At 32.2% G+C, this 70,582-nt stretch overlaps 4 protein-coding genes across 4 annotated transcripts; 2 read left to right on the top strand and 2 right to left on the bottom strand.

Annotated features, from left to right (window-relative positions):
- Positions 1–11,159: 11,159 nt before the first annotated feature.
- LOC139511292 (uncharacterized) lies at positions 11,160–37,476 on the top strand. The gene is made up of 19 exons (XM_071297915.1): positions 11,160–11,185; positions 18,286–18,621; positions 25,779–25,829; positions 26,145–26,203; positions 26,478–26,572; positions 28,358–28,426; positions 28,864–28,924; positions 29,460–29,553; positions 30,008–30,060; positions 30,341–30,528; positions 30,770–31,262; positions 31,556–31,726; positions 32,042–32,182; positions 32,436–32,543; positions 32,867–33,020; positions 33,304–33,533; positions 33,930–34,010; positions 34,277–34,403; positions 34,834–37,476. The coding sequence occupies exons 2-19, from the start codon at positions 18,330–18,332 to the stop codon at positions 35,034–35,036; spliced, it is 2,670 nt and encodes an 889-aa protein (XP_071154016.1). The 5' UTR covers positions 11,160–11,185; positions 18,286–18,329; the 3' UTR covers positions 35,037–37,476.
- Positions 37,477–41,770: 4,294 nt separating this feature from the next.
- Positions 41,771–44,835, top strand: LOC139511294 (uncharacterized). The gene is made up of 2 exons (XM_071297916.1): positions 41,771–41,868; positions 42,788–44,835. Exon 2 carries the CDS (start codon positions 42,808–42,810, stop codon positions 44,389–44,391), a length of 1,584 nt encoding a protein of 527 aa, XP_071154017.1. The 5' UTR covers positions 41,771–41,868; positions 42,788–42,807; the 3' UTR covers positions 44,392–44,835.
- A 4,053-nt stretch (positions 44,836–48,888) lies between these two features.
- LOC139511295 (uncharacterized) lies at positions 48,889–51,750 on the bottom strand. Its single transcript, XM_071297917.1, has 2 exons — positions 51,654–51,750; positions 48,889–50,666 (listed from the first exon to the last, which is right to left on the bottom strand). The coding sequence occupies exons 1-2, from the start codon at positions 51,666–51,668 to the stop codon at positions 49,014–49,016; spliced, it is 1,668 nt and encodes a 555-aa protein (XP_071154018.1). The 5' UTR covers positions 51,669–51,750; the 3' UTR covers positions 48,889–49,013.
- Positions 51,751–57,064: 5,314 nt separating this feature from the next.
- On the bottom strand, positions 57,065–59,394 carry LOC139511296 (uncharacterized). The gene is made up of 2 exons (XM_071297918.1): positions 59,313–59,394; positions 57,065–59,213 (listed from the first exon to the last, which is right to left on the bottom strand). Exon 2 carries the CDS (start codon positions 59,180–59,182, stop codon positions 57,164–57,166), a length of 2,019 nt encoding a protein of 672 aa, XP_071154019.1. The 5' UTR covers positions 59,183–59,213; positions 59,313–59,394; the 3' UTR covers positions 57,065–57,163.
- Between the last annotated feature and the right edge of the window lie 11,188 nt (positions 59,395–70,582).

Here is a 70,582-nt window from a genome sequence, read left to right on the forward strand (position 1 = left end):
TTTCGAAAGCTGAAATCAGAGGGGTTGTATAAACTTAACGTCAAACTTAACGATATGATGACATTAACAATAAGAAAATTGAGGCACAGTAATGCAGCAAATGGAAACTGTGAAAAGTTAATTCAGCTTCTTTGGCCCTCTATTATTCAAGCAGACGATAGCAACCTGTTGATGTCAACAAAACTTGAAAGGAAGACTGGATCATTCCATCAACTCAGATTGTCTGACGATATACAATTGACATTTAAAAGTTTTATGGCCAACTTGGAAATTAAAAATTGTCCAACACAGATTTGCAATTTTCTGTTGCAATTTCTTATTCAAAAATTATTTCAAGAACTTTTAAAGAGACGGTACGACGTCTCTACAACGTTAGGAGAAACGACAACTCCGGTGTATACCCTTACTTCAACTGAAAGACAAGCCTTACGATTTACAGCAGGATATATATGTAGCAAGTTATCGCAAAGTTTCGCAAAACATCATACAAATCCTATGAATGAACTGTGTTTGAACATTCTTAAAAACTTCAGGGTTTCTGAATCTGAAGTAGACATTCAGAATGTACTCTCCTATACAAAAGACTGGCTTAACATTATTAGTAGGGGTGGTTATTTCTCTGTTAGTGATCCTGTCTATATATTGTTTAGAGAAATGGAAACTATTGTTCGGTCCAATTTAGATGAATCTTCGAGTTTGCTTGTGACAAAGGACCAGCTCCACCAGAAGATTGAGGATAGTCAGTCCGTTACCTATCCTTATATGGAATTGACGGAGAACAAGGATGATGAGGATGATGAGAGTGATGCCATTGAAGTATATCTCCTAAATAGATTGATCAAATGTTGGATGAATATTAGATTGAACTCATTTGCAAACGTATGCAATTACATAGAGAAAAAACAGGAGAATCGAGAATCGCCAGCATCACAGAAAAGAATGAAAAGAGATTAAGACCAGGAAAATTGAACAATTACAAAATAAAACGTGTACAGTTGTATTGTTGTAATATTGAATAATGTAATTCAAAATGTTTAATGAAATAAAATGAAATACGAATGTCCCCATGAGTTAAGCCTTTAGCACTTTATAAAAATATACACCAATCTCTAATGTTTCCTTGTGCTCAATTCTGCTTCAATTGTCTTTTCCCCTGGTCTAACAGTCTTCTCTTGACGTTGTTGTTAGAACATTTGTTATCTTGCAGCATTGAATGAGTTGTGCAGCTCTGTGTTAAAACTGTCTTACTCTTAGAAAGGATCAATTCCTAAATTAGATCCTGGTTAAACCTATCGCTCACATTTGAATTATACATTGCTTATTATCATTTTTAAAACTATAGGGGATCGTACGGTCTTTAACAATGAGCAACATCGAGATAGCATAGTTAGCTATCAAAAGACCCCGAAATGATGAATCGGAAAAAAAAGACGAGAAAAACAATAAACGAAGAACAAATATGATATACAGTAACAAATGGCAACTGCCGACTCAGATGTCAGGCTCCTGTCTTGAAATATGCACAACAAATGTGCAGCAGGCTTTAACATGTTTCAAAGCGCAGACCCTCCAATTAACCTGAGACAGTTGGATAAAAGTCCAACGCACTATAAAAATCAGTTGAAACAGGTCTCTTTGGTTTTCTTCTTCTTGCGCACATTTAGTTGAATACAAAGAACGTCTGCCTCTAACCGGAAAAAATCCCAATGATAAAAAGGGAGCATGAAATAACCAATATAAAAAAACACGAGACAGTCAGAGGCGGATTAAGAGGGCTTTTCATGCCCCCCCTTTTTGTTGGAAGACAATGGCTGATTATATAGGGAATCATTGAAGCATGACTGAAGCGGTCCTTTTGTGTTTATACATCTATTGTCTTTCTCTAACCAATTATGTCAAATATGAAAATAACTTATTTTCTAAGCAATGTCTTTCCAGTAACAGAAATTGTCAACATTTCATGATAACCTAACAAGAAGTATACACTAATAAAGGTCTTTTCATCATATGGTATAAGTGGTCTAAATGATTGTCATATTTGTATTTTGGTTATTGTTTTATCATCAATTTGACCGCAATTTTTCTAGATTGACTTCTACATTTTGTTATTTTGGGACCTTTTTAAACTTTCTTCTGTGATGGTGCTGCTAGATCGCGAGAATGGCTTACAGTGACACATAGGTGAGTCTGGATGCATGGGGTTACACAAAGTCAAATTTACAGAAAAATGTGCAAAGAATAGAAAAATAGCCAAACATTATAAAGAATAGAGAAAATTGCACAAAACGTAAAAACAATATTAACATCCCAACGATGTTGTTCATCCTGAAATTACACCTTTAAAGCTTCAGAGCATATTGGCATTTTAAAACTATACGTATCGGTAGATACCAATTCCAATCTCAGCACTTCTGATGTCCATGTAGGACTCGGAGGTGCGATGGGGACGCTGAAGTGCGATGGTCACGCTGAAGTACGATGGTCCTTTCGCTGAAGTGCGATGGTTTTGTGTATGACGTTTGAATAATATGACGTTTTCAAAATACAACATGGATTCGCAGGCAGGAGAATAGGGTTTTGTAGATGAAGGTTTCATGTTAACAAAGAAAAGTAAGGAAATAAGAAACAAACACACAATTCAAGTCCCGAACAGTTTTATGCATTACATGTTGAGGTTAAAAATATATGTTAAAACATGTTAGGCAGCAAAGCGACTAAAAGATGAATTTGGTCACCAAATTGGCTAACCAGTATTCTGATTTATGCCGCAGACTTTTTGTACGATAAATCCAGTATACATGTACTAATCTAAATATTAATCTTAATTTATCTTACGGTAAGCGTCACATGATTTTATGTGGGCAATTTAAAAATTGAAAAAAAATATGATAGTATTAGCAATGTTTCTATGATTTTGCTATATCAAGTTCATATAATGTTGTTTTATTCTCGAGATATTTTTGTTTTGTTTTGAAAGAACACCGTCGCTCTTGGTTTTTTTTATGGTTTCAGTCTAAAACATGTCAGACGGAAATTAACCTGACTAAACCCTACGTGTACTTCCCAATTTATCATCCTCATCTTTGTTTTTCGTGAAATAATTGACAAGCTTCGCTATTAGTAAAGCATAAATTTACTTGTCGGTATCTTTACTTCGTGGATACTGTTCCGACTTTCAAGGTACAACATGTTTATATATAAATTGAAGAAGAATGTGAGCAATTACTAAGTTTTATCATAATATCTAAGAAAATGAGATGGACACTTCTTAGTACTATTATAAAGACCTACACGCTGAATCTTTTTTTATTTTTTATTTCTCCTTTGAACACCTTATTCCATGCTCTTGCGTGCTAAAAGAATAATTGGAGACTTGGAAAATTAGATTAAAATAAAAATTAAAGTCTTTGATTTGATCTTAACAGAAGTTAAAACATCTTCCAAATAAGAGGCTAGCAGCCAAATATTAATGGTGTTATTTTATTACAACAGCCCATGTGCATTTTGCTTTTAATCAAAGTCTTAAGTTGGCCATCGCTCTACAGCGTAACCACCATCGAACTTCAGCGTAAATATCAACCAGCTAACGTCACAATGTTACCATCGCACTTCAGCATGTTAACCACCGCACTTCAGCGTAGACCATCGCACTTCAGCGTGACCATCGCGGTTCGGAATACCATCGCGGTTCCGAGTCCTACATATATATAGTCCTTAAACAATAAATTCAACAGGGTTTATATGACTGTATTTTTGCTTAAACAAAACATTGGATGGCTTTGGTTTAAATATCCATCAAATAGATATGTTAATTGCAGGAATCTGATGTTCAGTATAGTTGTCGTTTGTTGATGTGTTCTTAAGTTTTCTCGTTTTTATATAGATAAGACCGTTGGTTTCCCGTTTGAATGGTATCACACTAGTAATTTGTGGGTCCCTTAATAGCTTGTTGTGCGGTGTTTGAAGACCGTACTTTGAACTATAATGGTTTACCCAGGGGTGGATCCAGCCATTTTAAAAGGGGGTCCCAACCCAGGATAAAGGGGTTCCAACTATATGTCCACATTCAAATGCATTGATCGGTCGAAAAAAGGGGAGGTCCAACCCCCGGAACCCCCCTCTGGATTCGCCACTGTTTACCTTTATAAACAGTGACTTAGATGGAGAGTGGTCTCATTGGCACTCAAACCACATATCTTATTATCTTTGTTTTAACACATGGCAAGAGTTAAATCTCTTTGTTCTTACTGTGTTATAATCTGGATAATGCACAGCAAAGGTGTGCATTAACTACCTCAGATATACTGCACAGTTCAAATCTATTTTTATCTTAAGGGGCGGTTCCTGGATTTTAAAAGGGGCGTTATTCTATCAAATTAAAAAAATTATCACCGAGTGTAGCGAGACTAAAGACACAATTGACGATTTTAAGCTAAAACACGATACTTTGTCCAATCCAAGGGTTAAAGACCTGTTCGCCCCCACCCCCGAATCCGCTATCTGCCTTGAAATTACGACAAAGTTGAACTTCGTATACAAACATAGTAGTTTCAAAATAGGAAAACGAAAGGTTTCTCATTCCTTTTTTTTTTTTTTATCTAAGCTGGGACATAAACTATTCTATTATATTTTGTGTACAACGTAAATCTAAATCAGTGTTTTAAAGTTAGAAAGATAGTTAAAACAATTTTTGGTAATTTCTGCCAAAAAAGAAATGTATCTTAGAATATCCGAATAAAAGAAATCTGATTTGGATTAGTTTCAGACTCAATGGAATTATAACGACTTTTTTGATAGCTATTCCTATAAAAGGACTAGTTTTGGATCGAATTTAATGAGGATCATATTTAAGTTAGTTTCAAAACGGGGATTAGCTGGTTAGCTGGAGATCAATCAGACTTTATTTAGATGGACGTGTCTTAAAAAGTAATACAGTAGATATAAGGAAATTGGTTGGGGGGGGTGGGGGGGGTGTAAAATGTTTTAAAAGAGAAATCTATTTTCTGTTTATTTAACATTTAAAATTTAGGTAATATAACATCTTCCTCGGTTCTTTTTTTCTCTAAGCATATCATTGAGGGAAAGAAATTCAAAAGCAATTAATCTAATTTAAACTCAATAACCCTTGCAGTTATTTTTCTTTTCATACGCCAATTTGAAAGTACACAATTTGTCAAAGTCTTAATCGTCACCAATTAAATGAAAATTGGGAATAAATTTAACGGAAACGATCAAAATAAATACACTATTAAATCGCAATTTTAGAATGAGTCTAAATATCAAAAAAAAAATTTAATTTTAAACTTACCAAAGTCGTATTTCCCATACAAGAAACTTTCCTAGGATCAGTGGATTGCGGAATAACGTCCACATTTCTAAAACGTTCACGTAAATTGGTAATTGCGTCATGTGTTAAAACAGTTATTGGCCAATCAAATCGGTATATGTAATTTAATCTGCCACCACGAGATGACCCAATAACCCGAACTCCTACGTCGTTCGGGTTATTGGGTCATCTCGTGCTGTGCAAATTAAATGGCATATACCGACTTGCTTGGTCAATAACTATAACATAAAGATGCAGAACTGTAATAAAAGCGCTGTTCCTTTTCTTTTTGTGTTTTTGTTTTTTGTTCTGTATGTACTGATTTTGAGTCATGTATGCATACGTACTCATTTATCCCAAAAGTTAATCCATTAGTTCATAATACATTAAAACCAGGTTTAATCAAGGATTTGACTATACAAATCCTTGGTTTAATCCATCATTTTCTGAACAGATATATCATGTTAAGGAGGGGTATTTGCGAAAAATACCAGTCGAGAGAATGTTAAATTTCACGAGCCGTAAGGCGAGGGAAATTCATTCTCAAGACTGGTATTTTTCGCAAATACCCCTCAATAACATGATATATCTGTTTAATTACACCGAATGTTAATGTACTAAAACGCATTGATGTACTAAAACGCATTGATGATCGTGACGTTACAAGCGTCCAGTCGGATAGAGTATTCTTTGGCAAATACCACGGCAGAGAGGGTAAAAAAGGCATATCCTTTTAGCAAATACCCCGGCGGCGTTAAAAATGAACGATATTCATTTGATAACAGTAAATTGGTGAAAAATACACTGGCTATTAACCAATCAAAACCCCGGATTCTTACATAAGGTGTAATTATACATAATAAATGCCAGTACCAAGTCTGGAATATGACAGATGTTTTCCATTCGTTTGATGTGTTTGAGCTTTTGATTAGGGGATTTAATACGGGACTTTCTGTTTAGAATTTTCCTTGGAGTTGGATTATTTTTGGTATATTACTTCTATCTCTGTGAAATCGCTGAACATGTTAAAAGTCAGGAACAATTATTTACTGAAGAGCCCATCATAATGTAAAAAAAAAAATTGTTTGGAGTATGGTTCTTTGGTTTATGACCAAAATTAAAATGATAAAATATTTATACGACATTGCAACAGCCAATTAATACTGTGTAACAAAGGAGGAACAGTTTTACGACATTTCATTAATCTATCCGTCATGGTACAGATGTTGGGTGACCGATCATTATCCTCTGATGGACACACTTTAATTAATATTTCGGACAATGAATTTTATTAAATGATCATGTTTGACAGAATTCAATAGTAAAGTCATATATTTATTGTGTTATAATTTAAATATCAATAAAAACATAAACTTTATCAGATGAAAGTTTATGGCATCTAACCATGATGGCCATCTGCGTCAATCAAAATATTCTTCTTTTAATTGTAATTCAGAATTTTATTAAATTAATATGTGGATACCCATAAATCAAAAGGTGTGCTGCAAAATAAGCGTCTATTTTAGGCTTTCTGAATTTCAAGACTTTATAATTAGAGAATCAGGTTACAACGAATCTTCAGAGTGCTGATATACCTTCATGACGCAGCATATTGGAAACGGAAAGCTGTAATTCATTTAAATGTTCAAGTCACATTTCTAGGGAATAAAACTAAATGTTTGGTGCGGTATGCAGTATAGTGTCAAAAATTCTGGGATAATTCCTGATATCCTTTCTATGTAATTTTGTATAGTACACTCAGAACTTACATTTAGGGTCAGACGTCAAATTACAACCTATATATCTGTCCCTTTCGTCGAAAATTTGCGTCCGATAGTTCAAATAAGGATTATATATAAATACTCATGAATTACCAAATGTGTTCAGGTGGTAACTTTAAATTTTCTGTAACATTCAAATCCTTGTATGAGATATAGAATTATCTCTCCATGGGCAATTTCGAATAGAGATGAAACTGACTAACGCCCAGGATTTCATCAAGCACCGCTCGAATTCAGACAGGCAGATCTATATACCAAGGTATTGTCGTGAAAATCCATGGTTGATACCGGCGGGATTCTTACCCTCAATTTCGGGATCTAAAGGCAGCTCTCTAACCAATTGAGCCAAAGAAGATCTTCTCTAACCGAACGATGGAAGTTTTTAACGACCTTGACTGGCTAAACGAGCTTTTTATCTCTAGGTCTACAAATCTCTCCCCCACCTCCTTTTTTTTGTTGAGCTGCGTACAATCCATCAGAACAACTCTCTGGTCAGTTCCCTGCATGCCATCTACACATGTCATGGTTATCCCAATATGACCGGCATGTCAAACACCATGACCATATCTAACTCAAACTGTCAGACAATAATATTCTATATATACACTGTTTGTACCAGTAGAAGCTAGATGCTCGTAGCGCCAATGTTGTGAAAATCCGTGAACGGTACCAGCAGAATTCGAACCCTCAATTTCTGGATCTATAGTCAGCGCTCTATTTACCTTGATAAAATTTTATTTAAATATGTACAATGAAAAATTCACCAGACAGTACCTGGTGTCACAAACAGACAATTACATATAGTCAGTTAAAACAAGGATTACTATACAAATCCTTGGTTAAAACAACGGAAATTCCATGTTAGGTTAGATCTGTAACATATCAACAATAGTTTAGTTTAAAATTAATGTAATATTTCTGCACGGTTATCTGTTTTAAAAATTGATAACGGGATTGTCCGATATAAAAAAATTATATAAGAAATGGTATGTTCTCTGATTTAATAGATACAATAGTGAAAAATGTATTAACCTAACAATGTTTTAATAGTCTACAAAATTGAGTTTAGCTTGAAGATTCAACAATACGTAATTTCTTATTTTATAGATACTAAATCTGGCTATACTCATAAAAAAATTCGCGAAATAAAACTTAAAACCGTTACTTCTCTTAAAAACCCACTGCATCGCTTGGTAAAAATCAGCGCTCCGTATCCAATATTTTGAGCCAAAGAAGATCTTCCCTAAATTTATTAAACTAGATAGACTACCTTCATATCTCCAATTCTACAACAGTGTGCACTATCTCCAGTAACAGATTTCGCACTCGTCTTTTATAACTAGGGAGATGTAGAGGACGTTCTTGGGTGTATCAATCATTATATTGAATTTGATGAGAACCACGCACAATATCCAATTCCAAATAATTATTACACGTTGATGTAATTTTCTAAATCCGTTGATGTCTATTATAGTAGGGAAACCTACACTTTTCTCAAAACATGTCACTGCAGTTTATACTTTAACACTGCGCTGTATACATGGTATATGACATAGAACTTGTGTGACTTTTACATTTACTTCTCTGCATCAGACAGGAGGCGGTTTGTGAGAGCTTTTCAGTTCACAAGCGTAGCGGGTCATCAGTTTTTTTTTATGAAGAACAGCAATAAAAGAGATGTTTCTTTATTTTCAAGTGGATCAAGTGCATAATTTTATTTTGTCATTAATTGAAGTAGGGACAATTTCTCAAATCCTGCTTGAAATTGAATATTTAATATGCATAAAAGAAGATGATATTGCTTCTCAATTTTGTATGTTTCAATGAATTGAAACGTTGATCAGTGCAATATATAATTTGTTGTTGACGATTTTTTAAAGCAAAATTCAAATATTACATCTTTTTTGTGAAATTTTTCATCGACGACTAAAATGAATTCATTTGTGTCCGCAAGAGTATGATAGCTTGACTTCAAACATAAATATTCGTTTGGATAACGATGCATGTTCTGCTTAAAATTTCTTCAAATTGCTGCATGCTGTAAGTTAATTTCATCAAGATATACTTTATTTCTTTTGTTTTATCATTCATGTTGGGTAAAGGTTAAATAAATTAAAGAAAATATAACTGCCAAAACAAATTGAAGCTTGCAGCAATTGTTTACTAACTGTTTCATCAAGATACTCCATCGTTGTGCAGTAGGATTTTTATTGGGGAGGGGGGTTCTTCATTTCGGCGTTTTGCATTTGCGCCGATCTGCATTTCATTTGCGCCGATTTTTTCTTTCATTTGCGCCGATTTTTTTTTTCATTTGCGCCGATTTTTTTTACAGGTAAATAACAGGAAAATTACAGGTGAAATGATATAAGAAGATGTGGTAAGAGTGCCAATGAGACAACTCTCCATCCCAGTAATGTTATTTTCATTTATCATTAAAGACCTCTTCCGTTAGCCAGTTGTACATATGTTATGAATTGTCAATCATAACATGTATAAAACTGTTGTTTCCTGCTTAAAATCAAGAAGTAAAAACCTAAGATAAAAGCACTTTGTTTATACTTAAATGACGAATTAAAAATATATGTGCAGCATTCAAATCCATAAAATCGGAATACATTCAAATCATAAATCTGTTCTTGCCGAGTATTTTTAGGCAACACATCTTTATGATTTCGCATCTTCAATATTTGGCGAATTAGTTGACCGTTATGGAATGTGTACTTGCACGTTGTCTAAGAATGTATGACATTTGTCATCAGAAGGAGCGGAGCGTCAGACAATGTCAAACGTGAAGCAGTCATCGATTTCATTTAGGAAAAGGAATGGCAACCTGAAACAATTTGGGATAGCCATTTACCAATTGCAATGTCACTTGATTTGTCTTTATACTCTGTGCTCAGCCAATATAAAAGTATAAACTTACCTTTAACTTACCTGTAAATCCAATTAGGAAAAAATATAAAATCGGCGCAAATGAAAAAATGAAATCGGCGCAAATGAAAGAATGGAAATTTTCGAAATCGGCGCAAATGTCATACGCCCCTTCATTTCTGTATTCTTTAATTTTGTAGACTATTTATATCTAATCATCTATCCATACTATTTAGTCCCTTGTCTACTGTTCTCTATTCTGTATGTTGTCTATGTTTAGCAGAGACATGTGTACTACGCATATATGTATATGGTTTTAGAACCTCATTTTTTCTGCTTTAAAGTAAACTATGTGTTTTAGCAGTCTTAGTCTTAGTATAGACTGTCCCTGTTCCATAGTACTGTAGTCTTGTGTAGTGAGGTATATTCTTATATAGATTTGTTTTATTTGACTCAAAATTTACTAAATTACATAATTACTAAATTGATATAAGATATCTTTTCTTTATACTACCCTAGAAAGCATTTTTATTTATGAGTCTATTTGATTATCTCATACTCAGATAGGTATGGCTTGATTAATTCTCACTAATCTAAAAGAAGCCACACAGAGTTATCTAAAATAGACTATAGCGGACACCTTGGTCGCTAGAGGTCGCTCCTGTGACGTCACGCACCGGCGCTTAATTCAACTACGATTATGACAACAATGTGTAAATGGATATTATAAACACTACAATTTTTATCGATAATTCGCGGATTTGCAGAGTTTTATTAGTTTTAAAGAAAGTGTTTAATATATACTGACTTTGCAAGGTAAGTAACTTTTATTTTAGTTATTTCAAACTGCATAATAAATTGCTGATTTGAAAATTTGATTTGGTCAGTTTGTCATCGAGTAGCAGATGTTCTTCACAGCAGTCAACCACGTGAGGTACGAAAGGGGGAATCGAATTTGTGTCATACAAATAAACATGATTTACAGGAAAAGTAAAGCAGAGTTCATAAAAATTTGTTTATAATAAAGAAAAGAAAATAAGACTTAAATTGAGAAGAAAAATATAAATTGAGCGGACGTCAAACCTTTCATTATTTTCTTCTTAAATTAAAATACCTAACAGACCCTCAATGTCTGTGTGATTCTGTATCAGATCAATATTCTCAATTTCCGGTTCTTCAGATTCAAAAAGAAATTTTAAAAGTGCAGGTATTTACTATGTATTGTCATGTTTTTAACACTTTTATGATATCAGAATTTGTGTGACTTGTAAATTATAGTGTATCCTAACCCTAAGGGTAATGTCCAGTCTAATATTCTGTTTGTTACACCCTCTTATTAACACTTTCCTGGTGTCACAAATGTCTATAGGGTCATTTTCTTGTCAGACATGTATTCCTGCTTTACATGTTTATTATTTTGCATTGTTATACATGTAAATTGTAATGGTCAATCACTGTTTGGTTTCAGTATAACAATTTCTAAAATGTATGAATAATTATTTAGATATTCTTTTGACTTAAAAGTTGTTATGTTTTACACTGTATACATGTACATGTATATGGAGTTTTCCTGTTACATTTGTAACAGTTATTTGTTATCATTCAAATTGTAGTTGGATGCATACGCAAGATTGCTGAGTGGTCTTATATTGTAGAACAAAATGTAGTTCATCTAATTAATTAAATAAAAAATTATGACGTCTTGCAAGGCTAGTTTAAATTTTTGACTTAACGCCATAATAGCCTTTCAAGATGTCACAACTATTGGATTAGTTCATCAACAGTAAACACTAGCCTGTCATTGTGAGATCAAACCTAGTCCAAAAAATTATGCCGTCTAGAAAGGCTATCTTTGATTTTGCTGTTACGCCTTCCTATGACCAATTTTTTTGTTTGTTATCATACATTGTAAGGCCGTACAAAAATGGCAGCATTATTTGGACTAGTTCAAACCCTGCGCATGGCAAGTGTGTACCACTCCAATATTTTAATTGACTAGATTGCCAGTCATGCCTATGGTAGGTTCCTCTACCATTAAATCTTGCAGCTTCTACATTGTATCTTGTCCAATATAAGTGCTAAAAGGGGTATCAAACACCAACAAGCAATTGCAATCAATAAATGTTATTTGAGGCATTTTATTTCTGTAGTCTAAGGTGGTTTTAGAGGGATATTTGCCCCTGGTCCCCCTTCTGGAGCTACTTTTTTGGTAAAGCCAAACTTTACCTGTTCCACTCCAAATTGTCTAGTTACTTTGTGATGTCTCCGTTTTATGTGGTTCTGTTTCTATTGATACTAATTGAAAGATGAAACATAAAACATGGTTTGACACTATTTTGTTTCTTTTGAAATTTAAACCTTTTTTCCCACATAATTGAATTCTTTATTTACTTAGTGACCCACTCAATCAAGACATGTATTTGAATTGAAGTATCATTTATTCTATTCACAATGGCCTGTTAGAATAGGTACTACAATCAGACAAGGGGAACCCTTTTCCCTATTCAAATTAACCTCTATTGATTGTCATTGTTTGCCCTGTTCAGACATTATAACATAATGATAGAAGTTATCTCCTTTATATTAACCTGTTACAATTTAGATTGATTATTGTTTGGGTAATTAACTAGAGCTCAATTCTCACATCTTTGGTAAAACTTGGGGACAACTGTGACATATTAATGATAATTCTAATGCAACAACGTTTGTAACGTTCATTTTGATTGGATAACGTCACTTTCTTACATGGCATCAATTGACAATTGATGCTATGGGACGTACGCGCAAGCGCAGACGGCATATGACAGATTTTAAATACATGTTTTAACGTTGTTTTCTGTCAGTTTCATTAGAATGGAGATAACAATATTGTATTTTAAGCTCCGACGGCATCAATTTGGGATTTGATGGTCGCAAATACCCGTTTACTGTCTCCGCTAACGCGTCGCCAGTAAACTTAATTTGCGACCATCAAATCCCCAATTGATGCCGTCGGAGCTTAAAATACAATACAGTTATCTCCTAAATCACTTACAGGTAATAAATTATTGTAAATGTTGAGAAAAGTCAGAAATTTAATAGAATAATAGTTATTTTACAATTAAACCTGGTAATTTTATCTAGAAGAAGGTTTAATATGTACATGTTACTTTGTATGTCAGTGAGATGGTCATGTGACGGCTTTTATTCAACAGCCTTGTTCTTCCAAAAATAATTAAATTTTCATTATTTATAGACATACATGTACATGAACATGAATTCATATTTTATTGAAATAATCCCATAAGAAAGTCAGATGGACCTATTATGTTAAAAGTGAAGTCTTGAAACTATGCTCAGTTCTTTGAGCACAAAAATCATGCTCAAAACATGAAATCAAGCATTTTGATTGGTTGAATTTAGAGTTTAAGTACAAAAAACTGACTTATGATTTATGACTTCAAGGCCAGATATCTATGATGATACTTGTATGTCTGTGATCAAGGAATATTGTGTTAATCTGTTCTTTCATAATCCATTAAAGAGGCTGCCTCTGACAGTGGCAAAATGGTCTTAAGTATTAAATAACTTCATCCACAGCAATCACTTATAGTCTGTCAACACAGAGGTTTTGAATTGAACCCATCAAAATGGCAACATAAGGCCACAATTAAAAATATTTTGGTTTGCCCAAACCCTACCCAAGGTTGAGACAGTGGGTAGGTAGGTAGGCATTTTCTTTTTTTTTTCAAAAAAAGAAATTGAAGCATCGGGTGTTTATTATTCTATCTATCTTTATATGCCTATCTGATTAAAAAAAAACTTCTTCAAATCAGGACAATAAAAGAATTTGAGTAGGCAGCTTTTTTCTGGGTAGGTAGGGTTTGGGCAAACAAACCTATTCTTTTTTATGGCCTAAAAATGTCAGGTCAAGTTTGCTTGATTCCATATTTATTGACTTGGTTTGTCAGTTTTCCTGGGGAAGGTCAATGGTTCTCTCTTGGGCACTCCAGCTTAAGCTTGCTCTACAAATAAAAAGCTAGCGCTCCCTAGGCAAAAACTAAAAATATGTTTGTTTCCCCTCCCCCACCCAGGTCAAAAAATTATTTTCCACAAAAAAATCGAAATTATTTTTTTCCTGAAAATAATTTGTTTCCATTTTTGGAAAGTGCTTGAAAGCAGAAGAATTGATAATATAAATAAATACACTCAAATTGAGCACAAACAACTGATAAGTGGCTTGGACTGGACAAGTCAAACCATTCATGTGACCATGCTATGATCATGACAATCACATCCAGTTAAAAAAAAGAAAAAAAAAAAGAACCTGCCTTCCTGGTCTGTTACCAAAGGGTAGACTCGGGGGAGGGGAAACAGACATTCTTTTAAATGTGGCCCTACAAGATAGCAAATAGTGCAAACGGGGTGTTAAACACAGAAATAAATCAATCCTACATTGTTTATCATTAGTGGAAAAGGATATATATCTTATATCTTTATTTTTATATATTTTTTTTAGGTTAAGTGGAATAATGACCTTTTAAGCTTGGAGTCTTGAATTTTTCATAAAAAGTTAATAGTCTGGACTTTTTAGTTTTATTGCCTGTAAATATATAGTTCCATACATGTAGTTCCATTGTATCCTTAAAAAAACCTAACTTTCTTGTATCAGTGTTCAGGAAGTTAACTAAATTTGTAGTATGGTACATGTATTTATAATGTACATTGATTAAAGGTTGACTTAGGCAACTTGGTTTGTGGTTGTCAATGGCTTTTTACAAAATTTGCATTTGGTGTATTTTTAGTTCATAAATCAGGAGGTTGTTTTTCTCTTTTGTGTTGTTGCATTTAGTCATGATCTAGGGTCTTATAAATCTGATCTTTTATTCTTAAGGTATTGTGTTTGTTGTTGTATCAGGCTTTACTGTGGCCACAGAACTTTTAAATACTTGCATTGTCCTTTTGTCTTTCCTGGATATTTTTTTCATGGCAATTATACCACATCTCATAAGGTTTTTACAATGTATAGTGCTCTTCACAGATATATGTAGTACATGACATTAATGGAATAATTGAAAAAAGATCAATACCATTATGCCTGAATGATTCACATTGCCTATGAATAATATGCACCAAATCTGCACTAAATAAAAGAGAAAATTTTCTGACCACAAAAGCCCTTTCATTTACTTAGAATTATGGTGGAATTATCTTTGATTTTTATAATAAATTTAACATATATTTGACACTAAAAAATTTATTTAAAAATAGACCCGGAACTTCCAAATTAGATTGAATTATTTTAAGTTGTATTTCTGCACTAAGTATAAATCATTGGCAGTTATTATTTGTATATTCCACGGTAGATTTACACTCCTGTGAAAGCCCCATTGACCATTAACAAGCAATAAGAGTACTTATGCAGGGTGCAGATTCAAAAGAGCATGTCAACCATGATAGCATGCAATCTAGGTATGTTTTAACTGAAAACATAACCTCAGTTTAACCCTCAGCGGTCACTTGACCACAAAGCAACTTGTAGATTGATATTAAGTGACTTTAAGTATTGTTGTGTTGAATGTTTTAGAGGGATAAAGAATAGCCAGACTGTATACAATTTAAAGCGTTCCTCTAGGATAGGATTTCTCGTATCAAACAGTGTCATTCAGGTTGTGTGCTCTTGAATAAAACTAGGCAAACATTTATAACATTTTGTCATGATAATTTTAAACTGAAGACTATGGGAAAATACAGGTCTTTATTCTGAAGAGTAACATGTGGTGTTGAGATACATTATAAAGACATAGCTGTTAGGCAGCAACCATTTGATTTTCTGGGGGGAGGGCTATGGATGTTTTTGGAAAAAAAAGTTTGTCTCCAGTTTTTGGAGAAAAAATAATTTGTTTTTGGCCCTGAGAAAACAAAATTGTTTGTTTTACCCTAAGATGCCCCTATATGTAATGCTTAATTTGAAAGAAAAAATTGTTTCAACTTGTCGCGATAAAAAATAGACTGTTTTTTTCGCCATAGTCCGAAAAAAAAATCCATAGCCCCCCCTGAAAATCAAATGGTTGCTGCCTTAGTTCTAGCTATAAAAACAGTGGCGAATCTGGAAATTTTCATAAGTGGGGGCCCGCTCCTGTCATGCTTCAGTGATACCCTATTTAATTAACCAATTTTTTCCCAGATAAGGGGGGGGGCCCTGGCCTACCTCTAAATACACCTCTGAATAAGTTGTGATAAAGATAAACCTTGCTTGTGTCGATGTACAAAATTTGACCAATGACAATGTTGCATTGGTGGTCATCAATCAAATAGGTCTACTCAGAAGGATTTCTTGAACTTGCAAGGGGCATATATATATATAAGAATTTGTCTCAAGTTTTCAAAAGAGGTAGGCCAAAAAAAAAAAAAAAGTGTTTGAATTCTAATACGGGTAGGAAATGGTATAAACAGAGTTCAGAACTTTTCCTGATGTTGTTTAATAGCTGCAGTAATCAGCATTTTTCAATATTGAATTTGGACTAACTGTGCAGCCATGTTAACCAATCAAAATGTGTGCATTAATAAGTTTTCCATTTTCTTTAATTCAGGTCTTTGGAATTCTCATTCCTTTGCAGTTTTGGTTGAGATTACCAATGTGTAAAAGTTATTAGACTATTAATACTTACTCCATAAAAAAATAAAATCATAAATATAAATGTTATATGTGGTATAATATTGCCAAGGACGACTATCCACCAAAGAATAAGTTCACTATAAGTTAAAAAAAAAACAATGGACGAAAAATAAAAACGACAGATAACTTTTGAATTATAGACTGCAAATAAAATAACATATAAACCAGAAATTTATATATATCATAATTAATACACATCAAGATCATTTAGAAAAAAAAATTATACAAATATATTAAAGTCAATCAGACACAACTCATAATTCCCACCTCACTCTTTTGTTGGATATGGACACAGTGAAGAATTCTGAATGTCATTTTCAAAGTTTTGTAGTTTTGACATCAGATAAAATATTTAAAAATTTCAGTGACCCTGAACCTCTTCAGGTTAATTAAATAGGAGTAGTAAATTAGTCCCCTAAATCCATGTTCCTGATAACATCTAAAGTTGTATTGTGAAGAACTAACCTGACATTCAATTAAGATAAAGACCTATTATGAAGTAGAAGATGAGTGTCATTCCTTATCATCATGCACAAATTAGATAATAACTTAATGAGCAGATAGCCTTAGGTTCAAGAAAATGATATGATTTTATATGATAATATTATTGTGGTTGTATTATTGGCTAAAAAAAGGTAACATAATGAAAAGCAAGTCCATGTTTTAAAAATATAGATAAATTACTAGAAATAGAATATTTTTACAATATATATGAAGAAAAAGAGATGTTTATTGGTTCGATGCTAATAAGAAAAACTTACAGTAACACAAAATCTAGACAGAATCACAATAACCTAAGAAATACACAAAAATAAATTAAATGGAATTAAAACAAGCATGCTGTTAAAAAAATCACAGGATTCTTGAAAGGTAGGCTAAATGAAGATTTAAATTTTTATCAGTATTTTGAATAAGGCTATTTATTAGACATAAGGAATATAATAATGAAAGTTTATTGTCTAGGAATGGTTTGAAGATGAAATACCTGTAACATACATATAATGTACCAATACACAAAAACATATTTATATTGATGTTTCCCTAATGAAGTCTTAGTTGTAAAATGTCACATAATTTTGGATTTGTGTCATTCAATTGTTCATACACAGATATACATGTAATTGTTTGTGCTTAGACCCCAAGGGCACATGCAGTTTGGAAGAAGAATTGTATATCTACCCCAGATCAAATCAGCACATGTTGACATGTGTTATTGTTTAAGTGGTCAGCCTAAGTCCACAATAGTTAAACAGTTATCTTTAGATGGAAAGATTTGATACAAAAGTAGAAAGTTGGGTAGGATCTTGTCATAATACTTGTGACAGCTCATATAACAACTTGCACAACCAGAAATATATATAAATCTTTCCATGTTCAGACAAACAGAAAACTATCAAAATGAGAAGTTGGTATTTTTATGGATAGCAAATTTGTGATATAAAATTGTGTTGACTTGGCTGTTATTTAAACCTAACTTGATGGAAATTATTAGAATGTCCAATTACAATGTTTTCACCATTCTGGAATTATGTACTGGAAATTTGGATAAAATCTTATCTTCTTTATTTTATCAACTTTTGCATTTCAATCTTGCAGCAATTTACAAAACCAAGTTGGATTAAACTAATATATGTTTTGATTTTTTTCAGATTATGCAGTAACCTCCCCTTACAGTCCATATTATCAATCTATAATGGAGCATGTTTATGAAGAGATTGCCAGTCCCATTAAACAGATGAGACTTGAAGATGATGTGTGTAGCCTACAACCAGACAGTTCGTATCCACAGTCAAGTTCAACACCAAAGGCCAACCATTCCTGTCCTAGCAGGACTTCATCTGGTACCGAGGATTCCCATCCTGGCAGCTGTAGTTCCCAACACAGTAACCAGGGCAGACCATTTGGTGTTCTGGTTCCCAACAACAATAATCAGAGACTGGTACCCAAGTCAAAGACAAAACCTCTGAAAGTGTTGCAGAATCAAGGTATATGATTATCAAGATGGAGAAAAACATGCTTTAAACTTCCCCTGGTGCAAAATTCTAATTTGAAAATTAAGATTTTTTTATGTTTAGCACACCGAATACAGAATAATGTTACAATGCAATATTTTCAAACTAAACCACATTTAGAATCTAAACTTTTTTTGCATGAGATAGATTAAAATACAAAGTTGAACTCAAATCATAGAACATTTCATAGAATGATAAAATTTAAAATCCACCGTCTCAAAATCTTTAAAATTGTAATATATTCCAATATATTCATCAGTCAGAAGTTTAAACTATAAAATTCAGTATTTAAATAGTAATTAAAGTTATAAAGATTTGATTTTATTGTCTGTTGATAAGTTTACAATGTGTTGTAATGATAGAGTGGTCAAGTTAAATATCTCTGTCATTACACAATTTTTGGACATTATACAATTCTTATCAATGTCCATTTCCTGTGTGTAATAGATTTGGAAATGGCTGATTTCTTGATGTGTTAGTGGGTATTTCCTGGATATTTTAGTTTGTGTCTGTTTAGACACCTACTGTGGGGATTTGAACACAGGGTCATATTAAGCCCATTATGATTTTATTTTGTGTAGTTGGATATTGTTGTCATGCTGTTTTCTTGTGGCCAGTGGTCACTCTTTGACATATTTTATGGCCATTATAGGGAATTTTCTGTACTTTAATGTGTACAAAATGTTTATAGTAATTCACAATTTGTAGAACAATATGACAACCAGTGATTTGGGGGAGGGTCTAAATTATAAAATTTACCTGCAAAGCATAAATTTTGAATTGTGGGTTATTCTGTTATTTTTGGATATTTTTATGAAAAAAAATAAAACTTATCATCCGAAAATGATTCTGGTATTTTCCTTTCTGAGTTTGGTGCAACATGTTGCTAGAAATATATCACATTTATAACCTTCTGTCTTGTGAGACAGATCTTAATTATGGCTGACAAATTCCTCATCTGGACAGTTAGAATAAATAAATTGTATAGTGACAGAAAACAGCTGCTTTTGCCCACACTGGTCATTGAAATGGCCAAACCATGTCCAAACTAACAAGTTTTTGTATAAATATTAACATTTGAACTTTCTAATGATGCTATCTGGCTAAACACATTTCATGGTATGTTTTTAAATTGTCTACACAGCAGACTCCAGGGATGTAATTGTTAGGTTTAAAATGGTTTGGTAAGGCTTTCAATTAAATATTGTTTTATTCTATTCAAAGGGACTGACAAGGGTGACAAATTCTGACATCTATTTTCAAAGATTTGCTAACATTCAGTGGTTCATTCCCTCTATTCCCACTTTTTATAAATCTGGTAAGAAAAGGTAAAATTTCATGTGGGAATAGAAGGAAAACTTGTGCAAACAAAGGATTATACTGTACAAACATTTTTTAATCAACTGTTAATTGACCAGTGTTTTATTTATTAGAACAGGTAATAAGTTATTTTTGTATCTGTATGAACTCTGTTTTTTTTTTAAACAAAATAAAAAGTGAAGTAAAGTTAAGTTTTCACCCATTATTTTATATCTATGATTATTGGTCCAAGTAATTATATTTTAAAGTATACTTTTATTTCACATCTTAAGCCAACAGGAATCACCAAAAGCATTAAATTATCGTTTATTTAAAGTTACTTTGGAGTTTGAGAAATATTTATTTTGGATGACCGGCAGATATCCTTATTTCTTAGATTTTGAACTTTGAACATGAAATCTCCAATAGAAACTGGAAGATGGCAAAAAATAAAAAGAGAAACAGAAAATGTGTATTGTGTAATTCAGATGCCATTGTTGATGAATACCATTACATTTTTAATTGTTCAGCTTTCGATAATTGTAGAAAAAAAGTAAAAACAATGTATTGCATTTTAAAATAGAAATAGAACAAACACATTGAAGTTTTATGACTTATTGAATTCCCAAAAATGTACAGAACTGAACGAATTTTGTAAACTTATTAAGGAGATCAATAACAAATTGAACTTTTCTGGGTGAACAAATGTGAATGCTTCTATATCTACTTTCGTACATTATTTATTCATGTAATTGTATTGAAATATGTGTAATTATCTCTATACCTTTCTGTAATTTGGTTTGTGAGAATAAAGATATATATATATATAAGATTATACTTGGTTATAATATTATTTATATCATGATTTATTAGAAAAGCAGACAATCTTTTAAAGTTACAAATTCAAAAATTTAAAAATAAATCTGACTCCAATCTATTTATCATATTTTTTCTTTATTTTTAAGTACAAATTCAAAAATTTTAAAATAAATCTAACTCCCATCTAGACTATTTATCAAAATTTTTCTCAATTTTTAAGTATTTATTTGATGAAAAAAGAAACATATTACAAATTAACAAGGTATTATGCCTAAACAGTGTACCAAATATGTTATGCTTTAAAAAAAAATACAGGTAAATCTTAGGTGAAATTCTAATTAACCCTGATTGTTATAAAAACAAATTATTTATCAAAACATCTATTGTTATTTGCAAGTGGGAATAGAAGGAATAGTATTTTTAAAAAGTGGGAATAGGAGGAAGACACCCATTCGGTATGTAAGATATATATAGCTTGGAACAGGTGTAAGACAAGGTGGATCATTACAGAACCCTCTAATTGACACCAGTTTTCACCAGTAGTTTACATCTAACATTGTTAACATGCTTCCCTAATTATCAGTGGGGATGTGATAATATTTGATAATTTAGATATCAGTTGAAAGTCCATTCCATGGTTGGTACAAATCCCCCTCTCAGGAGAGAGATAGTTACGTCAGACTGTTTGCTATAAGGAAATTAACTCTTGATATGGATTAAAGGCTTTAGTAATGATCACTTCCTATTGTCAAGTAGTTTGAAACTTGATAACACTGCTTTAAGCTTTGATTTCTGGAAAATAAAATAGCCTATATAATAGGTACAATCAGAGTTCAAATTTGTGCAAAAATTTATTTGATTTTGTTCTCCTCACATCAAGACAGTAGGAAAACATTTGTAAAGAATATGGCTCGATCATGTTATACTACATATATTTTCCTTCTTTTGGTGATAGAATCTTTTAACTAAGTTTTTCTCCAAGGTTTCTGACTTTGTGATTGAGGTGATGAATTGTACACATATATTCTGTGAACGTATTTCCGTTCATCCATACAAAAATTAGATGATTTAAACTAAAGATTAAAACCTTGGACTTTTAAAATGACCATAAAATTTGTAAACTGTCAAATTTCCTACTGTGCCTTTTGATCTAACTGGACACTTGACCAGGACATAGTTTAACCCTGTCTTCTGATGGTCAGAGATAATTAGGACAATTAAAGGAAACTGACCATTGAACAGTTGGCAATATCTTTACATTCTACAATTTTTTATGACAAATTTGATCTGATCAGATTTAAGTGACACTGTGTATGATTTACACCTTGTGACTTTTATGAACTCCTAAACCCATATAAAATTCTCAAAGATTGTAAAGAATTCTGAAATATAATGCTTAATCAAGACGCACTAGCAATACAAATTAGTTGGAATATTTCATCATTGGAAACATGAACTTATTTTGACATTGACAAGTGTGAAATGTATAGGTCATTCAAAGTAGACCAATTACTAAGTACAATTTCATGAGAATTTTTACATTAATGATCGGTCATCATTGTAAATAAGTCAAATTTCATCTGACTTTTAAATCTTTTTTATGAGAACTTAAATAAGTCATAAAAATGCAAACTAGATATTCTTAAATTGAATCTGTAATTTTATATATTGAATGAGTCCTGGTCATCTATTCAACTCAAATAAAAGATAACTTTTGACATTAGTTTGGACACTGGTCATCCAAAGTCATCTGCACTTGATCATACTTGTCAGGTGTACAGATTGTTGTGTATCTGAAAAATTTTATTGAGGAAATTAATTTGAAATACTTTCGTCATTTTGAAAATCGTTTCGTAAATGATGAAAATGAGGAGCTTAGCAAAATAACTGCTGAAAACTAAAGGTTTCATATTTTTTTGGGGATAAAATATGGGGTCATAACAGCAGTTCTTTAACAATGAAGTTGTTGATGCAAACACTATCACATACCACATACCCACATCCCTGAATAATTGATCAATATCTAGAGCTAAGCTTGCCACAATGTAAAATATTAAACATCTTTTGTCAATTTTATTTACATTTCTGTCAGTATATTGATAAATTCAAATGTCTCAGCTTTAAATTTAAATGAAAATATTTAAATTGAAAGGGTAAAGATCAACAGGTATGAGAAGTCATTGTCAACAGTTAAATAGATTACCTAAGGTTTTTATTGTTGTGGTATTAAATTGTGGTTAACATGTTGGCAAGTCGCGTGGCCGACACAAGGCTGTAATATCTTTATCACCTGAGGAAGATTTAAAAATTTGAAATTTCATTTTTCATATAAAAAGTGTAATTTATCTGACAGAGGGAAAAGTTTTTGTTTGTGATTAATGGACCACATGTTAATATACACAAAGGGACCTTGATTTATATATGTAAATCCTCATAATATTGAGAAATTTGGTGTAAGAAAAATACAGTGCTGTTACATACAAAACACCTGCCTGCTGTCACATGGTTAGACCTGACATGGCATATAATAAAGGGTTTGATGTTTGCTTCAAAACAAAACAATTTATTCATAGTGCAATGTGCAATTTATTTCCTTATTCTGCTTTATCTAATATAGGTTATGATTTTTAGGGGCCAATAAAAGAATTTGGCATAAGGATTTTTTTCAAATTCAAATTCCCAAAAATAATTGATTGATAAGATTATGACCAGCAGCCAACATATGTAGGAGATAAGATCTATTTTATGTCATGTTATAACCCTAAATTTACCTTCCTAACAAAGAAAAGACAGGTGCAACTGTCATCATGAGGCTCCTTGAAGGGGGAAAGGTTAGTTTAAATTCATAATGCTAACAAAATAAGAAGCTAAGAAATGTGCTGCTGTGATGAGATAACTAAGCAACAGTCCTTAATGGTAGCTACTCCTTTGTGTTATATGCTCTCCTAGGTCAATGACCTTCCACCCCTGACTATGACACCCTGATTCTCTTTTTATGTTTACTAACATTAGCAGCTGTTTTCAAATTTTCAAATTTCAAATTTCATCACCAAGACATTCAAATTCCTATACACTAACGGTACAGGTGTGTGCCACTTTAAACTAATTATAAGGTGGATTGTCAGCTTCTGTTTAGGAACAGGTGCCTAGCTTTTCCCAAATATTGAAGTCTGAATTATATTTGAAATTAAAGTCACTGAAATGAAATACTTTTTATTGTTTAAAAAGTAATGATTTTTAATCAAAATGGTGCATTGTATTTTTTATAACAAACTTGACATTTTTGTAACTGATTACTCCTTTAGAATTTTATAATAACTAAGAACATAAGGAAACTGGTCAGTCACTGACCATTTAAATCATATGGGCAGTGGATACAGAGTACTTTATCATACAAGTTAAACATGTATCCTCTCAAAAGATTTCTTCAACCAATACTATAACTTGTCAATGAAGCAGATAATTTATATAAATATGATTTTTATGTCAATATTTTTTAACACTATAATTTGTAAACTCACAAATTTCTGAAAATGTGATAAATTATAGTTAAATTAAAAGGCTTTCTTGACGTAATAATTGTTCAACCCTTTAAAGCAATAAAGATATGTAAATAAAATTATTATATAGATCTATATTTCTGATACTTTGAAAAATTTATTACTTTATATTAGTTTCAAATTACTGTTAACTTGTATAATTTCAAGACTGTATTGGTACTTGACCAGGGCAATAGTTAGATAGATTACAGATTTCAGATTATACTTACTCTTGAACAAAGCCACTTGTTTGATGAATTTATACACATTTGTAAGCTAAGGACCCTCAAAATTATTAAAATTTATGAGTTGAAGGTATTCACATATTGAAAATGTCACTCATATAAATTATAAATTGTTGATATTTGGCATAAATATAATCATAAAGTGTCATGTATTGGTACTCAGGAAAGTGTCTAAGTTTACACCTGGGTTTATTTCTTAGATGATCAATAGGTGAAATATACAAGTTTAAAAATATTGACCAATCAAAATCCTTCACTAATCAAAAGTTTATGATAATTAGATAAATGTAAACAAACACCTTACAAGTAGCACATGATCTTATTATGGAATTGATGTATTACATGTATTAGTTGGAAGGGATTTTAAGACTGTTGGATTGTACCTAATTGTAAACATTTGAAAAAAGGATATTTATCTCAAGTTTATGAAATGACAAGAAATTCTTCAATGATGTTAAATTATCTAAATAGTGAAATTAGTGTTTCGAAAAAAGGAATGCTTACTAAAGGTATGATTTAAGTCTTGATGTATATATAAAATAAGTCACTTTGGACAAAAAATTATCTTTGTTTGTAAATATTATACAGCACATTTTGTCTTCACTAATATTGATTTTTCTTTTCTGGTGCTGAATTATCATTTTGAACACTAAAAATGTTTTTGACAGTAAAAAAAAGTTTCAGTCATAGATGTTAGGGACGACATCAAAAGTTCAATGAAGGATAAAAAACTTAATTCACATAGTTTTTTCACTGACCCCCCTACCCCCCTCTTAACTTAATTTGGGAGAAATTGATTGACCCATATGGATACATGTAAAAATTCAATGTCGGATAACCAAATCTTGCAGCAGTTCAACCCCCCACCCCCAAACTATTTGAATTAAGTTTTTTATCCTTCATTGATCTTTTGATGTCGTCCCTTATTCAATTATTTGATTTTTTATCCAAAAAAAATTATCATATTGTTTCCTTTAGTCAAAATAATGTGACCATCGTCTTTCAACTGTGCATGGTCTACCTGAAGTCCTATCTAAAACACTTTTATAGGATTGAAATGGTTGTACATGGGCAATGTGCAATGTTGCTATTAAGCATCAATGTAAGAAAAAAACAGAATGTTTGAGTAAAAGCATCTTGAATAAAAATGCACATTTTAAACTTAAATCAATATAGATTTTCATGATAAAATCTGATTTTTAGTAAAATATTTATTTTTATTTTTCAGGTCAGCTAAAGATTTCAGCATATATGAATTTTGGACTTTTAACTGTCCATGGTAAGAATACTAATTAATTAGTATGTTTTGATAGATATCCTGTGGTCTTCTTCAGCTTGGGATACTAACTGTCTTTAAAGTTTAATCTAGAAAGTGTTCTCAAATTGCAATGATGTAATAGAATAAAAGGATTATAAACTTCAAATACTAATTCAATTGGCAGCTTATAAAAGATTAAAAAAAAACATCTTCAAAGATGAAAAGTTTATGCACTTACTTTTAATTATTTTTGTTTGTTTATTTATATAAGCTTCTTTATTGTGTATTGTCATTATCAGGATTATTTATTATTAAACTATTAATATTATATTTCAGTTGTACAAGGCAGACATTTGTCCTCAAAACAGAGGACACTGTGCGATTCTTTTGTCAAAGTAAGTTTATTGTTATCAAAGGGAGATAAGTCAATTTAACTTCAGCATTCATTATATAGATATAACAACTTTAAAATAGAGATCTTTAATAATATGAAAGAATGAAAAGATAAAAGCTTAACCATGTATCGATTTGTCTTTTTCACAATTTTATTAGATAAAAGTAAATACCATATATGTTTGATTGTTTGTTTAGTTTTAACGTTTAATACATTTATAAACTGTATTGTATGTCTTATTTTAATATTCTATATATATATATTTTTTGTTTCAGATGTCTTTGATTCCTGATGATAGTAAGAGATGTAGGTGTAAAACCGATGTTAGAGGTGAAACCAACAACCCATTATATGATGAGAAATTCTCTTTGTGAGTACTAAAACACAATCTCAAATTTGCATATTTCATATTTTTTTTTGTTTTTTTGTCTGGTTTGAAATGACTTATATTTCACTGTTTGATGCTCAATTCAGTTTTTAACAACTGTAAAAACAAGTTAAAACAGAAAGTTATAGTTGTCATTTAGGATCATGACAATGATGAATCAGTGCCAGTGTTATTTAACTTGCCAAGTCATTTGCATATTTCTAATTAGTATGATTAAGTTAAAGGATTAACAGTGGGATACAAAATATATAAAATTAATAATTTAATTTATATGAACAAAATTATTGAGTTTAATAAATTAAAGAACATAAAGAGTATTTGGAATAGAGATGCTATTATACCTTTGTAGATTAAGAAATAAAAAAGTATAAAATAAAAAGTATTTTATGTTATTTGGATAATTTGAATGTTGTGTCAACATGATAATGCATTAGTTAATCTGCCTATCCAACATCAAAGTAACCTACCTGTAGATTTTACCTGAAAGATTCACACCTTAGATGTTTACATGATCATAAGATAATCTTAATCCTGGAACATAAAAGGTTATTCTCAATGGTAGCTTCATAATTCTATAGAAATACATGTAATAGTAGAGTTCTATTGAAAGACAAATTATCACCTAGACTTGTGTTGATAACAATTACTTAAGAGGAGGAATAGAGAGAAAATCAGGGCTTTGGCGTTGTTTGTTGACTCTTCAAGTCTCCTTCTTGATAAATATTTGAAATTTGTTTACATAAAAAGTAGGCTTTGTATTCTGAAAATTATAATCTCAAGAGAAAATAAACTTTTATTACCAATTCAAGGCAGCACTCACACCCACAAAGTGGAAAGGGATTAATATAAGTTGTAATAACTTGCTTCCCAATCCACTATGAATAAATGTTTAAACTACCAATTGTATTTGATTAAACAAATGACATAGTAAAGTCTTAATAAAAATTTTAATTTTAGATTTTCAAAAGAATAGCTGTAGAAAAGTGATGGTTAATGTTTTAGTGTGCTATACACATTCGATAATCTATTGTAAAAAGTTGTCTCATCATAATCATACCAAATCTCTTTATTTTCTGATTTGTCCTGGTCCAAAGATTTTAATATGCCATTAATATGTACTTTGTCCCTAGAACATTTGATATAATATTCCCGCATCTGTTTCCAAAATTTTTATGTCTGAACCTGTTAAGATTTAAATGGTCAGTCACTTTTTAATCCCTCTGTATGATTCCACACTTGGAGATATTGAAATCCTTTTAACATTGAATACCAAACATTTGTCCTTCCATATTAAGACTATAAGACTCCTGCTGATGAACTAGGGTTTAAGCTTATTACAATAATTCTGAACATGTAGGGACAAACAAATTGAAGCCCATATATCTCTTGGTGATTTTAGGACATTTGATTCAGAGTTTTATTACATGCACATGTTGGTGGTCATTGTTTCTAGAAGTCTGGTCAACATTTATTAATTTTTAAATTAATATTTACAGCAGCTGCTGTCAATACTGAGACGGACATTGTTAAAATTATGGATTATTATTTAATCAGAATTTAGATTTGAAAAAAAAAGAAAATTATATTTAAAAAAGGAATATCATTATAGACAAAATCTGTTTTGAAATTGATTCATTTTACCAAAAAAAAAAAAAAAAAAAAAAATCTATATGAAGCTTTTACTTGGTACATTTTAAACAAAGTTTGACTTTGAAAAAAAAGTTATTATTGATGTGAATTTTGAAATGTAAATTTGTTTTTTTTCAGTGAGCTGTTAGAAGAAGACTATCACAAGAGATTATATATTTCTGTTTGGAATAAGGATCAATCTTCAAGGTAACTTTTATCTTTAAAAATATCAACATTTTTTTTCACAACCACTAATTTGTCACATTTTGGTAGCAAAAGTCAATAGATATTGATCTTGTAAAAGATTTTATCAGGTACATTGAGGATAATTTGGTGGATAGTCTCCCTTTGATCTCACATGTGTGACTCTTTGATCTTAATCCATTGAGATCAACCAACAATACAGTCTATTATTGTCACATTTAGAAATGACAGAAAATTGAAATTTTGTGAATTAAATTGACACCTTTACAAGACTTTAACTATCAGCAAATTGAAACTTTATTTAAAATCTATTTTCTAGAATGGACACATTTAGATTTAATCTGGTAAATAGGTGCAAATTTGTCCTTTTGAAGTTTTTGTTACTTATTTATGCATAGTTACACTTTATTTTTAAAACGTTAATTATTTTACATTTTTAGCATGTGTGAATTTCTTGGCTGCATGTCATTTGGAGTCAGACACTTGCTGAATCCAAACAAGGTAAGCTGTAATTATATACGCCTCTTTTGACCGTAAACTGTATTTAATTAGGTCAGACTATTGTTATTATATACGCCTTTTTGACCAAAAACTGTATTTAATTAGGTCAGACTAGAATTTATGTCCTCCAGGCGAATAGACATGCAGTGAAATATTTTATGATCTTGTTAACTTTATTTTTGCCACGTTAATTTCTTTATGTCATGTGTTAAAAAATAGTATGGCACTTGCAGACAGATACAAATTAAAGGAGTATTAACACATTTATAATTTAGCATTTAACAATTGAGAAATCTTTGTGTTTTCTTGTTTATTTGGATCTAGATTATAAAAACTGTCAGTAACAGTATTAAACCTATGATAATTACAATACAAACTTCAAGAACCTTCAACTACAGGAAAATACTTTTAACCCTTTAAAATTAATCTCAACATACACATACTTATTTTAAACTAATTTCTACTGTCACAAACATATTTCTGTAATATAATGTGATAAAAGTTTGTAATGTCAATTTTTTTTTGCATATTTTAGGATATTACTGGATGGTATTATTTGTTAACAGAAGAGATTGGTAGAAAGAAACATTTACAAGTATCTAGTAAACAGAGATCTTTACAAGTTAAACGTAAGTCATATACACGTTTGTATACTACATATAAAGTCACAAAGAAAGATTAATATATCAGAGTAAGATTTAGAAATACTCAAAAGTACTTATTGGAGGTGACAAAACTGACAACAGTTATAATTAATAATACTCGTCAGTGCTTTATAAGTGTCACAACACTTTAGAATTGACACAATTATAGTTAAGTGTAATGTTTAAGAAGCGACATTCAAAATTGAATATTCAGCATGTCCAACAAACTTCTTTTATGTGTAAATTTATTAATTTTCAAAGAAATTGTAAGTAATTTAATGTCCAGGTGCAAAAATGTCATTAAGATTAAGGAAACAGACCAACAAATATAATATACTGTATAAAGTATAACATTAATTCGTTTAAAATCACTTTATGAAGTTCTATTAAGGACTTTTACATGTATAATTGTATTAAGATTATATTTATTTGTTTACAGATCAACCAGTACCACCAGTTAACCAAGATGTTTGGGGCATGGAATCTCTTACAGTAAGTACAGTTATCTCCCTTTCTTCATTTACAAGGAACAAATACTCAGTTCTCAGTACAATTTCTTAACATTTAACACGAGTATTATTTTAACAAGCTTAACTGGAGGTGTAAAAGAAGAATAAAAGGAATAGAAATATATAAATAGAAATATTAAAGAAGAATTTTAAAAATGAAAGCTATTATAAAGGTAGATTTTAGGCCCTTGAAGTTAAAAGTACACAAGGGATTAAGTTTTATGTGAATTTGAATCATAAACTCTTACTAATTTTATTTATAGATTACACTGGAGAGAGGGAAGCATGGTTATGGATTCTCTGTTGTGGAGGAATCCCCTGTAAAAGTAGGAAGAGTTGACAGGGCTTCCCCTGCTGAGACAGCTGGTTTACATCCTGGGGATTGTATCATCAAGGTCAATGGACAGAATGTGTCAAGGTCACAGGCTGGAAGTGTGGCAAAACTTGTCAAGTAAGTATAGTAAACAGGACTTTGATGTTATCTTCATGAATATATGTCAATGAATTTGTTTACATTTTTTAATTGCTGACCTTTAACCTTCTTTGAAATGATATTTTAACGAAAGAATATGCTTTCTGAATTAAACTTAAGAAAGAAAAAAGGTTAATATACAATTATTTCTTCAAAATATTTTAAGTAAAAAACAGATTGTTAATTTACTATGTATTTAAATGGTCTTTTTTTATTACAGAAATGGAGGACAACATCTCATTGTAGAAGTTCAAAGGTTAAAACAGGTTTCCACTGAAACATTAGATAAGACTGAGGTCAATAAACAGCCTTCCATGTCAGCCTATGATTATCTCCCCATGAGAGAATTACAGAATTACCAGAACTACAGAACTATGCAAAATTACCAAAACATTGACTGTAATACCTACCAAAACATGCACACAAGAAAGCTGGCAGACTTTCCTAGGGTACCAGTTCATCAACAGGATGTCAGAGTGACAGAGTACCAGAACATAGGAGGACTGGATTATCCTATTAGCAGGGTACCAGATTATCAGAATAAGAACTATGTTGCCATGAGAAACACACATGATCAGCATGATGGATCTGATGCTGATTACTCAGATAACGACTGTAAAGAGAATGAGTTCTCTGTTGACGAGGGGATTTACTCATTACCGAGTAACCTAATAACCAGCACACCTCTACCACTTCTCTGTAATGGATATCAGGTAAGGACCAGTTTCCCATCTAAAAAACACAGCTTAAAAATGAAAGTTTTATTTATTTATTCACTTGTTTTCTTTAATGACTTCTAAAAAAATTCAGTTAAAGTGTTCAATGATTTCAAGTTCAGCTATGATTTAATATTTTGTAGTGTTACTGTAAATATTTTCATTTCATTTGGTGTAGACATTAAAAGGCAAGAATATAAAACAGAATTCCCTAAAATCTTAAATTGTTACAGTCTGACCGAAAAAATGAATGTTGGCATAATATAATAAAAGGTTAATAATATTTACAGACAGTGCAATCAACAGAGAAGAGGAGACAGGAAGCCATTCATCGTCTGCTCACTGTAGAGATGGACTTCATTGATCTGATGCATGCTGGGATACAGAGATACTCACGCCCTCTACGTCACTGTATTCTATCTCAGTTACAACACTCAGCACTCTTCCAGAATGTAGAAAAGGTAAGTTCAAACAGAAAAGTATAACATCTGCTTATGAAATGGAGAACATCTTTACCATAATTTTTTACTGACATCTTTCAATAGTAAAAATTCTCCAGGAATCACTTCATATTTGAGAAACCATCGTCAAAAATTTAAACAGAAATGTTAGCTGGTCCCAAAAGTTTTCTTATGGAACTTTTAATTTTTCAATTATGATTTCCTTGGGATTTTTTTTTTACATTTCATATGAACAAACCTTGATTTAGAACATGTCACATACCAAAATTATCATATGATTTTCAAAATTTGATAATTGTTTTTGTTTGATTTCAGTTGGTTACAATATCAGAATACCACGTTAAACAGATGCAGGACAACATGAACTCCTCCGACACAGACACTAGTACATCAGTGTCCAGTAGTGATAACGGTCATCAGTTTGTACAGCATCTCTGTATGATCTATCAATCTAAGGTATGTTATAGTCACTTTAAACTGGTTATAGGAAATGATGTTTTTAAGCTTACCATCTTTATAATAGATGTTTCTAATTAAAAAATATATATTTATCCTTTCCACATTAATTTTTGTAGCAATCTTTAAATTTAATTAGAACCACATATATGGCATTAATTACAGAAATCATAATTTATCCGACTTATGCATCGTATACATTGAATTGAAAAATTTATTTATATTCATATTATTCATTTGTTTTGTGTTTCAGGTGAACATGATCTGTCAAGCTTATGATTTGTACGCTAGAGGAATAGCAGGGGCCAATCAATCATTAGCAGAACTTAGAAAAAATCCAGAATTTGTCAAGTTTGTTAAGGTATGTCAATAAATATGTTAAAATAAGAATACTGCAATTGAAAACAAAAAATGCTAAGTAGCTCACCATTATATCATGTTTTGAAAAATAGCTTTAAAATAGGATATCAAGCATGTTATAATAATGTTTTTAAAGAAAGAATACTGATGTATATATATACAAATTAAAAAAAACATTCCAAAAAAGTTTTTTTATGCAATTAAAACCAGAAATTAACAATAAATAGTTTAGATTTCACAAACCAGACAACTTCTCTTAATAAGAAATTAGGAATTTGAGTGTATGTTTAAATTTATAAAGTCAAAATTATTTTTTTCTTTTAGGAACCCAAACTGCAATCAGGTCAGCCATCTATCAGTGCCTTTATCTACAGACCTGTACAACATGTTAATGAACTATACCAGACCCTGAAAGAAATCTTCCTCAACACAGATAATCAGAGTCGAGACTTCCAGGGATTAAAACATGTTGTAGAAGGTAGGTTATATTATTGTATAGACAAGAACCATTATTTGTTAACAATGACAGCAGTGAAATCTTTTTTGAAGAAAATACTTTAATTAAATGTCTATATTCTTTGATAAATTGAAAGTTTTGTTAAAATATGTGTTAACAAAAATAATGAGAAAATGTAAATGGTAAACAGAGCTTTTAGAAACCAATCAAAATTTATAATATGGACTGCAAAAAAGTTTTTGTTCACCAATACCCCAACATTTTTTAGTCCACAAAAAAGTAATAAATTATTTCTCCATTTTAGTTTTACAAGAATGTGTCAGTGGAATCTCAAACTACAGCTGTGTTGATCAGGTGTTAAGTCTGTCGTCATTAACCTCATCATCAGCTTCTGAAGGTCATAAGTCAAGGTCATCCAGTTCTGACAGTGTTAGTTCACATCCCTCCAAAGTTCCAGTTTCCTGTTCTATGAGATCAATGGATTCGGAAGTAATGAGGATCCAGGATAAACTGGTTTTCCCACCTAATGTGCCTGTAAGTATATTATAAAGCTTTATAAGTATCCCAGTTAGGCCCTATTGTATGAACCTCATTATTTGATCTTTGAAAGTGGTATGTTTTAAGGGTGTTTGTGTTTTATTCAGAAAGAATTCTCATTTTTATCTCTAGTTTTTCTTAAATTGAGATATTTTATTATGATACACTGAGGAGTAATGAAAAGATCTTTCAAAAAAATTATATTAATTTCCAAAAAAAATGATGCTAAAGAGTTTTACAATAAAAATGATAAAAAATAGGAATTGATTTCCATATTGTAAGAAAATGTTATAAAACAAATCTGTTAAAAAGATCTGTGGAAGCAAAAGTATTAAGTAAAAAGGATTTTTTATAATGTACATTTTATTAAAATGTCAACTATTTGATTTCCAGGTGTTTCAGCTGTGTAAAGAAGAAAGACACTTGATTTATGCTGGTGAACTGTTCAAATGTGAAGGCAACCAGTGGAAAAAGGTAAGAGTTATTTCCCCTTCTGTAATGCACAAATTAGAATTTCCATTTCTGGAACTCTTAAAATTTATTGTTATCAAGATTTTTTAAGTGGTATTATATATAATAGATCTTTCAATACAATAGTTTGTATATATTTTACAAGTCAACAGTGTTTTGAGAAGAATTAATCCATTTTTAATTGCGTACAAATAAAAGATTTGATCATATTTTACACTGTATTGTTCAAATGAATATATTGCTAAAACATTCTCTATTTTTAATAACAGGTCCATGTGATGTTATTCTCTGATTTGTTGGTTGAAACTGAACATGACCGTGACGGACACCTAAAAGTCATCCATGAACCACTTAATCTGAAGGACCTAAATGGAATTGAGGCTCTGAGAAGTCATGGTAAGCACTTTATATATATGTTGTTTTTACTATTGTTCTTTGTTGTTTGGTGGAGAGTTTTCTCATTGGCAATCATACCACATCTTATTTTTATGTGTTTAAGCAATACTGGTTTATACAACCAACAAAGTCTTAATTTAATTTAAAAAAAAAAGGAAACTTTGTATACTTTTAACTCCACATTTAGAATTTTTATTAATTATATTATCCTGCTGACAAGTTTAATTTTGATAAAATATATATATACGGGAGATATAAGAATATGTTCATTAAAATATTAAGAATGAACTAATTTAGCATGAAAGGAACCTTTCAAAAATAATTTTTAGATATTATATTTAAAACAAAAGCAATCACATATTTTATTGAATTGTTAGTCTGGTAAATGAATGTAGCATATTCATTAACTGATCTTTATTTGTTTTTCTAGGTACAGAATTTGTTTTACATTTCCTGTTGAGAGACTTTGCCACCAATCAAATGAGGCATGCCAAGTTATTATTCAGAGCTCCAAATATGGAACAGAAATTTACGTGGAAAAGTTTACTAGAACAGAAAGTGACATCTGCTGGAGGGCAACTACAACACTTCAGTTCTATGAGTGATTGTTCAGAGACAGGTGTGCTCATATGAACAGACAAAACATGTTATCTCCCTTGATAACAATTGACTCATGTGTTATCTCCCTTGTATAACATGGCTAGATAATGTGTTATCTCCCCTTAATAACACAGCACAGTAAGTGTGTGTACAGAGAGTGCTGTTGCTGACAAAGACAGAGACGTCATAATGATTAAGGATGATACTGACATGAAAAGACAGAATTTTATGAACAACAATTTTCTGACTAATTTATGCAGTAAAGATAGTTGTATCATCAAAGAGAAAGAAAACTACAAACGTTTTTATTTATTTAAGCAATTTTGTATTTTGCTGTTTAAAAAAAATACTCTTAGTTTAGTGTAGTCTTAGAGTTTTGAGAGAAGCTTGTTATTGAAGAGTTTTAAGAACTGCTTGTTACTAAAAACTGATTATTAGAACAAAACTGTTTACAGAAGATACATTCATTTTATTCCAGCTTACTATTTGCATGTTATGTTTTGTGTGCAGTGTGTTTTCACTGTATATTATTTGTACATTTCTTATGCACCAATAGTGCTATCTATAAACTCATGCACCGATTTGTTGTACGATTATTTATTTTTCACATTGCAATAAATATTTTGTGTTATAACCTCTTATTGTCTACCTCATTTCCATGATGACATCAACTATACACAATATTGTAGAAAAACATATTTTGTTGTATTCAAATTGTGTACTCTTGTGTCTAAAACAGGTTTTGTATGGGTAAATTTTATGTGGTCCCAGTTTGAAAAGAGAAATGTTTTCATTTAAGATTATTATAGTTGGGGTTTTAATTTCCTGGATAGCAGCATAAAATATTAAATATAAAACCTTGATGAATAATTTTATAATAGCAGTTTGGTCCCAAAATGTTATCCTTGTTTCACAAGAAAGAAAATGAAATGAACACAATGTCCTCTAAAAAGATTTTTATAAAATATCACAAAAATTGAATATATCAATATTTTTGTTGTGAGCATGACATTAGAGGGGCATTTGGTGTTTCAGTCTGTGTGCATCAAAGGTTAGACTTCTATGAGGTGGTTGAAATGTCGACTTGAAACTTGCAACATACCGGTAGAACAGATTATCATGATGAACTTTTTTTCGAAAATATATGACATCTTTAGGTTTTGACAAATCTTATTTGAGATTTTATCATCTAATGGTTGTGTTTCCCCTGACATACTGTATAAATGGCTGTCTGTTTTGGATAAACAAGAAATGCATGTGAAGTATTTCATTTGTTTTACAAGTCACTGTCAATATTTATTAACAATCTCAATTTCTATTTGTTTTTAAGTAAGATTGTTAGGAGACATAGGTATTTGAAGCTTTTTGTTGAAATATTAATTTGTCGGACAGCCTTCTATTAAAGAAAAGAGTCTTAAAAAATCTACCAGTCTTGTAATATTTATTCAGATTTTTTTTTTTGCAAGCATGAAACACTTTGATTATTTAAAATCTCCTCATTCCAATTCTGCAATATTTCTATATGATAGAGGTATTTGATAATTTGCACTTTGCATAGCTTTATACTGTTGTTTGCCTGCATATTAGATTTTTATATTGACATCTTACCATTTTATTGATATTTTTTATTATCATAGTTTTTTTTTATTATTTAAAAACATTTTTAAGAACTCAAAAATATTTTTGATGTTGTAATTTTTTTTGAATTAAGAAAAACATACTGATAGCGATGCATATCCACAACGTTAGAGTTGATTAACATTTTTCTTACATGCTTCGTACTTGTTATACATTTTTTATACAGTTTTACCCGACTCATGTTTGATAAGTTTTATAATTCCAATGTTATACTTGGAATCAGTTCGGATTTTTAAAGGTTTATATGTTTGTTTTATGGCCATTTACTTAATTTTTTGTATTGAATGTTTCAGTTCAGAATGTTTAAAATAGTGATGTAAATTGCTTTAAGTGATTTTCCCTGAGCTGTTAGAGAAAACCCAAAATTGTTTTAACTTAAGTCACTTTTAATTTTGTGGAGTCATAGAGCTTAAGTCACTTTTAATTTTGTGGAGTCATAGAGGCTACTTTGATTCAAGAGAAACTAGAGAGAAAGAAGATGGGTTTTGTTTTGTTAAAGAAGTTACATTGAACATAAAATGATTATTTATTGACCAAGGTCATGAGCTAAGGGTACCCCAAATTGGTAAAAAGAATTTCCATATTTTCCTCATTTAGAAAATAATAAAACAGTAAACTTAGATTTAAAAAAACTTACTTGCTTAAAATCTTTAATAGAATAACTCTAATAAATAGAGTTATAAATTAAAATGTAAATTATTTTATTAAAATAAGAGTTTTGTACTTTTGATACACATGATTGATTTACCAAATGTGTTGATATTTAAAATAGATTAAGAATGTTATGTTATTTAAAAATGTTCCAGAGGAGAACATAAAATAAAATTTGAAAGTATGTTGATGTTGTTTTTAACTGGCTGCAAGATGTGTTACAATAGAAATTCAAGGTCAAAGGTCAAGGTCACAGCATGAGTCAACAAGATGAAATGTATTGGTACTAAATAGAAATTCCGTCTGCACATATGGATAATATACCATGATACACTACCAAAAATATACAATATAAAATTGTTTAAGATACAAATCTATCTATTTCACCATGACCATGACATTACCCATGAAAAAAAAACTATACTCTAAAACAAAACCAAAATTATAATAAACTCTGAAAACAAAGGGTATAGCAAACTAAGGCTAACATTATCTGAAACAATTATCCATAGGTCTTTTAGAACTGCAGACCAACTTCTTGATTCCAAGATTTATCTAACAGACAATTTTGTCTACCTTGTATGATGATATCTCTTATATATTAGGGTCAAAGGTCAATCTCACCTGATAACAACAATAAGAAGTAACTGGAAGTGGATCAGTTGCAACAATCAGCCTCATAAAATTATTCTTTTGTTAAAAACCTTTTTGTCATGCTTGAGTCATTTCATCAGCTATAAAAGGCCCCAAAGTGACAAATGTTGAAAAATTCAATCAAGAAAACTAACAGCCCAATATATGGACAAAATAATGAACCAAAAACAAATATGTAACACAGAAACAAACGACAACCTCAGAATTACAAGCTCTTTACTTGGGACAGGCATATAAATACTGAATGTGGCTGGGTTTAACATGTTGGTAGCCCCCCCCCCCCCTTAATTTTGAAAAGTGTGGTAACAGTAAAACATAAAAACAAACTATAAAAATCATTCAGTGGAAAAAGCCTTAACTCATCAGATGAATACTAATAGAAATACATCTAACAAAATACAGAATAGATGTGGATGGGTACTTGTACATCCCATAAAAAAAAGACAATAAAAACAGATCTGAGAGTACTCACAGTTACTGATAGCTAGTTCAAAGCTAATAACAACTAATAATAAAAAATCATTATCTATTAAAGACTAAGTTATCAATCAGTACAGTTTGCTTATATCTTTAGGCAGTGATTTTGGCACAGGAACTCTTAAAGTAGTTTAAAACAAGAATTTGTCCATAGTACACGGATGCCCCACTCCCATCATCATTTTCTATGTTCAGTGGACCGTGAAATTGGGATGAAAAATATAATTTTGCAATTAAATTAGAAAGATCATATCATAGGGAATGTGTGTACTAAGTTTGAAGTTGATTGTACTTCAACTTCATCAAAAACTACCATGACCAAAAACTTTAACCTGAAACTCCCACTTTCATTTTGTATGTTCAGTGGACCATGAAATTGGGATCAAAAGTGTAATTAGGCTTTAAAATTAGAAAGATCATATCATAAGCAACAAGTGTACTAAGTTTCAATTTGATTGGACTTCAGCTTCATCAAAAACTACCTTGACCAAAAACTTTAACCTGAAACTCCCATTTTCATTTTCTATGTTCAGTGGACCGTGAAATTGGTGTCAAAAGTGTTATTGGGCTTTAAAATTAGAAAGATCATATCGTAAGCAACTAGTGTACTAAGTTTCAAGTTGATTGGACTTCAGCTTCATGAAAAACTACCTACACCAAAAACTTTAACCTGAAACTCCCACTTTCATTTTCTATGTTCAGTGGACCGTGAAATTGGGGTCAAAAGTGTAATTGGGCTTTAAAATTAGAAAGATCATATCATAAGCAACAAGTGTAATAAGTTTCAAGTTGATTGGACTTCAGCTTCATGAAAAACTACCTACACCAAAAACTTAACCTGAAACTCCCACTTTCATTTTCTATGTTCAGTGGACCGTGAAATTGGGGTCAAAAGTCTAATTTGGCTTTAAAATTAGAAAGATCATATCATAAGCAACAAGTGTACTAAGTTTCAAGTTGATTGGACTTCAGCTTCATCAAAAACTACCTTGACCAAAAAATTTAACCTGAAGTCGGACGAACGAACGAACGAACGGACGGACGAACGAACGGACGGACGGACGAACGAACGAACGGAGCCACAGACCAGAAAACATAATGCCCCTCTACTATCGTAGGTGGGGCATACAAATATTTGTTCTATATGCTGGATTTTTATTGGTTGAAAGTCAGTGTATTTTTCATTTATTTTTGAATATCATCCATATTTCATCACCACCAGGGTATATATATACACAAGGAGAACTTAGTACCCTATACCCTTGACGTCATGGTGTTTAATTAATATAGGAAGCGGTTTCATGTTTTTAAGCCCAGGATTTCGGGATTATGACCTCTCCGACCCCCCCCCCCCCCCCCCCCCCCCCCAATATAGGGCTCATCGAAATTTGCTTTAAATTACTATATTGTTGAACCTAAATAATGATTCAGCAACTCCTTAAATTTTGATTGAGTTCCTTTTATGTCCCATTTATGGCCATTATGTTCAGGCCTGTACGTCCGTCCGTCCGTTCGTTCGTCTGTCCCGTTCCAGGTTAAAGTTTTTGGTCGAGGTAGTTTTTGATTTAGTTGAAGTCCAATCAACTTGTAACTTAGTACACGTGTTCCGTATGATATGATCTTTATGATTTTAATGCCAAATTAGAGATTCCCCCCATTTTACGGTTCATTGAACATAGAAAGTGATAGTGCGGATGGGGTATCTATCATCAAAAATATAAAAATAGACTAAAGGGATAAAATGTAGGTTTTGCTTATTTTTCAAACACTAAAGCAGTAAAAATAGAACTAAACAGAGAAAAGTGATAATAAAGTAAAGATATATGTTACATGATTTTTTTATTTTTGAGTCATTGCTTCTGAAATATCAGTTTTAAGATATTTTTTTTTGTTATCCCCTTGGAGACTGTAAGGTTATATAGCACAACTTTAAATATTAAAAGAGTTACTAGATTAAGACTGCCAAATCGTTAATTACCCTTCATAGGAATCATTGCCTTTTTACACGATTTTAAGAATTTTTCTGCGTTTTGTTTTGCTTAAACTTCGAAAATATTTCTGCTGAAACTTAGAGAACATTTCTGTGAAACTTAGAGAACATTTCTGATGAAACTAACACTTCTAGCATTTCTGCTGAAACTTAGATAACATTTCTGCTGAAACATAGAGAAGATTTCTGCTCAAACTTATAGAATATTTCTGCTGAAACTAAGAGAATATTTCTGCTGAAACTTAGAGAACATTTCTGTTGTCAGCAGACACATTCAATTAAGTACGATTTAAATGTATCTTCATGGTTGAAGATTCATAATAGGAGTTATTGCCCTTAAAAACGAGTTCCAATATTTTTTTTCGCATTTTATGCAGAAGCTATAATAAAGATAGAAAAACTGAAAGCAGCAAAGAAAAAAGCAATGAAGTCAACATGGTTGAAATATCTAATCAAATCTGTGTAGTAGTTATTGTTCGTGGGATTATTTTCCTCACTTGTTGCGTGATTAATGCAGACACAATAGCAGATAGCGAGATAAGGTTTATGACGAAAATAGTCAACTGACACATTTTAAGAGTATTTTTTTTGTAAATAATTCACGCGATGTCAGAATCTTAACCAGTTTCATTTGTGTTTTCCTCTTTCAATAAATAAAATGACTGGATATACGGAAACTTGATCCACCAAAATTATCAGCGAGACAGATTTGGTCAACATCGTTTTAATTCTTCACTCATGATCTTTACATTGTATCAATTTATTTTTGAGAAAAATGCCAGGTGAGCGATGCAGCTCCAATTGAAAAAAGACACTGGACTCTTGAAAAGCATTTCTGTTTACTTTGTTTTGTCGTTCGGTTTCTGTCTGATTAACTGTGGATGATATACCCCATATCTGCTTATTGTATTCATAAGTTTTTCTTTAAAAAAGTTGTTAAACCCTTAAAAATGAGAATAAGATTTGCTGGAACATAGGAACAGTATTTCTCATACGTAGAACGAAATATTTTATGATTTGAGACATTTTTTTCTGACATAAAAATGGAATTGTTTGACGTCATAGCACAATATTATCACTGAATCTATATCGATAAAAACACATCTAGAATATATTGAAGCTTTTTTGCGGAGTGACTTCATTAAGTATTTTCTTTGTTTTTGGGTTAATAAGTCCCGATTAAAAGGAACTTTTTACCACACAGCCAGATACATTATGTTTTAAGTTGAACCTATCGATATAGTACTTGATTTATTAACATGTAAGGTACGACAAAGGACATAATCTGTATCTAATAGAACAATAGGTGTATATTTCGGTCATTATAACATCTTAATTAATATTCAGTCAACTATAAGAATATAAAGATTGTTTGTAGATAATGTTTTGTCTGTATTACCATTGTATATAAGATACAGGGACATACGAATGTTAAATGTTCTGTTTTTAAATAAGGTATGTTTAACATTTCTCCATTTCACCAATGTTTTGTGAACATAATATTACATTTGTCGTGTTTTTTTATGAGCTAACTATACCCGGGATGGTCAAATGATCCTTGCTTCTGTTTATTTTCAAAGACTTAATTTAAGATACTTTTAATTTATACCGTAACAGCTATCCATTTACTATACATACATAGTTTTCCATCAAATTGATTTACAAGATAAAAAAAATCTTGGAGAAACTCAACTATGTTGGGTACTAAAATTGAGTTTCATTGATACTTAATTGGCAGGAGCTATGAGACAAATTTTAAAGATTAATTTCCGAAACTGTCAACCCTCAAAAGAGAGAAATATTTTTTATTGTAAAGAGAGGGAATATCTATTATTGTACAGTATTTGATTTGATAAAAAAAAAGTAATTTTACACGGAGACGTCACAGCTTTGAATGCTGTCAAGATTACGTAAAAGGGTAAATAAGTAATGAGTGGCTGTAAATGTTTAGTAAATTTGTTTTCCAAACAAAAGGTGAGACAATATGTCTTCCTCTGTGTGTAATGATTCCGCGTAAGACGTGAATTATTAATATTTTGTCATTAGTATCAGTTGTTGTTGTCTCTGTTTGAAAGATATATAGACAAAAGACTTTTCATTTCTGTTTCAAGACTACGAAAATTGCAATATTGCACAGCGTAGAATATTTTCAAAAACATTTGAATTTTTTATTCTTACTAGCATTGATTAATCGACCCAGTTGCATTGACAATGACATAAGGGTACATTGCAAATAAAATTGGGAATTGAAATTGGGAAATGGGAATGCAAATGCCTAAATATAGTCAAATGAATGAATTGTATAATTCACAATATTTACACAGTTAATTGTAATGGTTATATATTTGACCACTATACACATATTTCATTGAAGGTTTTCAAGGGACGTTTGATATGAGCTCCAAAGAACGAAAATTCCTAAACAGCGTCCAAAGAAAGAAAGGAGGAGATGTCGTCTGCCAAGAACACAACGATACGCCCGTTGTCATGTTCTGTAAAACATGTGACCAACTGGTTTGTGACGAGTGTATTAAAAATTCCCATAAACCGCACGATCTAGAATCATTGAACAAGCAAAGTTTGGAAGACAAAATACAGCTGTCTCAACAGATTCCACTGGTCAAAAACAGTACGATGCCGGGACTAAAGGAACATATTAAGAGCATAGGTCAAACTAAAGAACAGTCCGCTAAAGATTTGGAACAGCTCATGAACAAAATAATGACACGAACGACTGAGCTAATTAAAATGATAGAGAAGTCACGTGATCAGATGTTACAGAGTTGCCGAAAAGACCAAGAAAGAGCTAGAATATTCTTATCTGATTTAGAAGAGAAAATGACAAGTGGAATAAAAGCACTTGAGCTATCACTGGCATCTGCAGAAGAGGTTGTCAAATCTGGCAACGCTAAAGGTGCGGCATTAATACAAACAAGACTTCAACTTAACTGGGATATCCGAGAATACAAAAAGCGTCATGCGCAAATCGAAATTCCAGAATTCGTATCAGGAAGTTCATATGATAATTCAATAGACAAGATGATAGGTGTATTCAGCGGTGGTCTTCATTTGAAAACTAGAGATGAATTACTGTCCAAAGCGTTGCTTAAAGCAAAGCCATTTTCATCGTGGAGAATGAAACCTTATTTAGTAGCTGCTCTGCCACTGAAGTACGATATTCGCTCGGCAAGTACAGTTAAAAGCGATACCATGTTAATGGTTCCGGTGACTAGACAGAGACTTCTTATTACAATGGCGGCAAATGGACAATCGCGGGAAACGGAAATGTCTGATCACCGTATTTACGACATGTCACAATCAATTGGAAATGAATTCATTGGAACAGACGCTGACAATAAGACTATACTTAAATTTAGACTAGATGGAAGCGTAACTGAAAAGAAAGAATTAAGATCTATTCCGCGCGGAATTCACGTTTGCAAAAATGGCGAAGTCTTAATGTGTCTTTGTGACACTATTGATTTCAAAACACAAAGAGGTAAAAGGAAAATAGTTCGCATGGATGAAAAATTGAATATTGTAAATAGCGATGATTTAAACAATGTTGAATATACGCTTCCCGATCGCGTCGTTCAGAATGATAATGGTGACATTTGCGTAATCGACAGAATAGGAGGCGGGAGCAGTCGATTGTTTGTTCTTAACAAAGATGGGACCCTCAAATTCGTTTATCCCCACGAATCACCAGATTACGACTTCACGGCAACCACCAAGCCAAAGAAAGTTTCATTGAGCGATGTTTGTTGTGACTCATTTTCTAACATTTTCGTGGCAGACGAGAAGAACAATGACATCATTGTGCTAAACAGTGACGGATATGAAATCGTCCGATTTTCAAAAGTTTTGAAGAGGAAGGGAATCAACTTAGTTGCTCCGTCGAGAATAGTTCTGGACAGAACTGGAAAACTTTGGATAGTTATGCAGGGGAAGGTTTTAGTTTTTGATTTGTATTCTTAAAAAAATACAGGCATGTCGACATAAGAAATCATGCCCCATTTTCCTCGAATCCTGGGTCCTACCCCGTACAAATCCTCGATTCGACCAAACAGTTGTCACTTAATTGTCACTTTTCATACATCATGCAATTTAAAAAGGATTACATCTGTTTTTCTATTCTATTTGCAATTCTACTGATTTTTTCCATGATTTGAATAAACAATATCTTCACATTATCAGCTTACGCTGTACTCAATGTGCAAATATAGAATAAGGATAACACATGATTTAATTATACAACAGGATTAACTTAATGAGATTTATCTGTAAAGTTCAAAACACTATAAGACCATTAGACATGTTACAAACATGCCATACTTCAAAAACCTTTGGATAGGCGTTTTTTTAATAAACATTTGATTCTCCTGGATAATGCCAGTATGGAAACTTATCTTGCTCTCTTGATATCTTTCTTTGTCGTCACTTTCAAATTATTGTTTTGTCACCAATTTATGTTTGTTTGTGAAAAATAACTAAGAGCAATCTAAATCGTAAGATGAGAAAACAGGCAATACCATGGTAAAAAACAAACGAAAAGACAAATGTCCACCAAATAGCAAACAGACCGTTACAAATTAAGAAACACAAAACTCATGCACGAAAATTGGAAACGAATTCATACGTTGTGGTATGGTAAGCATTTCTTGCTCCAATATTGTCAATTGAACATCTTTTTCCTTTAGGTATGGTAAAATAAAAAAAAAAAAACATATATCAACTTTTTATACTACATTATTTTGCAATCGTGAATACGGAATTCACAGATTTAAATGAATGATTTATTGTCGCTTGCTTAATGTCCAGTGACATTTTTTTCACGCATATTCTGGACTTTTAACAACTAATATATAATTAGAAGATAGGATCTATAAGGTTGAACAACAGGGGTAAAAGGCGACAAATTTGGAGTAAAAAAACACCCCCAAAACACGTTGGCTACTTTTAGTCTTTAATTCTGTATGAATGCTATCTATCAATTGTTTTGACGATTATGCATATCAATTGGTAACTTTCTAAATGTCTATGCATTATAATATGTGCCAATATGTTGACTCCTGAACGGATGACCGTATTCCAGTAGTGGTACAGCGTTAAGTTAGTAAACAAAAGCACAAAATTAGTAACGTATACACATGGAAAAAAGTATCGAAACACCAAATTAAAATTAAAATTAAAAAAACACTTTTTATCTTTGTGTGAAATAATTTGTTGAAATAGAACGAGTTAAACATTATTTAAATATCACCTGAGTTTAAACAATAAATATCCACTCGATAAGTTCTTATCTGCACCTGCAGCTACTGTACTCGTAAACAACAAAACAGATTTTTATATATAAAAAGGAAGATGTGGTATGACTGCCAATGAGACAACTATCCACAAAAGACCAAAAACGACACAGACATTAACAACTATAGGTCACCGTACGGCCTTCAACAATGAGCAAAGCCCATACCGCATAGTCAGCTATAATAGGCCCCGATAAGACAATGTAAAGTTTATATCCCCATTAGTTACAACACTTTAATAACCAAGTTTATAAAGTAATGTGATTGACACCTTGTAATTGGTCATCCAGAACTCAAAAACTGTAGCAAGATGGCAGATAATCAGCATGAGAGGAGCAGGTATGTCGCTGTGACAATTGCACGTATTGTTGTCATCACCATTCTACTATAAGTCGTTTTGAGAATACAATTCAGGCAACAAACGATGTTAAAGACCTTCCGAGATCAAAAAGACCCCCTATTATAACACCTGCTAGGAAAAATCAAGCATAATGAAGATTGGTCAGAAGCAAACCCATTGCAAACATTACAATCCTAAAAAGAGAGTGATGACCATACAGAAGCCTTTTAGCAAGAACTGTACCAAATCGGCTCATCGCTAATGGTTATCGTGCGATAAGACCATTTTGGGGACCTTTTCCAACGAACAGACACACAGTTGCCCGTATCCAATGTAGTGCAGAGCTCGCCAAAGTTGGAAATTAGCATCGTGGAGGAAGATCCATTGTTCCAATGGAATTCGGTTTATCTTTCTCTCGGCTACTAATAGGTTTCGTTGTCTAATTTAAATATATAAATGAATATATGAGATACATCGGTACAACGGACACACAGGGATTTTACCTTTATATATACAATAATAGGCAGTAGATGAGTTGGTAGCCGCGATGTTTCATGGTTAAGCTCATAGTTAGAACTTTTGCTGTCCCCTTTCTCTAGTTTTGCTGTTATTGTTTCTTGTTTTGTAAGTTATTGTGGATATTTTGTGTAATACAAGCGAGTTAGGCCGTTTATTATTGGATCATTGTTGGCTATTCCACATGTTTGAAACGAAAATGTTTACATTCTAAGTGTCCATTTTTGTTTTATAAATTGATATAGTATTATTTCATCTGTTTATTCGCAAATTCCTATGCTAGAAAATCGTGATGTGCCCAGAATAAGATTTCCTGTTAAAAAGTTCGGACACATGCTTTATATATATACTATATATATGTTCTTTGTCAAGTTTTGACATGATTCCCCATTTTTATTCTCAATTTTATTAGAAATAAGATCGAATGTTTCTCATTTTGTCAGATAATATTAAGATGCCTGATAAAAGAAGATCTTTAAGGGCTGACGTGTTGTGTTATATTTGTATTGTTTTAACCATTTAATTGTGATATATGATTTATTGTAATGCGTCGTTTGTCACGATAACATGGTTATTTAAACTCACTTACAATACCTTCTAATTAAGAATGGGCTTTAATTTTGAAAAGATATTAAAGCCTCGGTCACACCTTACCGGATAGCACGAACGGACGCCTAACGGATGAAAATAAAAGTTGTCCGATGACAAACATTTTATCCGTTGGGAGTCTGTTGATGTACTGACCAGATAAAACGGACACGTAACGAATGCATAACGGACAGACACACACCGGATATGCAACGTACGAGAAACGGAAACGTACCGGACAGAACGGATGTCGAACGTACGTCCAACGGACGAGTACCGCATAAAACGGACACCTAACGGAAACGTACCGGATAAAACGGATGAACAAGATATACGGAAAAATTAGAGGCGACAATGATAATACATGTAAAGCACAAAGATATTCAAAATGTTTCTGAATATTGGTTTTGGTTTGTTCTTCAAAATGACACCAAAGGGCAGTGTCTGGCCTGAATAAGAGCTTCTTGATAGTAAAAACTCTAAGATCGATTATGAATAATAACAATTCATTGACCTCAAGTAATCTGACATACCAATAATTGGCATTATCGTCCTTCCCTACGCCTATATCACCCTGCTCTATGGATCCTTGATTTCTCGTATCAAGGCTTCAAAACGAGACCAGACATTATCAGCGAAGTTACAATGTGAAAGGAAAAATTATCAACCATGTCACAATGCGAGAAGAGACATTATCAAGCTTGCTTTCGTCAAGCGTAAAACTGTCACATTATGTATGTATGTACCTGTCCCAAGCCAGGAGGAAGAGGGAGAAGACCAGTAATAGAACGATAAAAAGAAAATCGGGTTTTCTTCTTATAGATATCGTAAAATATCAGCAAATCTACATAATGTGAAACTTTTAGCTCGTTCGCTGCACTCGCTCTCCTAAAGGGTTCACATTGTGGCTCGCGGCTGATATTTTACGATATCAATGTGTAGAAAACCCGATAATCTATACTTCCTAACGCGAAATTTTTCAATATGCATTTATCCGTTTCAGATCCGTTCATCATCCGTTTTATCCGTTATACGTCCGTTATACGTCCGTTTCCCATTCGTTCAACATTCGTTCTATCCGTTAAACGTCCGTTAGAAGTCCGTTGCTGAATTTGTCTACCAGACCTCCGACGGATGTATAACGGACAAGTAACGGATACAAAACGGAAACGAAACGGACGAGTAACGTACAAAACGGAAACGAAACGGACGTTCAACGGACATTTCATCCGTTGGACGTCCGTTCAAAGTTTTGAACATGCTCAAAATTTTCCACCGGACAGAACGGACGTCGACGGATAAAACGTACGGACGGACGTCTAACGGATAAGAACGGACTTCTAACGGACATGAACGGATTGAAAAAAGTTATCCGTTAGGTATCCGTTCGAGCCTATCCGTTAAGGTGTGACCGATGCTTAACACAATAGTTAGTTATAGATACAATGGATAAGCGTTGATTTATGAAAAACAAACCATTCGCCCTCCGGGCTCATGTTTTTTTTTTCAAGAATCAACGCTTATCCATTGTATCTATATCACAGAACAAAGGACACCTGAGTGCCATTTATAGCCATTATAATCTATTTAATCCTGGTATCTATGATGAGTTTATCTTTATCAAAATGCAGTCATTATTTATAGTAACTACAATCAACATAAACCAAGATCTAATTAATAATGGATACTTGAAAAACAAAAACACAAAAAGAAAAACAAACAAAACACAGCAGAACACAAGTGTAATTTAATGAAAACATTTACAAAGAAGGTTTCTATAGTGACTAGTCATCATGGTTGATCATCCATTCATTAAAAAATATTCTACAGTGAAATGAAACAAACTACTTCTAACGTGGGGTATTCGATGTCAGTGGTTGTCTTGAGTAACCTGGCATCCATTGACTGTATAAATCTACAACCGTTATTCCTTGTTTTTGTAACACCCATAATTTACCATCACCGTCTAAACCTAAACATGATGGTCGATAGAAATGAGGATTTATGTTTAGTCCTCCGGTGCGTTGCAGACGATGAGTAAGCAGACATTTTTTGCCGCCATGTTTAGTTAAAACTACAATCTCGTTGTATTTCTCGTCGGAAATGATAATATTTCCTAACGAATCGCAGCAGACATCTCGGAACGAATGCTTCTTTTGGATCTTTGCTGGAATTATTTGCTCTTGTAGTTCTAGTTCTACATCTGGATATGAAAAGAGAAACTTTCCATGGCTTGAAAAGACGCAAAGATGACTGTTTCCTCCTCCTGTACGATCTATTACGCAAATATCACCATTGGTATTTTCACTAACTCGGTCGGGCAGAGTGAACGACTTATGTCCGTCGTACGATTCAATCGTCAATTTTATTTTATATTTTTTATCCATTCGTACAACCTGGCGTTTTCCTTCTTTATGAATAGGAAAATCAACTGCATCACACAAACATAGCAGCAGATCTCCATTCTTACACGCGCTCAAACCTCGTGGGCGAAGAGGAAGGTCTGCAACTTCCTTATGTCCTCCATCGTCTGTTAATTGTATTAACGATTTATTCTCCGAGTTTGTTGCTAGAATATCTTGATTTTTAGTAAGAGTGAAATCGTAAACCTGAAATCCTGTACTTCGCCGTTCTAACTCTCTCCCAGATCGATCAACTTTGACCAATTCGTTATATTGACTTATTGGTACTAACCAAGCTGTGTTTACGTCTACGATACACATTGCACGTATGTCGGTTTTGTATTTGAATGCTGCAACTATGTTTGGTTTGAGCTTTTTTGTAATTGCTGTTAATTTTGTATACGGAATTACAGCATCAAAATCTCGTTTGAATTGGCCCCGGAATCCACCAAACATGTGTTTTAAGACATTTTCATCATTAAGTCCTGGATGAAAATTTGGATAACCTAATTTCGGGCTTTTATTTGGAAATTCATCAAGATTTGAGTCAAGATCTATTCTTTCTAAAATTATTTCAGCATTTCGATCAGCACGCTCCTGTCTTAGAAGTTCTTCACAATATTTCATTGATTTTTCTAGTGTGCTGATTCCATTTAATGTTTTAGACTCGGTTTCGTTAAGAAATGTAGTTGTCTTCTCTTGATTAGCTTTACATTCTTGAATCATACGATCGCGTACTTTGTGAATTTCTTTAATTAGTTCCAGGCTTCTTGAATTGATCTGTTCTATAAGCTTAGAAAATTCTGCCTTGGTAGAATCTCTTGATTCTTTAATAGATTTGAGATTATCCTTTAAACTAGGAATAAACGTTTGTTTCAGTCCAGGAATTGTTCTCAGCAACAACTTTCTATCTTCAACTGCCTGACTTTTAACACTTACTATCTCATGCGATCTATGGCGGAATTCAATACACCCGGTACATACCAGAACCCCACATTTTTTACAGTACATCCCAACCTCCTGTTGTCCATGTTCGGTGCAAATTACTTTTCCATCTTTGATTTTGACATTGCTTGGGATATCTTTGGTTATTGTTAGTATCTTTAACAGAAAGGAATAATATCAATCAGAATACAAGTATATATACATAAAAATACTAGTACAAAAAATAAACAATCAAATAAAGGCAACAGTAGTATACCGCTGTTCAAACTCATAAATCCATGGACAAAAAACAAAATCGGGGTAACAAACTAAAACTGAGTGAAAAGCATTAAATATAAGAGGAGAACAACGAAACAAACTACAATGTAACACACACAGAAACGGACCAAGCCACAGACAAAATCCCACGATAATAACAAATATAACATCAAAACTAAATACATGCATTTGGGATAGACAAGTACCGTGACACGTCTTATCGCAATGTGAATTTACACTAAAAAATAAGAGAACACAAACGACGCAACGTTAACATGTAACACACACGGAAACGAACTATAATATAACAATGGCCATATTCCTGACTTGGTACAGGACATTTTTAAAGAAAAAAATGGCGGGTTGAACCTGGTTTTGTGGCATGCCAAACCTCCCCTTTTATAGCCATGTGAAATATAGATAAATATAAATCAAACAAGCTCTAAAATCCTTATTTTTTCATCATATCTACAAAGTCTAACACACACATTTAGTGACACTTCTTTTTTAATATGATCATGCCTGCAAATGAATTGTGTGGTGCTTTTGCTTGAGTTTTACTATATTTGTAAACTTTTTTCAACAAGAAAACATCAGCATTCAGTCTTTGATAATACCGAACTTAGTTTGAATAATCGGCAATATTAATTGTAAACATAGTAAATGTTTGACACCACAGGCACCTGTTGTGCAAGTTTACACGAAAGTATCAATGCCAGTAAATACATATTCTAACATTATGTTATACTTTTTTGAGATATTTATTTTTTGCATGCAAAAAACTTTGACTGCGCTGACCCTCATGGCCATATGTTTTGAAACTCAATACAGCTACACCGTTTAAAACATAATTCAAAATGATTGAGAGTAAAATGAATAACTTACGCTCATTCTATCCATTTTGTTATGCCTTGTCGATAACTTCAAGAACTAATAATCAAGAAACACTAATTATGTACAAAAGTGTAATTAGAAGCAATAAAAAAGTGACACAAAAGACAAAAATAGACACCTTAAGGAAAGTTTTTTTTAATTAAAACAAAAGAGTTAATGAAATGTAACGGAAAATGTAAAGTTTAAATTTCAAACGTGTCCCATATCATGTGTATTCCTTCTATATTAGATAATCTATATAGAAACCACAATATCAAACAAAACTTTTTCAAAAGGGTAGTCTTAAATGACTCTTTGTTTATAAACTTTTAAATTTTAAACTCGGCATTGTTCTATTAAATTAACTTTTATTTTTTTATGTTTCATGTAATATTGACCTTGATAATAGGAGGTCTTGTCGTCAACTTTTGGTGTCAAGTGCAGTTTTTATCAAGAATGGTGAATATATATCACGACTTTATGTAAAATCATTATACCTCAATTGGCTTTCTTTATTTAGCCAACTGCTTTCTCTTGTCATTTCCTTACTACTACAGTTGTACAATGTAAAACTATCATTCATATAGGGAGAAACAACCGACAGTACAATGTAAAACTATCATTCATATAGGGAGATACAACCGACAGTACAATGTAAAACTATCATTCATATAGGGGATACAACCGACAGTACTATGGCAAGCCGTTCTCGTCAAAACTATGTTTAAACCATTTTTCGGAAAAATTTACACACTGAGATTTAAAAACTTCAAAACGCACACTGAGAATTGAGAATTACACACTGAGAATTGAAAATTACACACTGAGAATTGAAAATTACACACTGAGAATTAAAAATTACACACTGAGATTTCATAAAGACGCACTTAGATTACAAAAATGAAAAACGCACACTGAGAATTGAAAATTACACACTGAGAATTGAAAATTACACACTGAGATTTCAAAAAGACACACTGAGAATGAATAAACTGAAAACACACACTGAGAATTTGAAATTACACACTGAGAATTTAAAATTACACACTGAGAATTTAAAATTACACACTGAGATTTGTGCGCACTTTTTATGCGCACATATCTTATTAGCATACTTAATCTGAATCTATTACAAGCTTAAAACAACAAGGGGACAAAACTCGTTAGTCCTTCGATTTGGTTCCAAATTATGAATAAAACAAACTTCACAAATACAAGAACAAGAAAAATACCCACTTCATCTTATTACAAAATATAACCAAATGGTGAAAAACTTTATTAAAATTATAAGAAAACATTGGAACAATCTGCAAAAGAATGCAGTGAAATTTTTACTCAAGTGTCTATTATAGCATATAAACGTAACAAAAATATAAAAGATTAACTAGCGAAATCAGGGAAACAGTTGGAAGACTTTGAAAAGGGACACATGTTTAATTACTGGTAGTAATGATCTGAATTATAGGCAACACACTTATGAATATGAGCGATGTTAAGTCTTGAAATTTATTACGAATGTTGGTTGAAGGAATCGCATTTCATTATACATGTAATGACAAGAGTTCTTGAGATCAAGATATAAATCTGTTGAATTATTCATCTCATGAATATTCATTAGTAATTTGCATATTAATCTCAGTGCGTATTTTTGGAAATCTCAGTGTGTAATTAACAATTCTCAGTGTGTGTTTTTCAATTTATTTCATCTCAGTGTGTCTTTTTAAAATCTCAATGTGTATTTTTGAATTCTCAGTGTGAGTTTTTTATTTTTTTAAATCTCAGTGTGTAATTTCGATTTCTCAGTGTGTTATTTTAGGTTTTTAATTCTCAGTGTGTATTTGTTTTCGAAAAAAGGGTTTAGACATAGTTTTGACGAGAACGGCTTGCCATACAGTACAATGTAAAACTATCATTCATATAGGGAGAAACAACCGACAGTACAATGTAAAACTATCATTCATATAGGGAGATACAACCGACAGTACAATGTAAAACTATCATTCATATAGGGAGATACAACCGACAGTACAATGTAAAACTATCATTCATATAGGGAGATACAACCGACAGTACAATGTAAAACTATCATTCATATAGGGAGATACAACCGACAGTACAATGTAAAACTATCATTCATATAGGGAGATACAACCGACAGTACAATGTAAAACTATCATTCATATAGGGAGAAACAACCGACAGTACAATGTAAAACTATCATTCATATAGGGAGATACAACCGACAGTACAATGTAAAACTCATTCATATAGGGAGATACAACCGACAGTACAATGTAAAACTATCATTCATATAGGGAGAAACAACCGAACGACAGTACAATGTAAAACTATCATTCATATAGGGAGATACAACCGACAGTACAATGTAAAACTATCATTCATATAGGGAGATACAACCGACAGTACAATGTAAAACTATCATTCATATAGGGAGAAACAACCGACAGTACAATGTAAAACTATCATTCATATAGGGAGATACAACCGACAGTACAATGTAAAACTATCATTCATATAGGGAGATACAACCGACAGTACAATGTAAAACTATCATTCATATAGGGAGATACAACCGACAGTACAATGTAAAACTATCATTCATATAGGGAGATACAACCGACAGTACAATGTAAAACTATCATTCATATAGTGAGATACAACAGACAGTACAATGTTGTTCTCTGACGATACCATAGTTTTAGTGTTAAAGGCACGGACATCAACATCATGCACGGATCTGGGATTTGATGTTTGGGGCACTCCTAATGATTAGGAAGAAGAGGATTTTATTTTGATATACAATTGGCTGTAATTTTATCTTTATTACATTTTTGTCTTTCCACCACTAAATATTATACGACATTTTATGTATTTTCAATAAACTCGTTGTCAATTGATAGATTTCGATTATTCGTATAAATGAAAAAAAAAAATAAATGTGCATGAAATACTTTGTGCTAGATACAACAGTAAATTGATAATCCACCATTTCAGTTGTTTTGATTTTGCCTTTTGATAAGCGACATTCCGATTTGAATTTTACATTGAGTTCAGTATTTTTGTTATTTTACTTTTAACTAAATTAGTAACAACAAACAAAATAACTATTTTTACCAGATAACATTTTTATTCGCTACGGAGATTCCGTGTATCGTCAAGTAATCTGAAATTCGAATTCTATTTGTGGACTAACTGTATACCCCTTATAGCAGACTTGTTTCTGTATTGTTATGAGTTGAAATTTATAACTAAAATCAGCAAAGACCCAATGAAACAACATTTGATACAAAAATTGTATAACACTTTTAGATATTTGGATATTCTACTGGCTCTTAAAAAATCAATTTCGGTATGTATACTAAAGAGATTTATATTGCTGGACTGACTTAAATACAGTTTTAATCTAACACTAGACTATATCTTTAACGGAAATCTAAATACCAAAGTTTGTGATTAAAGAGAAGATTTTTCATTTTCTATTGTTAATTATTCATTTTTTTTATTGTGACGTTCGCTTGTCATATTATTACAGTGTTTATATATCTAAACTTGTTCTATTCGCTCGTGTATGTTACAATGTACTTTATTTGAACGAGAGAAATCTATGTTTTACTGAAAAGTATTACGTCAGTGTTTCCGTTATCTCGAACTAGTCAACACATTTACTAAAATTTATCATCGGTACAAGGACATCATTCTTAAATATAAACCAACATGCAGAAATCTTATGCGATCAGGCATTTCACATCCATTCTTTTATTATATATATATATTTTTTAAAAGCACAACAACGTCAGCATTCATCTAAAAAACTAACCAAACCTTTAAAAAAACTTATGAAGAAAGGATATAGTTACAATACTGTTGTTAGGTCACTAAAGACGGCATATTTTGGTACTAGTATTGATTCACTCATTGGAATTTTGAACTTCTATTCTAAAACCAGTTGTTTGCATGCTACGGGTTAATTTCATTTCATATATTTTGTGGTGGTATAAAACAAAACCCTAACGAGAGGGATTGTGATTGATTTTCTTTTGATGAAGACACAGTCCTCTAATCAGCTTAATTAGGTCTAGAGCTGGCATTTAGTGACTGCTCATAGTCCCTTGTTAATTTATATATCATTCTCATTTTGATTAGTTTCTTTTGTAACCCATTCTGATATCAGTCTCGGACTTCTTTTAAACTGAGTTTTACTGTGAGTATTGCTTTGTGATTTTTTTTTATACATTTCATAGATGTATAGAGGAGGATTGAGATCTCACAAAAAAATGTTACACTCCACCTCATTTTTGAGCCTGTCCCAAGTGATGAGCCTATATCAGTCTTGTGTGCTTTTTTATTAATTATTTTAGTTCAATTCAATGTTTGGGAGTTTAGTATGACGTATATTTTCACTGAACTAGTACACATTTGGGTTAGGGACCAGCTGAAGCCTGCTTCCACATGATTTTCTAGTGGTGTTGAAGACACATTGGTGGTATTCGACTGTGTTCTGCTCTTTAGTCGGGTTGTTGTCTCTTTGACATATTCCCTTCTCAATTTTATTATGTATATAAATATTGTAAAGTATTGTTGATATAAATATGTATCAGATCAGGCCGTACGGTGACCTATACTTGTTAATGTCTGTGTCAGTTTGGTCTTTGTGGATAGTTGTCTCATTGGGAATCATACCACATCTTCTTTTTTATATTGGCCTATGATAAAAGAGGGACAAAAGATACCAGAGGGACAGTCAAACTCATAAATCGAAAATAAACTGACAACGCCATGGCTAAAAATGAAAAAGACAAACAGACAAACAGACAAACAATAGTACACATGACACAACATAGAAAACCAAAGAATAAACAACACGAACCCCAACAAAAACTAGGGGTAATCTCAGGTTCTCCGGAAGGGAAAGCAGATCCTGCCTCACATGTGGCACCCGTCGTGTTGCTCATTTTATAACAAATAAGTTTCAATGGATGTCGTATTCCTAAACGAACAAAACCACGAATACAAAATCTTTCTACGAAGCCTTATTTTTCTTTTTTTTGTATTTGTTCATTCATTTACGAAATATATTTAATCACGTAAATCTACATTTCATGCACTTTCTAATCACATCATGTAGACCGTATTTGTTAGATATCTCTATGACTAAGATAGTGATTTATTTCATTGAATATATACCAATTGTGATATCAGGTGAAATATATATATTAGTCTAAAGATTTGCACAACGGTACTGATATAAGATGTTATAATACGAAAATGTTGTTATTAAATCGTGTTGACAAATATTTCGGCTCAACAAATGGCCTTCTTCAAGTGTCACAAGTTTTAACAATCAAACGTTGTGCAAATCTTTAGACTGATATAATTTTTTCCTTAGCTGCATAGTATCGCCTATTCTAGACGATCCGGTACATAGTAAATTTGCTGGTTGGTCGTTTTTATAGACTTTTATATATATATATAAATATTCATTTGAACTTTACAAATTAGTTCTAATAATTATACAATGCAAATAGAGCGATTTTTCGTCTCTGAATGACCCACAGTCTTCCATTTGTGTCTATCACTATTCTGTGTGGTGCAACCATGTTCGTTTCAGCTTTATCCCTTTTTTTCGTGAAGATCTCATCAACACCCTTTTGCTCCGCCCCATCTGGATCTAGAACAATGATTTCATTGTTCCTTTCATCTGAAAGGTAAATGTTGGCGTAACCATCACAGCAAACATCGCTGAATGCTTGTCGCTTCACTGGTATATATCCATCACCATACGACCCATCAAAACTTCCTTCACCTGGATACTCAAAACGTACACCGCCATGACAATCCATAACAACAAGCCTGCTATCCAAACCACCAGTTCTATCAATGATGCAGATATCACCATTGATGTTTTCGAATATACGGTCTGGTATGTTAAATATATGTTCTTTTTGGCCATAGGTCTCAATGATTTTGAAATTCTCGTTCATCCGAATAATATAGCGCTTTGAATGACGAAAGTGTGAAAATGCTACGCTATCGACAATGCAAACCAGAATATCTCCATTTTTGCAAGCGTGCAGACCTCTTGGTATTCCATTTACATTTGTCCATTTGACAACGACTCCGTGCTCTGTTATTCTCATGATTTTTCTACTACGAGGATCCGAAACTAAAAAATGGCTATCCATTGTTCTCGTGATATCATATATACGTGTATGGGGAACTTGAGTCAATACTGATACACCATCTGACGTCATGATGTCTAGTGACGTCAAGGGAATTACAGGAATAATACAGATTTTATCGTCACCTGCCGCACATGCGCTTCTTACTTTGTGCATGTATGAGACTGTTTTTACATACATTGGTTTCAGTGATCCGAGTGGTGTTACGTTTAGCATAATCTTGTGTAGTTGATCTTTTGCTTCGCATTTCAACATACCATCAAAATACCCTATCATTTTTTCAAGAGTAGCCTCCTCCCTTGGTGCAGTTCCGTTCTGAAATTTTGGATAGGTTATTTGAGGATGGCTTCTTCGATATTTGTCAAGAAGCCATTGCAGTTTAATTCTTTCATGTACGATCGGAGGATCTCTGTCCATTAAGAGTGCCTCATCGGAAGAATTAGCCGAGGCTTCAATACTTACTAAGCCTGTTGAAAGTTTATCTTCCAGCTTATTAAGAAATGCATGGCTAGCATCCATGTCAGAAGAACATCTGCTTATCAAACGATCCCTTGCCGTTTCAATAGCCATTATTAAAACGGATGACCTATGTTTGATTTGCTCAATCATGCTATCAAATTCCTCAGTGCATTTTGCTTTTGCATGACCTAACGCATCCACGTTCTTTTTCAATGACGGAATAGCGCGTGTTCTGACGTCTGGAAGTTTTTCTGTTAAGATGAGTTTATCTTGTAGACCTTGTTTCCGAATCTCTACGAGGTCATGCGGTTTGTGTGTTGATGTGATACATTCATCACAAACAAGACGATCGCATGTCTTGCAGTGCATGATAACAGGTGCATCATCGTGCGTCGAGCAGACGACACTAACAGATTTATGTTCTCGTGAAGTATTTACCCATGGTTCTCCACTTTTGTCAGGATCTAGCACGTCTTCTGTAAGTCTATAACTAGCCTTCACCATATTATCTGTCTTGGTAGACTGTTTACTGTCAGGATAATTTCCAATAACGGATGTCTTCTTCTGTCTAGAGGTCAGATTTCCTCTGGCAGTTTTATACATTTCCATATCAAAGTCGTCCGACATAGATGTACTCAATTTTGAGCCAAGCTTCTTCAGGGATTGAGTAGAGGTTTTTAGATTTATATCTGACTTTTCACTCTTTGCAGTTTTTTCAGCATTTGTCTGTTTATATTTTTCAGTGTCAAATTCATCTTCAGTCTCCCCTCTAGACTGCGCTTGAGATGAGTCTTCGAGTAAACTATCCATTCCTTGACGAAAACTTGCCGAAGACCCGACACCATGGGAGTCATTCTCCTCTAATGAAGTCCTGCTTAACATAGTTATATCTCCCTTTAATTATTTAGGACTCCTGAAAAAAAATAGTGAACACATTAATAACTCAAAAAGAATAACAATATTCGTTATTGTAGCCTAATCAATGTTCATGTATTTAATATCTTTTACTTACTATTTCTAGGAAGGCAAATTGACGCATATTCAATCTAAAGGGCTAACCGAAAAAATCCACTGTCAACTATCAACTTAAATTTACCTATATTGACTGAAAATGTACTGTTCAATATAATTGTTCAAAAATTGTTCTTAACAATACAATTAACTGAGCGAATAATTTACGAAAGGAATTTAGTTTGAAACAAAAGGAAATTTTAAATAGTTATTATTTTACTGTATAGTCACGGATGAGAATATCAAAATAAATCTTCAAATGAACTGCAACCTGTATAACGATACTTTATTAAACCAGGTTACGGTCAATAAAGAATATGTTAATATTTATTTTTTTTACAAATAAGCATATGTAAAGAATCAATAATGATAATGCTTATGAAAATACAGATTTTACTCTAGCAGTTGTTTACTTATTATAGAGCATTTATAACAAACCAAGGCAAAGTGTTGCACGTTTTTTCATGTTCACAAGAAAGAAGCCAAATAAATCTGTTTTCTGTAATTTATTTTTTTTACATTATTACACATGAGAAGACCCGTTTTTTTACAGGTTTTTGTCACAATGGGCTGTTCCCTCGTATTTTGATAATTTGTAGATTTTAAAATAAAAGACAGTAACCGAGTTGTTGATTTTTTTTAACTTATTTAAATATTTAATGAATCCACTGTTAAAATATGAATTTGATAATATAGACAGAACGAGTAAAATATATATAAGTTAAGTTCTTGTGTTATACGTTAGAGATCCATTTGACGTGACTCGGTACTTATACGTCCTATGGTCATTTTCTTGTCTATAATTTTTGCTTATATGTGTCATTTCGTTTTTCTTTGTTGACATATTTGTTTGTTTTTTCGTGATTAAGATTGTAACACAATGTTAGCGGGTTTTTCTCTTTTTTTTGACATTTTTACCTACTAATATGATGTCTTTTTTTTGTTCACACAATATTGTTAATATTATGGAATATAATGCGACTGTTATACGAGTGAAAGGTTTAGCAGCTAACTATATAACCAGGTTAAATTCACTATTTTCAACATAAGGAAAAGCCTTTACCAAGTCAGGAATATGACAGTTATTGTCCAATCGTTTGATTTATTTAAGCTTTTGATTTTACCATTTGTTAAGGGACTTTTCGTTTTGAAATTTCCTTGGAGTTAGATATTTTTGTTATTTTAACTTTCGCATATTGACCACCGCGACATCAATGCAGATTATATTTCCCCTATAACACGGGACATTGCAATAACAAAGTTAAGTTATGACCCCTTGGGCCATATAATGCAGGGACCTCAATACGACCAAGAGGATGTATAGTTACATTTTCTAACATCCCGTCCACCATCACAAATAGAGTGAAAGCTATTTCGCCATGTATTTAAAGATGTTCATTTAAACCTGTTGTAAATATTGTTTAAAACGAAAGAAATCCGATTTAAAATAATTTAGTTCTTATTTCAATGTATGTATGAATATTACACTTTTAAATTAAAAAGACAACCCTTACACTAATGTTAAGGTTGACTTTCTTAATAACATTAACGGTACCAATTTTCCGGCACCAGATGCGCCTTTCGACAATACATGTCTCTTCAGGGATGCTCGTGGCCACAATATTTGAAATCCAAAGCTCATATAAAAGACGAAGAGCTATAATCCAAAAGGTCCAAAAAGTAAAGCCAAATCCGTGAAAGGAATCAGAGCTTTGCATGAGGGAGATACATTCCTTAATTTATAACAATTTCTAACATTTTGTAACAGCAAATTTTAATAACACAAAATTCCGTTTTTTCATGCCAGTACCGAAGTACTGGCTACTTGGCTGGTGATACCCTCGTGGACTAACTAACAGTCCACCAGCCGAGGCATCGACCAAGTGGTAGTAATAACATTAACGGTACCAATTTTCCTGCACCAGATGCGCATTTCGACAATACATGTCTCTTCTCTTAAATTTCTCGATATCATATATGATTTTAGTTTTATTGTGTGCTCCGATTGGTCCCGTATTCATTATATTCTAACTGATATAGGAAAACATTAGACATAATGCATATTAGTAATTTATCATTTACAGATGGTAATACATATCATTTATTTTTATTTCAAATAAAACAAGACGTATTTCTTGTATTTCAACCACTCATCTTTATGACATTGCTAGCAGAAGTGCAATGAGATGAAAATGATGGAAAGTACAAGTATATTACTCATTTTTGCTGAACGGTACACGTTTACTACTCGATTTGGCAGTTGGCATTCACTTGGGAATAAACCCTTCTGTATATGCTTTCGATCAAAGATGAGGTAGACTACACTGGTTTATGTACAATTCGGTAATTTTAATGTTTTACGCTGTTTTGGTCCTCAATGCTCTTCAACTTCGTACTTTATTTGGCCTTTTAAACTTTTTGGATTCGAGCGTCACTGATGAGTCTTTTGTAGACGAAACGCGCGTCTGGCGTATATACAAAATTTAGTCCTGGTATCTATGATGGGCTTATTTATTTGAGACGAAAAGTTTGATAAATATTTTGAACTCGATTATCACTGAACAGATATTAACGCATTGGTGTTTGCTTTTATTGCACTTCAGTGATGCTGTTGTTCCGTTGTTTTTTTCTGTTTTTTTTTTGTTTTTTTGTTTAAAGTTGATGTTTTTCCCTTGGATTTAGTTTTTAACCCATATTTGTTTTCACTCAGTCGATTTTGTATTACTTTTGAACAGCGGTATACTACTGTTGCCTTTATTTATATTTGTTACTAATACTAAATGCATTTTATAACAGCTTTACTCTTTTTGAAGATTTCTAGTGTCTCTTTTTTGTGGCGTATTTGTTAACCAAAGCTTTAGTTTTCGGTATAAAGGACTGGAAAATATTGTTAGTCTTTTCACATTTGTTTTTCTTTAACCAGGTTTTTGTATGTCTAATGACTTTGAAATTTTTACTGATTTTTCTTATCCTTTTCCCTTGATCTTTGAAAATACCAATACACCATTTTCCTCATAATAAAATGCTTGTACCAAGTCAGGAATATGACACTTGTTATCCATTCGTTTGATGTGTTTGAGCTTTTGATTTTGCCATTTGATTATAAGGACTATCAGTTTTAAATTTTCCTCGGAGTTCAGTATTTTTGGGATTTTGCGATTTACTACAAATCACATGGTTTGTGTTGACATCTCTCTTATCGCTATTAAAATTAAGAATACTAATTCCACGTCTGCCACTTTTATTGATTCACAGCTGAAATCAACTGTGAGAACCATTTAGGAATGCAATGCAATGCTTGGATTGATGTTAACATGTAAAATATTTACATGGAGTGCCTATATTCATCTATGTTGATTCGATTCTATCTAGATCGTTTTCTTTGCAACAGCTGATACGATACACATGCAAGAGCTTATTTCGATGCAATTATCCACGGACTGTGTTTACGATACTCTAGTGTCTGATGTTCCAGCCAGGAATATAACTTAATAAAGAATATATAAATGCATCGACCTTTTTATAATTCATTATCTACAAGTTTAGTATTGGGAATGCACGTAAATGCATAATTGTTACTGCTAGTGATAATAGAAAAAAAACCTGGGAATAATTGTACATTGACCAACAGTTTATAATCTCTCTTGTGTCATTTGAATGCGTTAGGCGTTAAACGTAGAGCGTATAAAATATAGTAGTAATACCGTGTGCATGAAATATTTGGGCCAAATAAGTTTATATAATCATTTTCCATTTCGTTTCCTATTGGTATGAAATTGATAAGACATGAAGATTATGCAATAAAGTTTTTACTTTCATGTAAAAAAGTGGTAAACATAGTTATTCGTGAATTTTTTTAACAACAAAAGTAGTGATATCGGTAATGCCATTTATTAGCCCCGAATATTATGTCTTATGTTTCAATTTGATAAAAAAAAATCGATTATAAAATCATAAAAGAACTATGAATGTACAGCTTTTTAATAGTTATCAAAGGTACCAGGATTATAATTCAATACACCAACCGTGCGTTTCGTCTACATAATAAACTCATCATAGATACGAATCATCAGTGACGCTCATATAAAAATATTTATAAAGCCCAACAAGTACATATATAAAGGTGTTACAATTTACAACCACATTTATAAACGAAAATTTGAGAATCACAATGATTTCGTTGTAGGAATATTTTATACTATATACCTGAATCTACGCTCAGCAGAAAGTTGTTTCACTGACAATTACATTTTTCGAGTAGGCTAGAACCTTCTTGTGTGTAGTATGTCATTATGCGGTGCTTAAAATCTAAATTGTTGTGTCCCATCTGTGTAAACATCATTTTCAAATAACGATAATTGATAGTTGAGGATTTGGATGATTTGCATTATACCACTTTTTCTTTGATAATCATAAAATCTTAACTTGAGTAAGTCATGAGTAGCGTTTTCATTTTGCCATTCTCACCTACACGATTGATATACAACCGTGCCTCATCACATGTAGGATATTGTAGACTTTCAATTGCAAATAAATTTGGACGTTTAGTATATTGGTTTTCATAAATATTGTTTTTATTTTTGTATTGGATCAATAAATTGTTACACATATGCAGATCATTCATTTGTTCGTCAAAAGGTGGAATTAGTAACATTTCACTGTCACTGTCACAAGCCATTACTATTATCTGTGACCATCTGTCTAAATTACCACGTGCAAGGGTTTGGTCGGTCTGTCATACGTCACAATCAATTCTTTTTCCCGCTTGTGCGATCTCAAGCGTCTACTTTATATACCCGATCCGATGGGTGCTTTCTGTTGAAATTACAATCCCAGTTCTCCATATTTTAAGCGAAAAATCTAAAACGGTGGGATTGGTCAGCTTGAAGCTCAGTTTTTCAGTTGGTATGTACATGGAGGCATGTTGTAATCTTAAACGAACTTACCTTTATCTTAACATAAACATTTTTTAAGAGAAAGGAATAATGCAAGTTCTCAAAATAATGGAGTTGGAATTATTACTTCTGACATTCTACAAACCTTAATGAATTATCAGCCAAAAGATATCCCTTGCAACGGGTTGGTTGGTTTGTGATAAGTCAAAATCAGTTTTCTTCCAGCTTTTGCAAGCTCAAGCGTCTATTATATACCCAATTCGATGGGTGCATTATGTAAATGTTGCTGTAGGTACAGTTCCGGATCACAAATATATCCTTACTGTTTGATCTATCGTTATACAGACGTGGACTCAATATCTTAGATGTCTTGTTTTTGTTTCCTGATCATTATAGTATTAATTTTGATTTATACGTCTTATATAATACAATTTGTACTATGCACCTTTTGAGCACATTTAATGGAAATACACAACTTCTTCTTCTATATAGCCGTGTCTTCCTTTAAATAATGTTCATCGTGAGAAATTCGCATTTTAAAATTCTTTGACTTTGGGCCCTTTTGATATAGGTGATAATGAAAATAAATTGGTGAGAACATTTTCACAATTCAGGCATTTTAACCAATGACATTCACATAAGAATGCAAAGTATAACTATTATTTTTAAAACTTATAATGGTTATAAAGTGTTGGTAAGTCATTGGATGAATGCTTACACTTTTGTTGAACTTGAAATAGATAAATCACATTTTATTTTTATTTTGAGAATAATGTGTATATAAATTGTAATTTTTACGGAGATTGACCTACAATGGTTTATTTTTATAAATTGTGACTTGGATTGAGGATTGTCTCATTTGAACTCATACCACATCATAAGTGATTATGTTAAAAAGTGAAATATAAATGTATCTCTTTTTTAACGATGCGGATAGATTAACATTTTTATTGTAGTGTTATCAGTCTGATCGTACTGAATACGAACATACCCTGTTGTTGCCTAACAGAATATGTGTCAAAAATTGGACTTCAAACGAGTGTACATTCGCAAAATGTTAAATAGTAAATTTATTTCCACATAAGTGCGAGGGTATAAATCTTTTTGTCCGAATAGATTAAAATTTATTCATATCTGATTTGTTTAATTTAACTTGAAATTTATCTTTACAATAAAATCTCTTCATCTTGTTTCTGTATCTTTGTATTATGCCTTAAAGTAATAAAAGTAATTGATCATGTTGTTTAAATAATGTGGTCATGACATAAACTGTTTATTAAAGTAACGTAGTGAGTAGATAAAAGTTGATGCTTGGAGATTTGTATCTCGTGTGGACTGAATGGAATTAACAAGGGACTTCTTCACATAGGTAAGTGTATAAGTTTTGTTTATGTATGTGTTTTAGTATTATTATACACTATATACTGTTAGGGTATTTACACGTAGTAAAATCTCTTATGACGGAATTTCTCTGTAAAGACTGGTTGTTGATTTTCATGGTCTTTTGTCCTATTCTTCTTAGAAATTTTATTTTCCTCTTTATGTCTTCTCTGATTGTGATTGTTTGTTTTGAAGGATTTCCCTTATATGTTTGCTCGATAAAAGATGGACGAAAGATACCAAAGGGACAGTCAAACTCATAAATCTAAAACAAACTGACAATGCCATGGCTAAAAATGAAAAAGACAAACAGAAAAACAATAGTACACATGACACAACATAGAAAACTAAAGAATAAACAACACGAACCCCAAATTTTTGCAAAGTAAACACGCAGTAGCATATGATAATTTCTGTAAAATTTCCAAATTACCAACGTACCGTGAAAAATAAACCAGGAACGACCGTTCTACCATAGTAAATAAAGTTTTAACCCTACGACTGCTAAACAATCAATGATCGACGAGAAATGACCGCGCGACTATAGTAAATTAAGTGACCACCCATACGACAGATTGAACAAAAAAGGACGAAACAGGATCCGCCGCTCTGCCATACCAGCTAATGTGAATTCGCCTACGACAGTTTATGAACGACTGTTAATTTAAAAAAAGACCTATGGAATAACTGATTTACCCCTACAACAACAGTAATTATTCATATACCATACAGAAGATATCCAACATGGAGCCATTTCTAAAGGTGTAGCTGCATAGAGAAAAGTTAATCTGGATTGTCCGTTAAAATTACTACTTGTTATCACTCATGACCACTGGTACAACAAGCTAAGTAAAAACAACAGTAGTATACCGCTGTTCAATAGTCATAAATCAATTTAGCGAATACAAATCTGGGTTACAAACTAAAACCGAGAAAAACGCATCAACTGTAAGCAAAAAACAACGAAACAACAGAAACACTGAACTTCAACAACAACAAATATCAGCACAGATAGAAATGGACTCTTTGATAACAACTTCCAAATTCCTAATTTGGTAGAAGCCATTTTAAGAAAAACATTGTGGTTTAATCTGTAATTATGGCTAGCTAAACCTCCCCACCTATATGGCAGTGTTAATACCACTTCATGACAAGAATACAGTACAAATTAACGCAATGGATTTACGACAGAACACGAGGACACCACAAAACAGAAATAAACTGCACATCATATGAACAGATTAACGTCACAAAAAGTTTCGTTTTCTTTGTGACGTTAATATTATCACAGGTAAAATAATATAGCTAAAATTGATTTGTAAACACGTACAAGAATATAACATTTGGGAGTTGAGATACAACTTGCCTTATACTATAAAATTTCTAAATATACTTTTATGAGATATAAATTAAGAGAAAACTAGCATAGACTCAGATGTATAAACAAACCAATGTCTCTGATATCATAACAAAAGATTACCGTGGTGTAGTGGTTAGTGCATCGGACTACTAACACAAAGGTTCCTGGTTCGATTCCCGTCTGGGATGAAAATTTCAGGAACTTAATTTTCGGCTCTCCCTTGACACCATTTGCGAGTATGGTCTCGAGGAAACGATGATAGTCCGTCGGAAGGGGACGATAAATGGCTGACCCGTGTTAAGAGAGAGCCATATCTCTTGCACGTTAAAGACAACCTTGTAGATTTCGAAAAAGAGCAGGCTAATGACGCTATAAGGCAGCACTCGCACCCGCAAAGTAGAAAGGGATTACTTTAAGTTGCAAAACTTGTTTCCCAATCCACTATAAATAAATATGTTTAAAGATTACCGACCACACGTACAGGGGAAACAAATTCTCATGCTGAAAATGCCGAAAAAGTACGAAGATACGTAAGAAAATCACAACCAACAAAATTATTCATGCAAACAAACAATGCACAATATAAATATTGCATGCATACATTAAAACACTTAAACCCGCTGCAGTTGTTTGCATATGTCCTATGTCAGGACTCTGATGTTCAGTAGTTGTCGTTTGTTGATGTGGTTCATAAGTGTTTCTCGTTTCTCGTTTCTTGTTTTTGTTTATATAGATTAGACCGTTGGTTTTCCCATTTGAATGGTTTTACACTAGTAATTGCAATACGCAACATAAAGATTCATACATACATACAATAAACAACGTAATATACGTGCATAATATTTTGTCGGTAGCTGAACGATTATTCCGTTTCACATGTGTAAATGTTTATTTAAAGTAAATTATAGGGTCAAAGGTCCGGATGTTGATATATGTTATTACAACCGTTCATTTTGTTTTACATAAATAAGGCCGTTAGTTTTCTCGTTTGAATTGTTTTACATTGTCTTATCGAGGCCTTTTATAGCTGACTATACGGTATGGGCTTTGCTCATTGTTGAAGGCCGTACGGTGACCTATAGTTGTTAATGTCTGTGTCATTTTGGTCTTTTGTGGATAGTTGTCTCATTGGCAATCATACCACATCTTCTTTTTTATATTGATAGATTGTTTAATATTTTAAAACACATGTCACTACAATACACAAATTGGTATTGGTATTTGTGTTATAATCCCTGAAAATGACCGGTAATTATACATAATCACTGAAAATGTTATAATGCCTTAAAAGTGATAAAAGGAATTGATCATAGCTTTGAAGTATGTGGTCATGACACAAACTCTTCATTAGATAAACCTAGTACTAAATTAGATAAAAGGGAATACACGTAGATATGAAGTTTATATGTTATGGAATGAACAAGGAACTATACTTCAAGATTGGTAAGTGTATAGTATTTAGGTTAGTGATATACGTGTAAAGTTTACCTTACACGGATTTGGCTGATTTGTTAAGGTCTGTTCGATAAATGTTTCTGTTCCTATGCATCCTTGGCTATATAAAATTCGACTTTGCTTGATGAAAGTAAATCCAGAAAAAAAGCTTTGGACTCCTGAAATTTATTACGTGTTGTTTTCATTTTGTTGTTGTAAATATAGCATATGATGACTCAATCACTTTTTGTTTAAAATAAGACAATCTTGATCATGTTATTTTAGTTCGATTAGTCATTTTCTCGGAAAAGTCAATTATTGCAGGTTAATTTTGGGTTTTCGTACAGGTAGGCTTTTCATACATTCTCAGATGATGTCCCGGTTATGTTTTGCAGTCAAACATGATAAATCTGCGAATTTCATACTTTCAAGTATACTATTAACAATCGATCAGGAATGATGCTCTTCGTAGTATATAATAAAATTTGTAAATGGAAATTGGGAATATGTCAAAGAGACAACAATTCGACTAAGGAGTATATAACAGGCAAAGATCACCAATGGGTCTAAAACGCAGCCAGAAAATACAGCCCCCGGAGGTTGTCCTAAGCTTGACCCTAAATAAAATTGTGTCTATTTTCCCCTATGGACGGTTATGTACTGCAGTTAATTTTCTAAAGACCACTGGAAGCACTACTTCACGTGCACCACAAAAATAGTTAGACCATATTGACGATATCCACTACTAATCTATAGCTAAAACTACGATTTTTGACCATTATCGGAATTCGGACCCCTGGTACCACAAGAATAAGAGGAATCATACTACACAAATATTGAGGAGACATAAAGATGAAACTATTATAGGATATCTCTGAATAACAGTATATGTATTGCATTAATATAATGAAGAAACGTTATAGACCCAACGTGATGGAAAAAAATCTCATGATGAAAAAATTGCATACATTTAGACATTCAGTACAATTCCAATATAATACATTTAAACTTGAACTCGGTATTAATAGCGAAATAAGCATGTCTGCCACATGCAAAACTTTTGTATTCAAGATCTTTTAATAATGTCGGGAACTATAATTCAATCCATACACCTAAATTTTTTAAATGTGAACTGCCGATTTTCTCTTAACACTTTTCGGAGACATTAAAAATTTCGATTTATACGTAATTGAACAACCGAGCAGTATATACATGTTAAAATTATACAAATATTAGAATACATTAAACAGAAACAATCATAGATCTGCCATCAACAAAACATTTGCCAAATAACAATTAACAGGAGAAAACCAGTCTTCGGACAGACACATTTCTATGTATCGGGGTTGAAATAATGTGAAAGATTTCGATCCCCTTTACATGTACTTGATTTCAAATTACATGGAGCTTAAGCTAAAAACTGGAAAGACATTCCTGTAAACTTTCATTTAATATTCGACGTCTACACCCTGTCATTATATTATTATTATAATGAATTTGAAAAATCCTTTGTGACCATCGCATTAATTTCACGAAGCAGTAATCTTAAAAGCATTTTATAGATTTGAAAAATGTTGTTAAATTTTTAATTGATTTTTATAAAACATTATTTTATTTATCTATCCACCAGAGCGCAAGTAAACGACCATAATCGACGTGTATTAATCGATTGTACATTACTACCATGAAAAATTTATGAAGTATTCGGTTCTATTAATTTTTGTTTTCAGGATGTTATAATATTAAAAAGCAGATTAAATAAATTTAACATGACTGTCGGAAATAATTTGTTCTGGGAGTTTAGATCTGCAAAGAAGTGGCACATCAATCATAATGGTGTATTGTTCTTACTCTTGCATGTTCAATTATGAACAAATTAAATATACAGATATATTGTCGCAGTTTATATCTGGGTAGATGCTTTTATATAGGTGTTAATAACATATGGAGTTTATGGGAGTATAAACAAAATATAGATAAGAAGATGTGGTATGAGTTCCAATGAGACAACTTTCCATCCAAGTCACAATGTATAAAAAGTTTACAATTGGAGGTCAGAGTAAGGCCTTCAACACGAAGCATTGGCTCACAACGAACAGCAAGTAATGAAGGACCCCAAAATTACTAGTGTTAAACCTTTAAAACGGGGAACCCAACGCTCTCATCTATACAAATAATAAAAAAAAACACGTATGAACCACA

The sequence above is a fragment of the Mytilus edulis genome, chromosome 2 (assembly GCF_963676685.1).
Source record: "Mytilus edulis chromosome 2, xbMytEdul2.2, whole genome shotgun sequence".
NCBI lineage: Eukaryota > Metazoa > Mollusca > Bivalvia > Mytilida > Mytilidae > Mytilus > Mytilus edulis.

What these genes read in the sequence shown, in the direction of transcription:
- LOC139511292 (XM_071297915.1), top strand. Translation starts at nt 18,330, where the DNA reads ATGGAGCATGTTTATGAAGAGATTGCCAGTCCCATTAAACAGATGAGA. An exon ending in ACTTGCTGAATCCAAACAAG is followed by an intron (nt 28,925 to 29,459) that starts GTAAGCTGTAAT and finishes TGCATATTTTAG; the next exon opens with GATATTACTGGATGGTATTA. An exon ending in TGAGGCTCTGAGAAGTCATG is followed by an intron (nt 34,404 to 34,833) that starts GTAAGCACTTTA and finishes TTGTTTTTCTAG; the next exon opens with GTACAGAATTTGTTTTACAT.
- LOC139511294 (XM_071297916.1), top strand. Translation starts at nt 42,808, where the DNA reads ATGAGCTCCAAAGAACGAAAATTCCTAAACAGCGTCCAAAGAAAGAAA.
- LOC139511296 (XM_071297918.1), bottom strand. Translation starts at nt 59,182, where the DNA reads ATGTTAAGCAGGACTTCATTAGAGGAGAATGACTCCCATGGTGTCGGG.